We start from the raw sequence: 72,089 nt of genomic DNA, 5'->3' as shown, positions 1-72,089 counted from the left end.
CAGCTACCTAGGTGAGTGTTGATGCCTAACATCAGACGTGATAGGATTAATTGCATCCTAACATGGTTGCCTGCTTGCGCTGGAACATAGTATGTGACAGTGTGTTCTAAAGGCCAGGTAATGTCGCATACTATTAGGCTTTGGTGTTATATTTACAGTATCTTACTCAATGCTCCAGTTACTGCAGCCATATGCCTCGATATTCTATTTATACATTAGGTATTGTTGCAATGTACAGACATTGCCCTCGACTGGACTGTTACTGCCACCAATTTGTAAAGTAATATCACACGCTTCAGGTAATGACATTATAGAGTAGTTTACTGACATTATAGTGTAGTTTACTTAGTCAATATGCCAGGCATGGCATCAAATGAACATGTAAGCAAGAAAGGGGAGGGACCCAGTGGAAATGAGCAAATAGGGGGAAGTGTTTTATAAAGGTTACAGTAGAAGGCGAACTATCAAGGTGTACAATATAGAAGTGGTGAGACAGCCTCATAAGCTGGTATATTGCTATGATATACTCAGGTAAAGCCTACCGGTGCAGACATCACATGGCGACTAAACTCCCCCACACCCACTACAAGTGCTGTCATCAAACACCAGTTTGCTCCCACAGAATGACATGTATTGTAATCAAATCTCGATTAACAGATACGATGTGCCAGAGTGCCGTCACCTATTGCCAGATACTCCTGTTATAGATCACTGCTAGTAATAAAACTGATCTGATGTTATTGAGTGCCCAGGTACCACTAGCACCACATCATGTAAAAATATCAAATGTTGAATTTCTCACTTAATGTGCCACATGATGCATAGGTAAACGAGAAGCCTGAAGGTGTACATACTCACTGGGTCCACTCTTGCTTTATATGGGCCTGTAATTCCACTGTATACCTAAATGAGGCCTCTTCCCCAGCAACAGGCCTCTCAGGCCAGGCTCATATTCATATGGTTATTCACAGGTAGCATGACTTCAGATACCACCTTCAACTTCCAGATAGAATGACAAGGTAAACGAACAACGGGTCACAGTTTTGCAACGCATGTCTATTGCTCACACAATGTGATAGGGAGTGCAGCCATATGCCAAAGTATTAAGAGTCAGGTGTTGCCATAATATGCTGGCACTGCCATCAAATGCCGAGAATCTGCTATTAAAACCTGAGATACATCCACCACATTGCAGGTATAACCTCACAGAACACTGGGTAGTTATCCTATATGCACAGGTTCTCCCAATATATGCCAGGTTTTCCACTGTATGTCCATGTACTTCTATAATGTGGCAGATTGCCACCATGATCCACCTCTTTATATGATTGGGCCAAGTATTACAACCATTTAAAAAATCATGTTTTTATTTTATTGTGCAAAATTTAAAGTTAACGCTTATACTTTTTATAAAACAATTATATTAATAAAAAAAGCTTCATAACTAAATTCATCATAATGCATTATGTTAATTAATTTCAAACAAAATTATGCATTTTAAATTTGAAATTCAAATCAACAGTACAACATGCTTTCAAAATTCCAACACTTCTCTCACAAATCCAAGAACGGGTTGAGTCAGTGATATTTGCTTCCCACTCAGCACATGATTCCAGAACATATTTATTTGTTTTGCATGAGCAACATTAATACATCTGCAGATATTGTTTCCTTAGGATACTCAAGTGTACACATTCTGCAAATAAGGTGTAAAGTTCCTGTTTTTGAGCAAACGTTACAAAAACTTCAACCATTATCCACTATCCTTTCTCGAGATCTAATAGCCAAAATCTCTCTTGGCTGCAACAAATTGAATTTAATTTTAGGAATAGATATCTATAATTTGGAAATTTGACAAAAAATTGAGGAAGTGCCTCAACCATGTTCTCTTCCTTTACCAAGTCACAATATAATATACTTTTCGCAATAGAATATATCATTACTGCCAACTCACATTCCCAAAGTATATTCTTTACGTTTTGTTCATTCATCATTAACATCTCCTCATCTAGACAAGCATCATCTAAGTTTTTCTTGCAATCCTGCACAGACACATTGAGCACGGGAATATCTTTTATCCACTTCTAATGAATGATACTCATATAAAGAGATTCTCGCCAGGTCATTGGTTTTGCTATAAGTTTGCAGCCTTTTCCATTTGGATAGTTTTTACCATAGAAAAAGCCCTAACTCGTACCTAAGTATAGATATGGGTACACATTTAGGTAGTGAGAGGCCTCTTCAACATAACAGGCCTTCTAATGTATTCAGTTCCAGAATCAGGATATGTTCCACCATCTCCAAACGATATGTTATTGCTGGAGCCACCTTCATTCTGTAGAACCTTTGAACTGGTACCATAGAAAATGTACCACCATTTTGGATGCACACATTGCCTCCTTAGTCTTGACAGTTCATCTTTGACAGATATTCTGTTATAAAGGGCAAATCCTAAATAGGTCAGTTGGGCAACCTGCTTAAATGTAATATCATTGATAAGTCAGACAAATGTAACTAGCCAGCCTGATTTAGAAAATACTGTTACTGTTGATGTCTCACTAGTAATATGTAGATCATTATCCACTGTATAGTTTTGGAAGACCTCGATAGCCCTCTGTAATCCTATTGGAGTAGCATCAAGGATCAATACATCGTATGCATAGGACAACCAAGGAATTTTAAGTTGGGCTCAGCAAGGAGGAAATTAGTGACTTCTAGCAAAACTTCCCACCAAATCTGATAGAAATAAATTAAAAAGGCAGTGTGCAAGAACGTAACTCTGTCTCAGACCTTAATTGGGGTGGACTACTGTAGTTAGGGAACCTTGATGATTTAACTTTATCTGAATCTTTGTGCCTAAAAGAAAGTAATGTGATTAATGTTGAGGTATGCCCCACTTGGCTAATTTGGACCATAGAATTGCTCTATTGATACTGCCAAATACAGCAGCTAAATATATACAGGCAAGCTACACAGAAAGGTCAAGCCCCAGACTAACCGAGCTGTGTAAAAGTGTTAACAAGAGTCTATTTAAGCTATTTTCCCATTATTCTACGAAAGCCTTTCCGATACCCAAACATATGCACACACACACTTACAGAAATCTGTGCTCACACAGCAAAACAATTGTGCAATTAATAGTTTATCCACACAAAAAAATAAAAGACATACAAGCAAGCAAATATGCATATAGTTAATGCCATCCTTTCACACAAACACAACACATATGCAGGCACCCTACACTAGCTAAAAACAGTGGTTTTATTATTTCTACCTGAAACATTTCCGACTGTGAAAATGTCTCCTGACTATTTGAAAATAAAGAATTCGGACCATGTCAGTTTAAAATTAAACCAGCATACATTTAGCTATTGAAAATGTGGCCAAAAAAAGTATACTAGCTCATCGGTGCATACCTTTAAAATTGTATTTTGTAAATGTAACATTTCTCATTGATTCAAGGGAGAGGTGTGGGATTGACCAAACAATCCTCATTCTGCTCAGATCGGTCCCTCTCACGTACTTGTAATTTCGTTTGTGTTACCAATATGTTTTTGTTTGGTGTACTGCTTCCTACAGATCAATCTCTTTGATTCATTTCACATTCAAACCACATCAATTCTCATGGAACACATAGCAAGGAAGACACAAACGGCTTGGGACTTACTTTGCCTCTTGTGGAAAATCAAGCCCTTCGCCCCAACAAACAACATCAGATCTGCTGCCTAAGCCTTGTTTCTTTTGCACCTTGATGGTAGCAATACCCTCCTGAAAGGCCGTCTGGTGTCTAACCTGGCAACTCTGAGATGTGTCCTACGGGCAGCAGCATGACTCATCAAAGGTCTCCGCAAATTCTGTGCATCAATACAACCCTTATCTAACTGTACTGACTCCTCTGCAAGCACGCATATCCAGCTGCATCATCTACAAGACCATCACCTTCAAGTCCTCATGCAACCTTGTTGAGAAGCTTAGCATTGCCAGAGGTCTACGATCCACCAGCAGCTATGACATATGCACACTTGAACTCTTTTGTTGAAGAAAGGTAAGAACTAGAAGACAGATCCCATATGCCAATGCCCCTCACACTCTGGAACCTCCTTCCCTTAACCACTAGACTCACTCCCTTGCTTCTATTCGTCAGAAAGGATCTCAAGGCCCTAACATTGAAGGAATGGCTCCTTACTAACACCTAGGTCACACACCCACCACTCACCACCGAACCTGAGACTGCATGATCTGCTCCGCCTCTGTTTTGTCCCCTGGTTCCGTGTAGATCCACCGCTGTCAAAATTCCCGGCCACCCCCTCTCCCGTTGTTAGTTACCCACTCCCTTGTATTGAACCATTCCAATCTGCTTCTGATGCCTTGTACTTCCCCCTAAACTTCACCCCATTGCTCCCAAAGCTAGGTCTGTGTTCAATAAACAAAAACATATAATAATAATAATAATAATAATAATAATAATAATAATAATAATAATAATAATAATAATTATTATTATTATTATTATTATTAACAATAATGTGATTTGCAGCATAATATGCTCATGGCTGCAGAGACATTCAGGAAAATTCACAGGTTTGGAGGCAGTCAATCTAAAATAGATAAGGGCATGGGTTGATTGTATTATTATTATTTATATTATTCTCATAAAAAAGGTATGTTTAAAAAATTGTTGTTTACATGCATGTTTGCGAGAGGTTTGTGTGTGTGTGTAATAATGAGAAAAATAAGCATAAGGTGATGATATGCATGTGGTCCAAATCTAGGACTTGCATTACCTAAATCTGACTATGTTCTAGCCTTTGTAACATCAGACGTTTTACTATGTTGTGTCCTCCATTATCCCAATATGGTCTATGCAATATATAATGTACATAACAGTTGGCAATTAAACAAAGACATCAATAGTACATCAGATTCCAAACTCCTAATATTCATATTTCTATATCTAAATTCCAAAGACATACTTCAGTATCTGTATTAATCTCACCTAATTAAGCAACTGTTGACGCAACCTTAAGGTATGAAACCCTATGTTCAATCTTAATACAGCACATAGTCTCAAACAAAGCACATTAGATCAAATTCACAGTTCATGCCCCTAGGGCTGAGACAGTCCAATAGATCTATCCAGGCGATTTCCCTCTGTAGCAGTCGCTTGTGTACATCTCCTCCCCGGGGACTCACTTTTACATGTTCCAAAATGATACATCTCAGTTGGGCAATGGAATGTCTCGCTTCAACAAAGTGCATTGACACCGGTGATCTCTGATTCTTAATCTTAATATTGGACTTATGTTCCGTCTACCTCAATTTAGCCTTCCTCATTGTGAACCCCAGATAGTAGAGACCACAGGGACATTTGAGAGCATACACCACATTTGTAGAATCACAAGTGCAGGAATGTTTGAGCGTGATTGGTTTGCCCGTGTGTGGGTGTGAAATTGTGTTGCCTATTATGACATTACTGCAGTGTTGGCAGTTATAACATGGTTGTGTACCTCTATAGTTAGTTGTTCCTGCCAACTCCGTTGTGGTTTCTGCATGGATTAAGTTGCTCCTAAGCACCCTGATGTTCCTATACGCAAAAATGGGAAGTTGTGGAAATAGTGATTGTGTTAAAGGATCCATTTGTAGCATTGGCCAGTTCCTTTGGATAATATTTCAGATTTTTCTGCTTTGAGTGGAATGTGTCGTCACATATACTATGTTTTCGTCCTTGTTCTTTGCTCTAGATGAAAACAGAGTCTCTCTCTCAATATTAGCAACCTTCTCTTCAATTTCGGAGATTGATGTTGAGTTGTAACCGCTCTTCAAGAACTTTTGCCGTAAATCAGACGACTGTCTCACATATTCTGAATCCTCTGAAATATTTCTCCGGTATCGTAAGAACTGGTTTAAGGGTACACTGTCTATTGTCCTGCGCGGGTGGAAGCTGGTTGCCAACAGGAGACTATTTCTGTCCGTTGGCTTGGTAAAAATCCTGGTCTCTAGGCTAGTTCCCTTAGTGTAGATTTCCACATCCAGGAAATTGATTTTGGACTTGCTGATCTCTGTTGTGAACTTAATCCGCAGATTCATCGAATTCATCATAAAGAAAAACTGTGTTAGTTCATCTTCTGGGCCAGACCAAATGCCAAAGACATCATCCATGTATCTCATATAGATGGTTAGATGTTGTAGCCATCTTGGTGAAGTAAGTACATGCTCGGTTTCCAAATAGTACATGTAGGTGTTCGCGTATCCCGGAGCCATTGCTGCCCCCATACTGGTGCCAGAAAGCTGGAGGAAATACCTATCCTGAAATTTAAAGAAGTTGTTCATTAGTACCAACTTGAGTAGTGTAAGCACAAATATCTTGTCCCCTTTGCAATTACCAGATCTCAGTAATAGCCATTCCACAGCTTCTATACCTGCTCGTGGGAGATGTTGGTATATATTGATGTTACATCCATCGTGAATAGAGTATCTCATTCATTCACAAAGACTACTTCCTTAAGCTTCTTTAGAAAACGTGTAGTGTCCTTAATATATGTGGGAGTCTCCTGGATGAGAGGTTGTAAGATCTTGTCCAGGTACCTCAACAGCGGTTCCAAAAGACTATCTGTAGCCGCTATAATAGGTCTCCCAGGCGGGTCCACTAGACTCTTATGGATCTTCTGCAGGATGTATATCACTGGCATAATTGGGTGTACTTTTTCCAAAAATTTGCGGGTTTTATCTGAGATGACATCTCTATTTTCTGCCTCATCCAGGACTTCCTCAATCAGTTCCTTAACTTTCTCTGTCGGGTTATAGCTAATCTCTTTATAGGTCTCTTGGTCTGCTAGTTGCCGCTCCACCTCTATGATGTACTTAGTCTTGTCCATAACGAGAAGCGCACCACCCTTGTCTGCCGGCTTAAAAATGATCTCCTTGTTGTCCAACAACTTCTTCAGGGTTTTCCGTTCACCTGCTGGGAAATTCCCCCATCTCTTGGTCTGGAAGGGGATTTCTTTGAATTGATCCAACACTGTTCTTTTGAAAACTGCCAACACATGGTTATTGACCGGGGTATTGAATGTACTTTTTGGTGCAAGTTCAAGCAACTCGGGAGGCTCTCTGGTATTATCCTCTTCTTCAAGGGTACTAAAGAAAACTTTAAGCTCCAATTTCTTCATCAGTTTGTAGAAATCAATTTTTTCTTTCAGCAAGTTGGTGTTGTATTGTGGTACAAAGGAAAGACCTTTACGAAAAACCCTTAATTCCATTTTGGACAATTTATATGACGAGATGTTGACCACTATGCCTTCTTCCCCGCCACTGTCTGGTTGGTCCTTTTCTAAAAAATCAGCAGAATCCGACTTGTTCTTGTCTACTACTGAAGTGGAAGGTGTCACATTTGGAGTAGCAGAGGTTCCTTCAAGCTCCGTACTCAAAGCTTCCAATGAGGAAATATCTGAATCTAGGGGTCCCGTTTTGGGATGATGTGGCTGGGAAGGTCTAGGTATTCGCTGGCCGTAATACTCTTGCCAATTGTTTACAATGTCCAACTTGTAGTCTTGAGTGTCCCTTCTAAATTTCCTGATTTTCTTAGTTTCTAATTCTTGTTCGTATTTTGCAAACTTTTCATTAGTATCCTCTAGAATTTGTTTTAGTTCACAGTTAAGCTCTTACCCAGAGTACTTTTGATAGTATTGATTTCCTCCTCTAGTGTTGTTAAGTTGTGTGCAAGTTCCTCGATCGTAACAAAAATTAAATCAAGTGAACATTTATTGAGGATTTGCCCCCATCATTTCACAAAATTAGGACTCTCCTTGCAAGGGGTCGGCTCTAAATTCACCCTCAGCCCTCGTGGGATCCTCTGTGCCTTGTAATAGTGTGCTAATGTCGTTGTGTGTAGTTTCAAATTAATTTCTCTTCGTATCTTCCACTCTAGCTGCTTAATCAGAGCTTCTGGTTTATCAGAAGTCGTTAGCTCGTCACCTGTTGTCTTGATGAGACCTAATATTCTCTTGGCTTCCTCTTCGCTGAACCCAAGGGATTCAGCCCTATTACTTGTAGTCGCATCAATTTTTGAAAAGGACATAGTCCAGTAGTACGGCTAATATTTAATCTAATATTTAATCTGAAATTCAAATCACAATTCTACGTGTTGTGTGCACTCCCACAGTGTGGCCACTAATCTGAGAATAGAGAAAACGAAAAATAGGAAGGGAAGCACCACCAATGTCAAATAGTTATGTTTAGAAGATGATAACTAAAGAGTATATACCTCCCTTTCTTGTTAATTCTATGGAGGTGTGTCACTCAGACTTCAGGTGCAGCTGGGTAGCTCTCGAGGCCATTCAAGAGCAAAAAAAGACATAAAGCACCACATACATCGGCCGTCGCCAGCCGGCAATAAAGGCAATAAAGCAGGAGAAAGAATGTTTTGTATATAGTCTAAATTCAATCCAATTAACAACCTAGGCAACAATATTGAAGCATTTCAAACATTAGTAATTGAAGACCTCAAACATTTCAGGAGAAATAAAAGATTGAGATACAATGAAAATTTGTCAGCTGCAGACAGGACAGCTCTGCACAAACTACAGACTCTGAAGACCTGCATTATTAAGCCCTCGGACAAAGGTCGAAACATCGTCCTTATGAACAAAGATGATTCCATCAAGGGGGCATATAAGCAGCTCAATGATAAAAAATGCTATGAGAGAATGACAAGCAACCCAAGCCAAATACTGGAAAATAAAGTGAAAGAATTCCTCAATAAATGGGAAAAGAAGGGCATCTTAACGGAAGACAACTGCAAGTTCCTCTCCACTCCTAACTCAGTTATCCCCACAATATACTTCCTCCCGAAGATACATAAGGACATCAAGAAACCTCCGGGTAGACCCATAGTTTCTTCTATAGGCTCGACACTAGAAAACATGTCAAGATACATAGATGAGGTACTCTTTCCCTTTGTATCAGCTCTTCCATCTTACCTGAAAGATACAACAGACTTTCTAACACGCATTCAAAATATACCTTGGGATCTGAAATACATGCTGGCTATGATGGATGTTGTTTCCTTATACACCACGATATGACATGGATATGGCATAAATGCATGTGAGAGTTTCTTAAATACCAGATCTTTGAACTACTTAGAACATACACAGATGGTTCTCGAGATGATCAATTTATGCCTTACTAACAATGTCTTCGTATTTAACAACGAGTACTTCAGACAAGTGCAAAGCACAGCGATGGGCAAAACATTTGCCCCACCCTATGCAAATCTAACAATGGGGGCATGGGAAGCAACAGATGTATGGTCCGATCCGAATCAAATATTCACGGCAGACGTCGTATTATGGTTGAGATATATCGATGACCTCTTCGTGATCTGGAAAGGGTCTGAAAAAGCATGGGTAGACTTTGTGAAACGACTCAATGATAACAAGAACAATTTGAGGTTTACAGAAACACACAGTCGAATCCTTCTAACTTTCCTAGATGTCAACGTAAGGATTGTGGACCAGACACTAACGACCGAATTGCACAGGAAACCTACTGGAACAAACACTCCTCTGCATGTAACTAGTGGGCACTCAAAAAATTTGATTTGGCGTATCCCATACGGGGAGTTCATTAGAATCAGACGGAACAGTTCCACACTAACAGCATACGATCGAGACAGTAAAACTGCAGCAATCGGCTTCCTAGAACAATGCTACCCGAAGAAGGTTATAGAGAAGGCATTTGTTAAAGCGAGACAGAGAAAAAGATCTGAGCTTCTTACAGGATCTTGAACACCGGTTGAACTAATTGATGATAAAACAACTACAAGAATGATCCTGACATTTGATAAAGAAGCACCAGAAATAAGACGCAAACTCCGTAGACATTGGAGAATCTTATTGGCTGATAAAGATTTGGCAAGAAGCTTAAAAATGAATCCAGAAATAAGCTTCAGACGAAATCGATCTCTAAGAGACAACCTGGTTCAAAGTTTCATGGCATGGGATGGGCCGCCAGACAGAGAGATGTGGCTGACAACACAGAAGCCCGGCTTTCAAAAATGCACTAGGTGTAACATCTGTAAATTTGCTAAAAACTGTGCTTTTTATAAGCACCCAGTTTTGGGAAACTCCATTACCATACAGGAGAAAATTACATGCGAAACTGAATATGTTATTTATGTACTGGCATGTGCGTGCCAAAAATGGTACATTGGCAGAACCAAGTGCAAACTAAAGATCCGCATCCAGCAACATGTAAGGGCAATTCAACACCAAGATGTTCACTATCCCATGGCTAAACATTTCAAGGATCATCACGAAGTCAAAATGGATAGTTTCTCTTTTTTTGGCATCCATAGAATTGATAAGGACCCGAGAGGTGGTGATAGAGAGAAAAGACTCCAACAGAAAGAAGCCTGCTGTATTTTAGACTTTGAGAGCAAATCACCCAGCGGACATAATATAGATGAAGAACTATATACATTCCTGGGCTAAAATATTGATAAGAAGAATGTCATCATTGTTGGATTATCACCTGACATACCCGGTTATATTTTCATCAAGTAATCGCATGGACAGATTTATGTACTGCTTAGGGTCTCTCTCTGTCACACTACACTACACTTACCCCCTGGCCTGAGCAGTTGTTGAGATACGGTTATCCATTTCTATGTGCTTATGACAAGAAGGATGTTGTGTCTTTATGGTTTTATCTCCTCTCTATCCAGTATTGAAAGACAGTAAAAGCTGTGTAATTTTGTTTTAACTCACATTTTGGGATCTTATGGGTCTGTTTGACCCAATACACACCTATCATAGGAATTGTTTTGTAGTTTATGGACATGTGACTAACAACAGGACGTTTTAACACCTTTTTATGGGCAGGCTGCACTGATATTGGTATTTGTTGTTCTCGAAAAACATAAGCATTTACACTTTATGATAAAAGAATAGTATTGGCACTTTAGATATTGCTGCTAGCACTTTGCACTTTAGAACTGAATTTCAAATACCATATATGTGCTTAATTGAAGGCCAATTGGTGCCTTTTGATAAGATCAGTTACCATATTGAATAGAATTTGATGATCTCTAAATCAGTGAGTGTCATTTGGGGCTTAAAAACGGGTGCATTATACACTTTTGAAGTTGGCTGCTTTTAACATTCATACTAGCTCTATTAGATAGTATTAAACTATTGTTAGCGGCAACACTATGCGCACTATGCACTTTATCAACAGGCTGCTAAATAATTACGCACTTTAGATCTGAAAAATAACAGTGGAATACGAGTAGCACTATTCACATCAATGACAATTACATCTTCCAACTGCGCTCCACAAATAGTATATGCATTAGCATATTCTGTACGTTACATCTATATGTATATAATGGCGGCGAGCACTATGCGTAAACAATATATAAACTTTATATTTATTGATGAAAACACATTGTTGTTGCTGTCAGTATGCGCTATTATCAGTAATTTGCTGATTAGGATACATTTCAGTACTGACACACTATACTATGTGGAAGTACAGATCTAATATAATGTTATAACACACTAACCCGTTCCATAATGGCCGACACCGTTGGGACATAGACACTAAGAGCAGTCCCCTTTCTGTTGTTATTAGCTAGTCACATGGGGTATTTTAACCCACAGCAATGTTTGGGTCACTTGTTGTGAACAAGCGGACGGAAGCCCGCGAAACGCGTTAACCCCATCTAGGATGCGCCAGGCACTTTGGGAGAACCACTTTGGGTGTGGCTTTTGACACTATTTTGCCATGAAAATGTGCCAGGATTTTATGCAATTAAAATAAAGTGGAAGATTTTTGTAACTTGGTTTCCTGAATTTCTGTTTGGACCGAGGAGTGCTCCTCCAACAACTGTTGATTTAACAGTATAACGGACATATATATATATATATATATATATATATATATATATATATATATATATATATATATATATATATATGTTGAAAAAAAGAGGAGAGGGGCGCACTCCAGTTCCCTGCACAGTAAACCTTCCCAGCCACAGGTGTTCTCCTCCGACCGGTTTCTGTGCCAATACACGTCATCAGGGAGGCTGTCTTAACTTGCAGCTCACAGCAAGTGCAGGTGTTACCACTTAGTGAGGATTCTGCTGTAAGGACTTCTGGTAGCTGTAGTCATCAGGTTAGCAAGGAACAGACTCACACCCAATCCCACAGTGGGGAAAGGGGGGGAGTAGCCTACAGTGAGGCACTCCAAAGTTGGGCATAAATTACCCCGGTGCAGCACCCTATTAGATTTCTGAAGATTCCACCCTTCAGAAAACTTACAAATGTGTTGAAAGAAAGAGGAGAGGGGCGCACTCCAGTTCCCTGCACAGTAAACCTTCCCAGCCACAGGTGTTCTCCTCCGACCGGTTTCTGTGCCAATACACGTCATCAGGGAGGCTGTCTTAACTTGCAGCTCACAGCAAGTGCAGGTGTTACCACTTAGTGAGGATTCTGCTGCAAGGACTTCTGGTAGCTGTAGTCATCAGGTTAGCAAGGAACAGACTCACACCCAATCCCACAGTGGGGAAAGGGGGGGAGTAGCCTACAGTGAGGCACTCCAAAGTTGGGCATAAATTACCCCGGTGCAGCACCCTATTAGATTTCTGAAGATTCCACCCTTCAGAAAACTTACAAATGTGTTGAAAAAAAGAGGAGAGGGGCGCACTCCAGTTCCCTGCACAGTAAACCTTCCCAGCCACAGGTGTTCTCCTCCGACCGGTTTCTGTGCCAATACACGTCATCAGGGAGGCTGTCTTAACTTGCAGCTCACAGCAAGTGCAGGTGTTACCACTTAGTGAGGATTCTGCTGCAAGGACTTCTGGTAGCTGTAGTCATCAGGTTAGCAAGGAACAGACTCACACCCAATCCCACAGTGGGGAAAGGGGGGGAGTAGCCTACAGTGAGGCACTCCAAAGTTGGGCATAAATTACCCCGGTGCAGCACCCTATTAGATTTCTGAAGATTCCACCCTTCAGAAAACTTACAAATGTGTTGAAAAAAAGAGGAGAGGGGCGCACTCCAGTTCCCTGCACAGTAAACCTTCCCAGCCACAGGTGTTCTCCTCCGACCGGTTTCTGTGCCAATACACGTCATCAGGGAGGCTGTCTTAACTTGCAGCTCACAGCAAGTGCAGGTGTTACCACTTAGTGAGGATTCTGCTGCAAGGACTTCTGGTAGCTGTAGTCATCAGGTTAGCAAGGAACAGACTCACACCCAATCCCACAGTGGGGAAAGGGGGGGAGTAGCCTACAGTGAGGCACTCCAAAGTTGGGCATAAATTACCCCGGTGCAGCACCCTATTAGATTTCTGAAGATTCCACCCTTCAGAAAACTTACAAATGTGTTGAAAAAAAGAGGAGAGGGGCGCACTCCAGTTCCCTGCACAGTAAACCTTCCCAGCCACAGGTGTTCTCCTCCGACCGGTTTCTGTGCCAATACACGTCATCAGGGAGGCTGTCTTAACTTGCAGCTCACAGCAAGTGCAGGTGTTACCACTTAGTGAGGATTCTGCTGCAAAGACTTCTGGTAGCTGTAGTCATCAGGTTAGCAAGGAACAGACTCACACCCAATCCCACAGTGGGGAAAGGGGGGGAGTAGCCTACAGTGAGGCACTCCAAAGTTGGGCATAAATTACCCCGGTGCAGCACCCTATTAGATTTCTGAAGATTCCACCCTTCAGAAAACTTACAAATGTGTTGAAAAAAAGAGGAGAGGGGCGCACTCCAGTTCCCTGCACAGTAAACCTTCCCAGCCACAGGTGTTCTCCTCCGACCGGTTTCTGTGCCAATACACGTCATCAGGGAGGCTGTCTTAACTTGCAGCTCACAGCAAGTGCAGGTGTTACCACTTAGTGAGGATTCTGCTGCAAGGACTTCTGGTAGCTGTAGTCATCAGGTTAGCAAGGAACAGACTCACACCCAATCCCACAGTGGGGAAAGGGGGGGAGTAGCCTACAGTGAGGCACTCCAAAGTTGGGCATAAATTACCCCGGTGCAGCACCCTATTAGATTTCTGAAGATTCCACCCTTCAGAAAACTTACAAATGTGTTGAAAAAAAGAGGAGAGGGGCGCACTCCAGTTCCCTGCACAGTAAACCTTCCCAGCCACAGGTGTTCTCCTCCGACCGGTTTCTGTGCCAATACACGTCATCAGGGAGGCTGTCTTAACTTGCAGCTCACAGCAAGTGCAGGTGTTACCACTTAGTGAGGATTCTGCTGCAAGGACTTCTGGTAGCTGTAGTCATCAGGTTAGCAAGGAACAGACTCACACCCAATCCCACAGGAAGGTTTACTGTGCAGGGAACTGGAGTGCGCCCCTCTCCTCTTTTTTTCAACACATTTGTAAGTTTTCTGAAGGGTGGAATCTTCAGAAATCTAATAGGGTGCTGCACCGGGGTAATTTATGCCCAACTTTGGAGTGCCTCACTATAGGCTACTCCCCCCCTTTCCCCACTGTGGGATTGGGTGTGAGTCTGTTCCTTGCTAACCTGATGACTACAGCTACCAGAAGTCCTTGCAGCAGAATCCTCACTAAGTGGTAACACCTGCACTTGCTGTGAGCTGCAAGTTAAGACAGCCTCCCTGATGACGTGTATTGGCACAGAAACCGGTCGGAGGAGAACACCTGTGGCTGGCTGGTTTACTGTGCAGGGAACTGGAGTGCGCCCCTCTCCTCTTTTTTTCAACATATATATATATATATATATATATATATATATATATATATATATATATATATATATATATATATATATATAAAAATAAATGTGAACTACTGTGATGTTTCCAAAGGTGAAACAAGTTTTTCCCCGGTTATTGGGTGGTCTGCTGGGCAAGGTATGGTAAAAATAACCATCTCAAAATCAGGCTAACTCTCACCGAACCGAACCACACATCATGATATACAACACCAGCGCTGAGAAACACAGTTGCCACAATGGATCGCACAACGGCGGCGATACTACCTAAACACCATACAAAACTGTAAAACCATATTTCACATAATACCGCCTGATAATGAACATTGGCCTAAGCACATTCGCATCACACTGAAAACCGCGTCCGAATAAACCTGAATGGAGGTGACTTTGCCGCCATTTTAGAATCATCCGCCATTTTGATTAAACTCCTGTTTTCTGTCTCATGTTAAACTGTGTTTTTGGTCTGAGCTGAGAGAAATTAACTTTGCACTGTGTCAACATGGTGAGGCTGCTGAAGCAGAATGTTTGTCCTGCACTAAGAAACCTTGGAGCTGAACTGAACCTCAATTTAGATGTTGTCTGCACCAATAGCTTCATCCTTGTTCAAATAGTGCAACTGAATGCTCAATAGCTGAAACTGTGTGCCTTTGCAGAAATCCACTGTGGTCATTCTTGAAACTGGACTTACTTTAAGCTAAAAAAAACAGATGTTACCATTGTGCTATGTGTGTAGAGAAACATCTCATGTTTTTGAAGACAACATTGCTGTATTGGTCATGTGAACTGGGTATGAACCCTAGCCAATTGTTAACTTGGAGAAGGGCTGGACGATGTAACCGGGATTGGGTATAAAAGACGCATACTTTGTAATATCACCCACTCTCTCCCCCTCACAGTGTCTGCTGATACACACTGGGAGGTGTTGGGAGCCAGATAGCTATGTTGTATTTGCATATAAAATAATACATGTATCTGTGAACTCGTGATTGGCGTATTTCATTTTGGTGGTACTATGCCTCGATATTTCCTTTGGTCTTTCAGATGGCGCCCAAATAGGGACACTCAAGATTGATGTTGCATTGCTGAAAAAGAGACGCAGCTACCGGACTGGGATCGGAGAGTGAAGGGGCCCCTGCAAAGCAAGACGCGGCACCTCAGCAGACTGTGCGATCCAATCCCTGGACATGAGCAAGCGGTTCAGGAGGACATCTTGACAAGAGTCCCCATTTCGAGACGGGCTCTTTGTCGAAATCGCCAGCCACAATGATCCTTTGAAATCCGAATGGACCCTTAGTATCTTTGAAATCAGGTGAGTTGTGCCCCGATTCCTAAGAACCCTGATATGGGTTGCAGTTTTGTAATCGCGAATACAAACAACGCCAGGTAACAGCAGTAATCTGACATGCCTGGGAAATTGTCATTCTGTTTTAGGGTATTATTCCGCATAGATAGACAATCATTGGGACAAGGCCAAACGGCGCCACCCGTTGGGTCACCGGCTTGTTTAATGTACTGTAAGTACAGCCTAAGTAGTATTGTATTTAATTATATTTGGCACAGACAAACTGGACATGTTTCCGAACTTCATTGGCCAGTTTATGCCAGTTTCGAAATTGCCCGCCTAGAGTTTTTAGAATCTATACTGTTGAAGAAAAAGGCTAGGCCAGCAGCATTTGATGCACTTAAAGATTGGAGAAAGGAAACTCTGCAGCAACTTAAAAGTAAAGAAAAGCATGTACGTAGAGACATGACGAATACTGAAAAAGCATTATTGCATAATCAGCAGAAACATTCAGAATCTATTACAAGTATGGATAGGGCTTTCTCACTTAATGTGCAGAAGATATATCCGTCTCAGGATTTTCATACATAAGATGAACTAATTAACAAATTGTTGAATGAACTTAGAACTGTTGCAACTGCACCTCCTCCTTATGTGCCTCCTCCCATTCTTGTACCTCCTCCCATTGTAGTTCCTCCTCTTCCTGTTGTTGTTCCTCTTCCTGTTGTTGTTCCTCCTCCTGCACCTCCATTCTTACCCACAGTTGCCGTCCCCTTAATTCCGTCTCCACCGCCAGTGGTAGTGTCTCTGCTACCTATTGAACAAGATTTGTCTGAATTTTCTTAACCAAGTGGTTCTGCTCCACTTGTAGTAGTTGAAGGTACGGGAGCTGATTCAAGAATAGTGACTTGTGGTACAGTATCTAAAGCTAGAAAAAGAGAATTGCATACATGGGCTAACAAATGCACAGAGGAAGGCAATGAATCGGCAGTTTTAGTTGTGAATTCTGTCCAAGAAAGTATTCCTTAACAGGCTATTTTGATAGAAGGGATGGGAATGCATTTTTCTGATATATGGAGTGATTTGACAGACATGTATGTCCCACAGGGGTTGAGGGATTTCAATGTCCTTGCCCGCACAAGGGACACTGCGGAGAAAGTACATGAGCATGTTGAGAAGGTATTTGAGTTTAAGAGGGAGCTAGATCAGTTACAGAAACATGAAATGGATGGTAATGGACGGGAAGTCTCATATGTGCAGAAGGGATTTCTTCCTCCATTGAAACCAATGTGTGAGGAAATGCGCATTTGCACAAGAGACGCTCTTAGATGGATTTCGGATGTTTCAATTTCTACCATTGAAGTGCATGACACGTTTAGTCAGTATGCTCCAGCAATGCAAAGGAAAGTGTTACAGGTGATGGTAGAGTATCTACAAGATGAGTTTATGAAGAGAAAGGTTTGTTGTCCCACAGATTTGATGGTCATTTACAAGAGAGCACTTTCGTCTGATACTGCTTTGACTACTTAGTCACTTTATTTAGCTTTGTAGCTTAATAAACGTTCAGATTTGCCTACTTTACAATTGTCGATGAGGGAGGGTCCTCCGACATTTGTTCCAAAAGTAGAAATTCCAGCTAATGATGCAGCAGGAATGCCTGCTACTACTGTTGAAGCACATTATGCTTCTCAGTTTGTTCATGTCCCGTTTTCTAGACAGGAAGTGAATACCATTAGACAAACAATTACAGATATTAGGAAGAATCCAACAGGATTTTATAAAGAAATGGAATCTGTGTTGCATTCATCACTTTTTACGCTGGGTGATGTAGATTTATTGTTTCCCATGATCCTACCTGCTGATTTATGAAGCAGATTAGAACTGTAGATGATCAGGCAGGGATGAGTGATACATGGGTTAACTTAGTAAGAATAAATGGGGAAAGAAATGCTGGTGAAAACCCACCACAAGTGATACTGATGTTGCCAGACAGAATAGTAGCTAAATTGAAAACTATGGTTCCTGAGAAAAGAATCATATGGGATAAACTTATGGCTTACATACAATTGAAGTCAGAGGGTGCAACATAGTATTTTAACATATTTGAGCAAGTATTTTCAGATTTTAGTGGTCAAGACTTGAGTACAGAGTCAGGGAAAAGGCTGTTTGTAGACAAGTTTGTGCGTGGATTGTTGCATGAAATCCAATCACAGATTATGACTTCTGAGAGTGCTTGGCAAGCGAAATCACAATCTGAAGTATTACATATGGCTCTATGAAAATAGAGTTAATACAGAGGAGGAGAAGGCGGAAAAGAAGAAAGGGGACTTGAAAACTAAAGTATTATTGTAGCAGATTGCTAGAGGAGCCAGAGGTGGGAATACACAGTTTAGAGGACAATTTACACCACAGGGTAACGCACAACTGGGTCCTGTACACATGAACCAATGTGTATACTGCAGACAGGAAGGTCATTGGCGAGCACAATGCCCAATCCTTCAGCAGAGATTGAATAGCACGTTTGGTGCCATGGGTAAATGATCCAGGGCCTTCACTGGGATAGGGGCTCCTGGTAGAAGACAGTTTGCACAGAATCAACAGACACCGTTACAGGATAGTCAGCAATAAAGTGTTACTAGTGGGAAAACTTTTGATAATCCTTCGACTGTCTATTTTTCTGAGGATCTTGCATTTGATGATATACTGTTCCACTAGGACAGCCTGAAGCAGAGTCTGGAACCGGTACCTATTCCCATTGATCAGAAAGAGCCCTATGTTGCAATGAAGGTTGGGAATAGAGCGCATCTATCCTTGATAGATACAGGAGCACAGAAGTGTTCCATTGATCATTCACAGGTTCTAGATATTCTACTGTCAGTGCAGAACAACATTTCTGTAGGGTTCTCTGGTACTTGAAAAAAAAGAACGGAGAAATGATTACCCCTCTCTACAAAGGAGTCTGGAGGTTGAAGAGTGAAGTGGTTTTACAACATGATTAACAATCAAACAGCATTCAGCCAAAATTATGATCGCACATATAAGGATTGGTTCACAGAAGAACGAAGAACCAATATAATTTGGAATAAATGAATAAATAAATTTAATGGTTGAAATACAGAATTTAAAACGACATTCAAAAAAAGGACAAGTGGATGCAACAGACAATGATTACAAACACTCAGAGACTAAAACAAATATTAAGCAGGGGTGTAAGTCATCAACTGGACATTACTTTGCGAAATCAGTGCATCAGATTACTGTCATTGGTGATCTTTTTTCACGATAGTCAACATGTTTCGGCCATATATTAAACTGGACACTATCTCTAGTGCCTTTTCCAAAAAAGGTGTAGCACCCATCTTCAGGACAAAGGATTTCTTCGAGGAAATCCTCAATTTAATGATTTACCCCAGTTGTGTGATGTTAATGTGACATCACTGATCTATAAAGATATAAACAAGTGGTTTTCAACTTAAAAATAATCTTGTGTTTGGTACACATATTGTTGAACAATTGCTATTTGTTTGATACACATGCTGTTTAACAGTTTCTATAATGCATTTGTTACACTTGCAATCGAACAACCTTCTGCTCACAAGCTGCAGTAAGTCTTCCTTAACTTTCTTCAACCACACTATAACTTCCGGACATCCCAATTCCATATCTGCAGTAGATATATCTTGCTTCTGTCCCCTCCCCACTAAACAGCTGATCATTGCACACCAAGTCTGTTTCAAGAGAGTCTTCTCTGTACGATACACCCGAGCCTGCAATCAGGAAACCTCTTTTTGCTCGAAAGTCCCTTTGCGGGTTCCTTCCTTAACAGCTGGTAAAATCAGCCGTTAAGGAAGGAAACCCTTATCTCCTAATTACGAGGTCCCTTTGCGGGTCCCGACCTTAACGGCTGGTAAAACCGACACCTTTTACAGCGCCGTTAACCCCTTACTGCCTGGGTCGTAATGAGGCCCCAGGTCTTAAATTGCCACGTATTCCTCAGTATAAGATTTCAATTGAAGGCTTTGAAGAGTATTGTTTCTGATTTTGTACGTATTGGTGTGATGGAGGAAATTGCAGGGAGCGTGTGTAATAGTCCGATTCTACCAGTTTATGAGAAAGGGGATATTGTAATTCCTTTTCGGTTCATTATTAATTTGCGTGCCATTAATACAGTTGTTGCTCCACAGTTTCTGATTGTACCTGATGTTACTACAATATTGACCATGATTCCAGCTACGGCTACACATTTTAGTGTTGTGGATTTGAAAAATGTTTTTTTCAGTACCCCTGTACATGTTGAAAGTAGATATTTATTCACGTTCACCCTATGGGGATGCTTGTTTACATTCACTTGTGTGCCACAAGGGTACACTGAGAGTCCAAGCATCTATAGTAGAGCATTGAAAGAACAATTTGATACGCTTGAGTTACCTTCTACTTGCACGTCGTTGCAGTACATAGATGATTTGCTTCAAGCTGCAGATTCTGAAGTTGCTTGCACGGAGGGCGCTGTGTTACTGCTTATTCATTTAGCAGAACATGGGCATAAGGCTTCATTAAAAAAGTTTCAGTATTGTCAACAGGAAGTCACATATTAAGGCTATCTCCTGTCAAAGGAGGGAAGAAGACTGACACCTGAACGGATACAAAGCACCTCTAGCATGTCTGTCCCAAAAACACAGAAAGAGGTCAGAGCTTTCATAGGCATGGCTTCATACTGTAGACAGTGGATCCCAAATTTTTCATTTCTTTGCCTTTACCGTTGAACATGGATTGCCAGAACACTTTTGATCTGCTCAAGGCTGCGTTATGTTCAGCACCAAGTTTTGAGCACACCAAGAGAGCTGTAGCTGCTGCCACTGCATCTGTAAAACAAAGTGAGCGTATGGTTTTAGGTCATTCTTTAACCGTGATGGTACCCCACTCAGTAGACGTTCTATTAAACAGAAGGCAGACGCAACATCTCACATCAGCACGACTAACAAGGTACGAGCTGATTCTATTTGCACCGCATATCCAAATTTAAGAGATGTTGCTCATTAAATCCAGCCGAACTATTGCCTCTTCCGCAAGAAACTGATTGTAGTGGCAAGACGTCACATGACTGCCTCTGTACCACAGAACAAGAAACTGAGGGCATATTTGATCTAAGTGATACATCTCTAAAGAATCTGAAAGGGGAGCTGCTTTGTGATGGCGCCTGCTTTAAACTCCCGAATGGTACATCCACTGCTGCTTACACAATCAGCACATTAAGCACTATTGTGGAAACCAAACGAATTCCGCATAACTCTGCGCAGGCCGCAGAGATTATTGCGTTGACTAGAGCTTGTGAAATATCTGAAGGGTCTAGTGTAATTATATTCACAGACAATCAATATGCATTCGGAGTGGTGCACAACTTTGGTCGACAATGGGTTTGAGAGAGGTTTATTGATCTTGCATGGAACAAAGATTCAGCATGGTACTTTAATAGTTCGGTTACTTTCAGCACTTGCGCTTCCTACGCAGTTAGCAATAATGAAGTGTGCCGCACATCAGAAGGTGATGGACAATGTAGGAAAGGGAAACGCTTTTGCTCACAGAATAGCCAAACAGACTGCCACTGATTTACACTTCAGAATGTAGGTGTTAGACCCAACAAAAGGGGTCATTGATACTTGTATGATAGATGAATGAATTGGTTGTATAAAAGAAATTCAGGCTGATGCTACTCCAGATGAAATTAAACAGTGGGCTCAGGGTTTAGAAGGTTTGGATGATGAGGTTTGTTGGGTAGATAGTGGAAAGCAAAGATGGATGCTACCCAATGCCTATGTTACTGCTATGGTGACAATGGATCATGGTCTAACACACATATGTGCCAAAAGGATTTGTGAACTATTAGATCCTGTCTGGTACAATACTAATATTCAGAAGACTGCTGATTGATTTGTCCAATGTTGTATGATATGTTTACAGCATAATATTGGGAAAGGAACACCGACACCAAAGGGTAGTTTTGGCTCCCCCCTCCATGCCTTTTGAGGTTATACATTTTGATTTTATTGAGATGGAGCGCTGTCAGAACTATAAGTATGTTTTAGTTATCATCTGTGCCTTCAGCAAATGGATTGAGGCTTTTCCTTTAAAGATGCCACAAACAGCGGACTATCCACATCAAAGCAAATCATGTCAGGTAAGTATGCCTGATGGGCACATATTAACCTTTAAAACAGAACTTTATTGTCTTACTCACTTTAATTGCCTTGGAAGCAGACACTGATTTTGTAGATTACTGGAGATATTTTGGGTCTTTCATTTCAGAATGCCCCATCACAGTGACAATTACCTGAAGAGTCACACATAAGAAAGGCACATTTGACAGCAAACAAAATGTGCTATAAAAGTAATTGTAAATATTAGTAGAAATCATGTTTATCATCTTTGTCATGCCCTGCTCAAGACAATTCTGAGGGTGAGCAGATCCCTTCAGCAGCGACCATAATGTTTTCAGGGGATGCAACTATTAATTAGACTGTTGCCAAAAAGCAGGGCATTTCTGGAAACAAAAACAAGTTAGAAGAATTTGCTACCCAGGAAGCCAGCGGGATTGGTGGCCGGTAAACGTTACCAGCCGCAGAGCCCTCATGATGATTATTGTCGAGGTAGCATCTGACAACAATTCCCAGACTTCTCCAGCATGTCCTGAATCTCTCCACCATACACCCTGCTCAGGTCAATCTGCCAACCCCACAACAGAGATCAATACACTACTGATCTGTGATTGTCCTCATCCTACATGCCAACTCTAATTGAGAGAAGCAGCACTAGCCACACATGATGTTTGGCTGCTTTTTTGTCCTTTTTTTGTCCTAACATGCCCAGATAAGCCCCATCACTTTTTTTCCCACAGTGATTACATATATATGGATTTAGGGCATAACGTCTTCATGTGGAAGGAAATACACATACATGAGTTCTATAAAAGGCAGTGCATAGTGTTGTCGAGCCTCACAAAAGTTGACCACTTGTGCCTTGCACCACCAGTGTGAATAACTAGAAATTGCCCCCACAAAACATCACAGTGGAATGTGTCCCTAACCTACATGTCAATGTGTAACATCATTATAAGGAAATCATGCATCAACTGAAGACAGAGCACAATACCAGGGGATTTACTGATATGCGCCATAAAGCTAAATCAAAAAAGAGACAGTCCCTTTGGTTGATCTTAGTGAGGAATTGCCTTCTGGAAAGGGTGTAGAAGCCCTGGTGTGTTTCTTTTTTTAAAATTAATTAATAATACAATGAACCAGGTAATTAATTTCAGGAAGGAACATATGCTGATCAGATTTCCCTTTCATAAATTGCATGCTAAAAGCCTAGTGTCCACATGTGCCCTGCTGCATCAGTAGCCTGATCAGAAGCTCATGACAACCAATGGCACCGAGCAGATTCAGAGGTCACAGGTTCCCATTTGACAGCTGCAGTGACAGCCACGTCTGTGCAGTGCAGGGACTGCATTTAAGATATGCACCATTGTTCGCAACACTACATAACTGTGAGAGTAATGTCCTAGTGGCACACAAAACTGTGCACATAAGCCATGCCTGAGTTTATGGTAAGGTGGCCAGCATCTCTCTGAGTTATAGAAGCAACAGCAATTTCATATCACACATGTATCAGGCCTGTGAGCCGAGTTCAGCTGTGGAAGGGTTTTGTGTATATTCCCCCAGACAGTTGGCCATTGCTGCTGCTAACAAGGAAGTAGCCTTGGGGGTTGCCTCCCTGTGTTCCTCTGTGAGGGCAGGTAACATCCCCACATAGAGATGGTTAGGAGGTTGTTCTGGGAACAGGAATCAAAGGGCACACCAATCCTCAAAAGGAGTAGCCACACACCAGGGAGCTGCATTTCTAAAGGTCTTTGATTCTATTGAGAAGGGAAGGCAGTGGGGTTAGTGTACACAGAGGGGGCTCTGTGATGGTGGAGGAAGGGCCACCATCTTGTTTCTCCCTGCCTCTATCTTTCCTTCCTGTCACCTCAATTTCCGGTAGCACAAAGCCCTTTGGGTATGATGTCAGAAGGCAAAGTCCACTTGGCAAGATCAGGGATTCGACCCCTTAAGCAGACTAGCTTTAGTCTAATCACCTTGTGGGTTTTGCATTAAAAAAAGTGTTTCCTACCACGTCTTTGAATCATTTCTGGACCTCAAACCTTCAAAAGGATTTGATTGAACCCTGTTGGTCCTTTCCAAAGTCCTCCAGTTGTGAGGTGAAGGTAGGTATTCCAAGGCAGAGGGAAGATCTGTGCCCTAATGATCCACAGGGACGATTGGGGATAAAATGATGCTGGAATGACACCTTCATCTCTGTCAGCCAAACTGCTGCCCAGAACTAACCTTGTTTAAGCACCCCTGGAAGGTGTGCGCCAGCCTACCTCATGTTTGGGAGCACATCTTGTGCCTGAGATGCTGGAATGAGACTCACAGCTCCTGAGAGCCACGACAGCCAGGATTCCTGCCATTTCATTGTCAAACTGCAGAGAGCCTATCTTTGAGCATGTTCATCCCAGATTAAGCCACCAGGACACCCTTGGAGTTGCCTTTGGCACTCACTGAGCTTCAAAACCACTGTCCTGCATGTTCAAGCCCATTTGCAGTCACACCACACCATCCAAAAGCACAAAATTGCTTCGGCTCATACGACGTACTGCTGCATTTGCACTGCTCAAACCGCTGTTCTGACCTCCATCTTCTTCATCGCCGAACAAGTTGCTGATCGAGTTGCTGTATTCTTCCTGAAGGGTATCTGTGGAGCACCTCCATCGAACAAACTCCCCTTTTCATCTGGGTGCTCATATAGTAATTTCCCTCTTTTATCATGTATTTGTTCAGGGTCTTTATAGCTTTCCCACACATGGTTATTCAATCTTCTCTTTATCAGCTTTGCACAGTTCCAATGACACAGGTTCATATTAAGAAACTCGTCGTGAGTACTGGGACAAATTTCTCTTCTTGTATTTGATGGCCCCGGTGGCCTCCCGCTTCTTCACTATATGGGGATTAATGTTAGGAAGCTGTTCGTGCTCCCAGTTGCCTCCTCTAATGGTCTCAGTGTGTTTTGTTGGGCATCCTGCCCACCACGATATGGATGTGGTCTAGCCACCACCTGACACAGGACTCTGCTTTCCTGTTTCACAACGGCTCCTCTGTTGTTGAGTATGCAGGTCTCCCAGCGTCTTACTCTGATGTACTGCAGTTCTTCAAAAGTCATGGGATCCACAGCTCGTCTCAGGTATGCCTCTCCAAAGCATGCTCCCCTCAGGGGCTTCACCAGCATAGGAGACTCTTTGCTTCTCCATGTTCCTCCATTCATCCCAGTTAAGTATGCATATTCTCTTAAAAAGAAATTCTCCTTTCCTTTTCTGGGCTGGTTGGTTCCAGCATTACCTTTAACCAAAAATGAAGATGTTAATATAGTCTTTGTAGCAGATTGTCCCATGTATGCTACTATGCTGTGTGGTTAGCGAGTTTCTCTCAGGAACGGGAGTTCTTGTCCCCTAAGGGGGACCCTCTCCCAGTGTGGTCCAATTTGCCCAGACCCCTAAGTAGGATACCTGCAGAGCAGGCTCATCTCTCTAGCCTCAAAGGGGAAGGCTCCCCCCTGGGGAGAAGGGACTCATACTTTCAATTCACCACATGACCCACTCAGCCCTCACACGTCAACAACCAAAATGCAACGCAATCATAAAGGTAAAACAGGGACAGTTAAGAGATATATCTCCTTTTGCTTTGTAGTAATGTGGGCTGAGGGAAGGCTATGCTCTTAAGAGGGGTGTGAAGGTAAACCAGTAGTGAACCAAAGAACACAGTATCAGAATCCAAAAAAAATAGAATGTCCAATCAAGGTTCTATACATATTTGCGTACTTTAATTAAACACACCATCTTAAATAGAACAAATAAAAATACTGTACACAAACCCACCCTGAATGAAGAACAGAGAAGATCCAAGAGACTGAGGAAAGTAGCACTCTCAGCATAGATCATGCTGTGCTTGGTAAATTAACTAGCCACAAAAAGAATATGTTTTTGGTGAAAACAGGAGTGGACGTGAACTAACCAGTCTCTAGGGCCCAAGTGGACTGAGGTGGGCAGTTCAGAATCAACATTACCTGGATTCGGTTTTTGGTGGGCTGACAGAGTCAGTCCCAATGTCGTGCATTGATACGAGAGGATCATGCTAATTCAGGGCATGTTTGACCATGTAGGCCCAAGAAGCAAGCGGGCCTCGGGTAGGGGCGAATGCGGTCGCTATGCGCAGTCGAAGGGTGGATTTCAAGGATGCACTTTCAGGTGGTCACAGGAACACTTTGCAGTTAGCCAGACGAGTTGGGCTTTAGGTATTACCCAAATTGTTTGTTTACAATTGTTCGAATGAACAATTGACCGAATTTAAAGGGTCACAATTGACCTTTTCACAATTGACTATATATATATATATATATATATATATATATATATATATATATATATATATATATATATATATATATATATATATATATATATATATATATATATATAGGGGTTTTGGGGGGTTTGGCGCTGGGTGGGGGGTGTGGGGGTTTTCCCCCCACATATATGTTACAATTGACCTTCACAATTCGGTCAATTGTAAAAAGGTCAATTGTAATTCGAACAGTTGTAAAACGAACAATTCGTATACAACCGGGCTTTAAACACCATAAGAGGTCGATGAGTGGTGCTCCAGTGGTTAGAGTCGGTGGGCAACAAACAGTGAAGTGGTTACCTTGGTTTCTTCGGTATATAGGTCGATGAAGCGACCATTCAGGAGCTAGCTGGGTCGAGCTGCGGTTGTGACCCCCAATCAGATTTGGTATGAGACTCACCAGTGATTCAGTTTGGGTCCTGGCATGAACAGTCATTTCAGGCCTACTAGGTGACAAACTTCGGTAAGGGCACGATGCAGTGTTGAGCTTGTTCAAAGTGGAAGCCTGTTCGAAGGTGGGGGAGTGTAAAAGTCAGCACTGGCGCCAGAGTCATCTTAAGCAATTTTGGGGGCTGGGACAAAGACACCTTTGGGATCCCCCTACAGAACTAAAGAGGTTGTTGAATCCATAATATCTGGTCCCACCCCCTCCTTGCACCCACAACATATAGCTTGGTATGTTGCCTCGCATATCTGACCAAAAGTGTAAGATGGCTGCCAGTTAAGTGAGTATTACGAACCAACAACACAGGTCTGTTGGAAATATCTCTGCTAAGCTATCCCATGTACAGAATAGCTGATTCTCAGTGGCAGCACCCTGGCTATGCAACGCCCTTCCCCCTGATCTAAGACTGTGCGGGGCAGTATCAATCTTTAAGTGTAGGCTCAAAACCCTTCAGAATACTTATTCAGTTCTATTTCCCTCTGATTCTCTGGCCTGATTGATACTCTGTTTTTGTTTTATGGTGTTTCTCCTGTCCCAGCGCTTCTATGCCCATGGGCATCGTTCCAGCTCGTTACAAATAAATGTAATAAAAATAAATAAGTATAGAAGTACTAGAATACCATTGGTTATGAGCTTAAAATATTTCACCTGGGTTTTTGTTTTGTATTTTCAAGTTTTAATTAACCCAATACACAGACTTGTGGATTATTTAATATATGCCTTTCAGATTGTACCAAAAAAGAAACTTGTTTTATGCTATTTTGTGCCACATTTCAAGACCTGAATATATTTTTGCTAGAGTCCTGTGACATATGTTCAATTCCTTTCTGTCTAGGAACCTTTCTACTCAAACGGCTTACATAAAAATAAAGTTTAGTCAATGGGCTAAATAATGCCAGCAGCAAGTGAGAAGGCAAGCCTTTTCATTGAAGACTTTAAAGTACTATATCGTGAGATAATTTGCCCAGGATCACTGTGTCATCTGCTGGTAAAGGCAGTGTACAAGCATGGGCACATTGGTTCCACAGTCTCAAATGTGGCTACCTAATCACCTCACTCAACTAACAACACTTTATGCTCTTCATTGCGGGTTACTGCCCAGCTTTTACAGCCCATCTGGAAGAATCGAGTTCTAGACCTTCAGAATAGTGAGGCTATGTTTTTTTAGCAATCGCTATGTACTGCGGTATGTTGTTTTGTAAAACACCAGGTTTTACTTTCACCAAAGTATGCAAAAGTCTTTAGACATAGGGGTGGCTGATTTGGTACTGTGATTTGGCATTTGATCTCAAATCGGTGTAATAAATGCTGTAATAAATCTCTGTAAAAATCTCTGTAATAAATGCTAAGCACGCTGAACTATCTTATGAACCATTACAGCACTCATTTCCACTTTGGTTATTGCACTTGTTCAATATATTGCCCATAGAAAGGTGAGAATGCTCCAGGAGTTGTGCCATAGTGAACGCACAAACTATCCATGCCACAGTGAACACAGAAAGCATTACAAGATTAATTGATCAGAATGGAATCTACTTGTCAACACCAGTCAGGCAGTAGGTTTTGAGCATTAGTAAAGCTTCGCAAAATATACTGACATTCAGTATTTATGCGTAATGAGCAATAGTCACTGATGTATCAGGCATCCACGTGGGGCCCCCTCCAATGTGGGGACTGGGGCACATGCCCCTTTTGCCCAACAATAAAGATGTCTCTGGCCGGTGCCTTCCCACTTGTGCAAGGTCTGGTGAACATGTAGTGACCAGTTTGGTGTAGTAGAGCAGGGTGCTTTGGCTTTTCTTGCCCTTCGGTTGTTGTGAGGCTGAGTCAGAGGGACTCGAGAACAGGATGGTCCCATTCATGGTCTCTTCTCTCAGTGCTAAGAGATTCTAGTGCAAATTGTAGGTCCTGGGCCACAGTAGAGGTCACTCCTGATGTGCCCTAGGAGTGGGTAAGGGACCGATTTTCCTTCTGCTTTGGAAAGCTCAATCTTCACTTCCGGGGGAGGGATTTGAAAAATACACTTTCCCAAAGGAAGTCAAGCAAGTTCTTCAGAGCAAATCTGTGGCCTTGAAGGATATGTGAGGAGCTGAAAGAACCTCCTCAAGGGGTGGAAACCCATTCTTTTAAAGGCTTAAATCCCCAGATTATTGGACTAAATATGACTTGCCTTAGTGGTCCCTGCTCTTGAATGTAGTGGACTTTGCTCTTCTGGTGTCAAACCCAAAGTGCTTTGTTCCAAAGAAAGTTTTGGGGGACATTAAACAGAGAGAGAAAAAGAGAAAAAAGAGAGAGAGAGAGAGAGAGAGAGAGAGAGAGAGAGAGAGAGAGAGAGAGGGAAGTAAAATGGTGGACGTCTTCTTCCACTGGCCAGAGCATGCCTGCCTATCATAATCCCACCTCCTTCTGTACTCACTAAGCACAAAGGATTTTAGCATTGTAGCACCCTGGTGTGAGGTTACTCCTTTTGAATGGGTGTGTTCTTTCGATGCCTGGGTCCAGGACAGATGCCTGCTGTGCAGCTGTCTCAGGTGAAGGGTGTTACCTGCCATCACAAAGAGATTAAAGAGGATTCCTGACCTTCCAGGTTTCTCTCCCATCATTTGGCAGGCTACACCCAGCTGACCAGAATACACATCACCTTCTACAGCAGAGCTGACTCACATGAGCTGGCAATTGCAAGATATCAATTGGCATGTGGGGGTCATGATCATAAGAAGTGCCATATGCCTAAACTCAGCATAGATTTATTTTCAAGATTATCCTGCCAGCAGCTACGGTTAGTTATGATCATCATAGTTTTAGTACTGGGGTGCATATCTTAAAATGAGTCCTTGCCCGGCAGGGCCGTGGCTGTCATTGCAACTGTCAAATGGGCATCTGTGACCCCTGAACCTGCTCTCTGCCACTGGTAGAGCAGACGCTGCAAATCAGGATACTGATGCATCAGGACCCAGATACAAGCCATGCTTTTAGCATGGAGTTGATGAAAGGGGAATCCAATCAGCAGATAAGCCCCCAGAGATGGATTTAGCAGTATAATTTTATTATTTAATAAAAAAAAATTTTAAAGCCATGTCTAGGCACCCTTGCCACATGGCATTCCTTACACATGTGTATCCATTTCTCCAGTCTAATGTGCTGGTTTCATATGACCAGAACCTCACCTTAGAACAAGCCAGCCCCCAACCTTTGGGGGTGGTGGAGAGGACATTTTGGTAAAATAAGGCTTGACATACCACAGTTCAGACTGCTACAGTAAGTTATGCTCATAAAAAAGCAGGCATGCATTAATTGTGACCTTCAAACTTTAAGTGTTAATAAACAGAGCAAGCTACTCAAATGATGTAGAGATTAAAGGAAATCTGTAACTTCAATCACCCTGAACCCCATATAAAAAATGTATTTACTGGAGGCAAGGGAATGGGCACACATTGTGATTCATAGTGCACATGTAGTAAATATTTGAAATTTTATAAACCATTTATGAAGCAAAACCTATCTGTGCTGGAGCCCTGAGTACCCTTGTAGGAAAAAAAACATTGTTTCCGTTAGGAGCATTTCTAATCAAATTAGGTAAAACCCCATCTGTTCCTATTAACACAAGATGTAAAGTTGAAAATGAGTAATTCCACTTTAAAGAAAAAGAATAGGAACCTAAAACCAAATATGTTCTGTAGATTAAAGACTCCTCATTAATGTGACAGCAGAATTCAATTTCCCACAATGAAGGAAATATATAAAAATTATGAAAAATGAATAACCTTGTAAATAAAGGTGGCAAAAGGTTATGTAATGTGCCTCTGCATTCATCCCAAATAATAGATTCTGATGATATTGGTTCAATTAAGTTAGCATATTCCTATCAGAAACTATAAGATACAAATACAATTGATGTCAACAGCATGAGGAGTGGTTGGCCCACACAATTTATTTCTAAACACAAGTTCAGAATTAAAAACCAGAAAATGAAGATTAGGGAGTGGGTTCTGTAGTAGTGTCCGATTGACAGACCATAAAATATGCAATGTCCACAGATAGTTAAGAGAGGAAGTAGAAGAGTATGGATTGAGGAAAGATACTGCAAGTGGTGCAGGGATTGCATAGAGGCTGCAGAACATATGATTACTGTTCTAAGGAGTTGAGCAGTCCACATGGGTACCTCTGCAGATTAGCTTGGGGGCCTTGCTCAGTGAGGGATTCCATGCAGTTAATATCAGGATCATGATCAGGTTAATACAGTGATCTCTTATTCGAGCAAAACATTACCACCCATTAAGTCCAAGTCTAATGAATGCAAATAAATCACTACTGGCAAAGGTGTAAAAAAACTACTTTCATTGATCCATGGGGAACATATTATAGCACAGACCTACCACCAGCGTCTACAATATTTTCAGAGTACCCCAATACAGACTAGTAATGTCTCTAATTCAAGGATTACCTTTTGGATTTTTTAGGTCCTGCATTGCCCTCTAGAAATTTGATATGTAACAAATTGGAAATACTTTGGTAAATGACATCCCTGATCCCTCATCTGGCTATAAAATGTGCCCACGGAGTAGTCAGGTGGCAGAATCAATGGCCATGTATAAAGCCGGCTTTACTGCTTACTGCTGTGAATCATCAGCTCCAGGACCTAATAATCATAACTGATGCAGTCTATGTCCGGAATTGATTTGTTGAAATGTTTGTAAATTGGAAAGCCAAGTTTATACTGTGTGATATCAACAAACCCCTGAAAAAAGTTAATCTAATCAATAGATGATTTAGTGACTTCAAATAACATGACCTTATACTGAAAGAAGATCAAGGGGCACTCAAAAGTTGAGAGTCCCAATAACACAGGACACAACCTCATGTATTTTGATTGGTTGAATGTCTGTTGGCGAAAGTGTTTGTTTTTAATGGTACGTTTAATTGAATTGTTTTTTATGAATAAACGTCCAAAGCAAACACTTAAAGGGGAATATGTTGCTATGGAACATCCCCTTGGAGAAATAGCAGCAATAACTATCACAAACTCATGGTGAAAGTGAGCTTCCCAATCTTCAGTGGAGTTGAGATACTGCACAACAAGCTCTAATTATGTTATGTTATGTTATGTTATGTTCATGTGTAGTGTGCACATTCACCTAAAAGGCATCTTGGCATGAGGAAACATAGCAGAGAGGCTAGGCCAGGCAGTATTTTCAAAATAGCAGGGTTTTAAGCTGATGATGAAACTGCAAATGACACTATGTTTCAGATGAGTTGGAAGATCATTCAAAAGCCTACTTGCAGCCACAGAGAAAGGTCACCCCCCACCTTTTGGAGGTGAAATCTAGGGACAACGAGTAAACCACCATTACTGGATCTCAGTTGTCTCGCTGGTATGTAAGAAGCAAATGATCCTGCAAAAAGGCAGTGCCTACCTGATAGTAGGCCCAGTGAACTAAACACAGAGATTTAAAGATTATTCTTTTTTTCACCAACAGCCAGTGAAGAGATCTCAAGACCGGACTGATGTGGGAGCCATAGGGGCTGGCCATAGTAACCCTAGCTGCACGATTCTTTACCAGCTTAAGGTGATGGAGCAAGCCAGTGGGCTGGGCTAGATACAGAGCACTGCAATAATATAGGCAGCTGGTGACAAGAGTGGCAACTACCACAGGATGCAGGTGCACAGGCCGAAAAGGCAAAACCTTATGAAGGATCTTCAGGATGAAGTGTCCTGTCTTGCATAGTGCACTCATCTGATGTCCCATAGAAAGAGAGGAAGAGAGATAGGCACCAAGATTTTTCACAACCGTCACTGAAGTAGGGAAAACACCCAGTGAATCAGGCCAGAAAGAAGGAGACCAAGTACCCAAACCAGAAGATACACCCACCACCAACACCTCAGTCTTGTCCCCATTGAGTTTGAGCTAGTTGTCACTCATCCAGCCCCTCACAGCCCCTAGGCACTCACACAGCCGAGACGACACTCCGACCCGGTCCTGATCCACACAGACCAGGATCTGAGTGTTGTCAGGATAGGAGCTAGGAGCAGCACTTGAAGCCGTGGGAGCAGATGAGGGCAACCAGTGACTGAACATAGATGTTAAAAAACATTGGGGAGAAGGCAGAGCCCTGGGAGACCCCACATGACAGTAAATTGGAAGATGAGCGAAAAGTAGTCAATAAATGGACCCTGTCAGTCAAAAAAAGGTGAACCATGCCAGGACAGGGCCTGAGATGCCGGCCGTGACCAGGCGGGACAAGCGTATAGCATGCTCAACAGTGTTGAAGGCTACTGACAGATCGAGCAATATCAGGGCCCCCTCCAATCCTGCATCGACCAGACTGGTCAGATCATCCACAACAGATACCAAGACACTCTCGGTTCCTCTCCCGGGTTGGAACACCAACTGACAGGGGTCCAGCAAAGACTGCACCTCTAGAAAAAAGGAAAGGAGTGGAGCCACCAAGGACTCAATAAGTTTCATAAAAAAGGGAGCAAATAAATAGGATGAAAATTAGCTAGAACAGAAAGATCCAGTGACTTTTTTTAGAAGAGGAACCACAATGACCTGTTTTATTTCTTGTGGAATACATCCTGGCTGACAGGACATATTGACTGCTTGTGTGACCAGAGAGATCATGCCCAGCAGAATGTCCTTAAGGACAGTCAACGGGACCGGACCAGAGGTGGCTGCAGACTTCAATTTATGAATGGCCAGCAACACCTTGTCATTAGAGAACACTGGGAATGATGACCAAGAAGAGACTACCTGCAGACCTATATCATCAGATGCCCGATGATTGGTCGATTGACCCATATATCCATAATCTTATTGTGGAAAATGTCTGCTAGAGCATTACAGTGAAGCTGGGATGGCAGCGATATTGGTGTACTCTGTGTAGTGCAAGAAAGGGACTTTACCACTGCAAATAACTCCTTGGAGTGATTTTAGGCCATCTCGACTTTAAGCATGAAGAAATTCTGCTTAGTCAACTGAATTGCACTATGGTAACTCTTAGAGAGTTCCCCGAAAATAGATTTTTTTATTCTTGATTTAATTGTTCTACAATTTTTACAAGGTTTGAGGTACATTTTTCCAAATTATGACTCCAGGTCCACTTTCATTTTTAAGTGTCTCTTCCAAGTAATTGTTTGGAAACATGGCACTTTCTTAAAACTGTCATGTGGTTGGGACTGACTACTTTGATCTCATCTTGCATGTTTCATGGCCATACAATATTGAATTAACGTTTCTTCTACATGTCCCTTCCTTCTTTCCCAGGTCTTTATTTTCCAAGTCAATGTTTCGGAAAAACGGTGCTACTGCAATTACCCATGATGTTTTTTCATGGCTCATTAGTTGGGTCCACCAGATTTCTTCGTTGTATATCCTTGAGTTGGTGAAGAGATGCCTCATGTGGATATTTCTTGCCTCAGTTTTTCCAGTGCAAGACAGCAGGAGGTGTCTAAAACGGTGCTACTGCAATTACCCATGATGTTTTTTCATGGCTCATTAGTTGGGTCCACCAGATTTCTTCGTCGTATATCCTTGAGTTGGTGAAGAGATGCCTCATGTGGATATTTCTTGCCTCTGTTTTTCCAGTGCAAGACAGCAGGAGGTGTCTAATCGTTTCTATATGATTTTCTCTTTTGAAATAGTGGCATTTATTGGTACTTGATTTGCCTCTTATTGCCAACATTTCATTTGTTTTTAATAAGTTTAGACGTGCTCTCAGGAAGGTGTTGCGCAGGTCTTTGTGTGGACACTTCTCCAGATATCTCAGAGTTTGATTTACCTTCTTTACATTTATCAGAAGACTGCCGTTAGTTTACTTCATGCTGCTATTTCTTGAGTGTTGATCCAATCCCATTCATCTAATTTCTTTTGGCTTTGGCTGGGTTGTTCTTGAGTTCAATTCTGAACTACATATTTTTCCAGGTTATTTTGTTCATCTACGACCAATGTTGTAGCATTTTGTTTTTGCCTCTCCCAATCTCTGTGTGGATAATCTCCAATATTTCAGGTCGAGTAGATAGTAGAGTCTTCCTGTACAGCATTACGACTCCTCGATTAATTATCGTTTTCAGCGATATCAACACATTTTGCGTCGAATAGAAGCTACAGGCGTTGATGTCGGAATGTTCAGTACTTAGCTGGTATTGATGGCATTGCTTCCATTCCATAAGATATTGAAGGGATCACTTTAGCTTAGTAGAAGTTTGCTGTTGGTATTAGAGAAAACCGTCTGAACTTCTTATCTATAGCTTTCGTTTCTGAGGGTAGGTTTTGATCGTCTCCCAAAATGTTTCTTGCTTTTCCTGGGGGCTATTATTTAGCATTATGCCCAAATATTTGAATTTTTTTACTTTCTCAATTTGTATGTCATCTATATACCACTTTTGCTTCTCGTCTGTTTGCTCTGATTTTTTAAGCGCCATTATTTTTGTTTTTTCCTTATCTATCTGCAGGTTGTTGTCCCTTATATATTCTGCCCGGTTGTTCAATTGGCGTTGGAGTCCTATTGCCGTCTGATCCAGAAATATGATGTTGTCTGCATAAAAAAGGTGTGAAAGTTTTGCGTCTTCGATTGTTGGAGGAAAAGTTCTTACTTTGTTCTCTTGGTCTTTAAAGAAGCCCATGGAATCTCCTTTGACAGCTGTCCTGTATTGTTAAATCTCACTCTCATAGAAGAGGATAGGGCTTTTATGGGCTCGGGTATCGAGGTTGAGCAGTTCAACCCTTCCAATTTTGCCCACAGGGTTTTTTCGATTGACCTGGTCAAACGCCTGGACCAGGTCAATGAATGCCATAAAGACTTTTGCGCTACCTTACAAAATCTTGGCTTAATAACAGGATGTTTCATGTTGTGCCTGGAATGGGTCTTAACAATCAGCCTGTTTTGACCCATCTTGGCATTTTTCAAGTATTAACGACACAAAGACCTTGCTGATAACATCCAGCAATGCTATTGGGAGGTAATTTGCCAGATTATCTTTACTACCTTTTTTAAAGTTTTCCAGGATCCTGGTATAGTTTTGGTTCTTAAACTTCTTTTGAGAATTTCACTGATAAAGCCAGCCCATTCATCCGGCTAGGATTTCAAATCAATGTTTGTTATGCCGTCCGGCCCCGAGGCTCTGAAATGATTTACCTTGGAGATTTTACTTTGAATTGATTCCACATCATGAGGAATGTCCCAAGTTCTTGATGGTTGCATCAGGTTACTCTGGTCGGCGCCCACTGTTTTTTTGTAAAGGTCTGAAAAGTGATCTACCCATCGTTGTTCACCAACACACTTTTGCAACGAGTCGTTTGTGCCTTGTATTGATTTGACCAAAGACCAAAATTCTCTTGGTTTTCTAGCATTGATTAGGCAGAACATCGCTTCAGCATCTTCCTGATACATCTTGGAACGATGGCTGCGAAGCCAATGTTTGCAAGCCATAGTTGTTTTTTTTTAATTAGTGTTGCCAAGTTTTCTGGGGTGGGATTCTTAGCTGCTCTACGCCTTGCTTGTCGCACAAGTCTTCTTTTTTCTACTACCAGTGCATTGCATGTGTGGATATTTGATTTCATATTGTTGTTCTTCCCGTTTATCTTTTTTGTTTGTACGCCATTAGCAGAGGCTGGAATTCCACTTCTAGTATACTTTCACTGGTGTCATCACGTATCTCGTTTTCTTGATACAATTTTTTAATTTTTTTAATTGTGCATTTGGTCAATCGTAGGCGGGTGCCACCGTTGCAATCTTCCATGGAATTTTTCATGGTGGGTTCGGGTAGTCTCATACCTTACCATGCTATTAGTATGTTGTGATCACTATGGTTTGTTTTTTCTACCTTGAAGGTGGTAATTAAAGGGAGCAAGTCTTTAGATATGTATATGTGATAAATCGTTGCTTTTCTCCTCTCACGTTCCCATGTTGGAACTTTTGGTTCGCTATTGTCTCTTACCAAATGGAGATTGTGTAAGTCTCTTGAGTACATCAATGATGACCATAGATTCCCTCTTTCTATTGAGGCTGCATGGTTTTTGTTTTGGGTCTTTTGCTCGTCAATTCCTGGACATCTCGAATTCAGATCACCAAACATTATTGCGTAATTTATTAGGTGAATTATATTTGCCTCATCAATTGTTTTCCTTATCATTCCTAGGAAGGTCACATTTCAGGTGGCTGTGGGGTTCCAATAGCAGTTCACTATTAGCAAAGTGCTCAACTTTTCTTGTTTTGCTATGTTTACCAGTTGTCTCCAATTAACAACTGATGCTTGCATGAATGTAGTTTCAAATAAAGTCGATTTTAGGCTTAGGTTACTTCCTGAGCGTAGGGCGGTAATCAGCCCTGAGGTTGGTGGGCCTTTTGATCCTTTTTGAGCTGATGAAAATATTATGTAGAAGCCATCCAGGTTTGGTCTTACAGTGAGCCTGGTCTCTTGCAGACATACAACGTCAAATATTTCCAAATTTACGTTGCTGACAGATGTTAAATGGCTGAAACCTCTGGTATTCCAAGAGCCTCAAAGCAAAGGTGTATCATTTGGAATGCGGTCGGTTATTTCCTTGATGGACTGCAGAGGTTGGTGTGCATGTTTTTGTGGATAGGTCTCCAGATTTCTTGCTTGGATCTCCGGGATCCAGTTCCACTTTTTGCTGTCTGTGTCATTTCTGGCTCTGATGGATGGTCTCGATGATTCTTCTCTAAATTCTGATGAGAGGTCTTGCTCAAATGTAATTTTTAATTTGGGTAGATGGCCAAGGGGTATACAACCTATGTTCAAAGGATCAGATAACTTTTTATTTTCGCCTACAGGAGTGTGTCTATGAACTGTGTCCATTTCCTCTCTTTTCTTGTTGATTTGTCGGGGGAAAGAGTCTCTGATCACGGTTTCTGTTTTTCTTCATATCTGATCTTAATATGTTGTCAGCCTCGTGATTTGATTTATAATGTTTCAAATCACGCTGATTTGCCCTCTTCCTAGGGAAGGAGAGCGTCATTTTAGATGTTTTGGTTTGTGAAGATACTTTTTCCTACTATGATCACGATGCACATCATCTCTTGTTTGTTGTTTTATTTCCGTCAGATCGTAGCCCAGCATCTGCAGACTTTCTGTGGCTTTCCGTAACATTCTTTTTACTGTAGGTAAATTTATGTGCAGGTATTTAGAATCTGTATGTTCTTTTTCGCCTAATTCCGCCATCTTTAGGTTGTCTGTAACCAGCTGGAATATGGCTTATCCAAGATGCGTTCTAACTTGAATTTGCTTACAAATGTTATTTTCTCATTCTGACATTTTATGTTGTGTGTTTTGGAAAGGAGATGCCCAATCTTGGCCTCTTGAATGAGTGACTTCTCTGTTACTTCTTCCCCACCGTCTGTTGTCCCTTTGCACGGACAGCCTGTGTGAGTCCGTTCTCTTTCTCTGCCGGCCTTGTTTCATTCCGCCATTCTACCTTCTCTTTTCCCATCTTTGGTTTCCAGAAGTTTATGCATTTCTCTGGGGTGCCTTTCTTCATGTGAATTTCTCGATCTCACCTCTTGTTTTTGCCTTCTCTCATGGGATTCAGTCATTTTCGTTTCTCATCCAGTGTTAGAAAAACTGGAGAGTTTAAGTGATTATTATTATGATTTTTTCTTTTGGTTCCGGCGGCAAGGAATTTTGCCTTTCATGAACTACTTTCCTTTTCTGATGTGGCATGTTGGCAAGTTCTGATTCCGATTCTTCTATTGTATGTTGACTGAGATCCAACAGATCTGTTGATAACTCTGGATCATCTATTATGGTTGTTGCTTTGTTCACTGTCTCTTTGTTGCCAGGTATTGAGATTGTTGCTTTTTCCTTCAATTGCGTCACACGTAAAATCTTTCTCTCAGAATGCAAAGACAATTTGCACGCCTCTTTCTTAGTAATTCTGTTTGATGTGAAATGTTTGTTTCTAACAAATTGCTACTTCGCCGCTTGCGTGTTTGTATCTTCATTTCTTGCATTTCCTTTTGATGAGAAAATGCCATACTTTCTTGGTTCAGTATGGCTTTCAATTACTCAGGTGCCATTTCTAACCGACTGGTTTGATGGTATCAATTTCAATATCTCTGAGTTAGTTTCTTTTGCTATGTAACCATAGCTGCCACTTTTCTGTATTGTTTCTTTTGGTTCCGGGGTTGTCATTTTTATCACTATTGTGGATGAACTCATTTGCGTTCTCTGTGTCTGTAAGGTTTACTATCTCTCTGACTGTATTTGAGTTATCTTGTTGAGTTGTTGAGTCAAACCTTGGCACACAGTATTTCGTTAATTTCAAATCTTTGTTCCAATTATTTATTGATTCTGTTTGGGATGCTATTGAATACAAATTCTTTTTTACTTGATTGCTCTTTGAAAGGTCCGCTTCTTGTAAGATACTTTTGCCTTGGTCTCTCGTATTCAGCTTTTTTCCCTTCAGTGCCATTATATATCCCTCTAAGTATGTTAATTTGTTATGCATCAGCGCAGTCATTGTCGTATGATCTTTCAAAGTATCATTGAGCGCTTTGTTTAGCTCACTGAATGGAGCCAGGGCTATCATGACTGCTGACATGATTGAAAAAAGGTCTGGTTTCCTGTTTGGTGTTTCCCTTCCATTGTTATGGGATATCTCGCTCAGCCGTCTGTTACAAGGAAGTGAGATCATTGCAATTGTTGATATTTCTGAAGAAGGAGAAATGTTTCTATTTAAAGAAGGGCGTTGTCTGTCTCTTGTTGTGTTTTTGCCCGTTTCAGGTGATGGTATTTGTTTTGGGTGGTCTTGATCCACTGTTGTCCATTGATGGGAGACTTTTGGCCCATGTCTGAAAAAATGTTCTCCACTCTTAGGTTTTCCTTTGGTCGTTCATTGGCCAATGCGATGATAGGTTGATTAATTTGCTCCTGCGGTGGTTGCAGTGTTTGTTTCACTACTCTTGAGTTTTCTGTTGGTCGTTCGTTGACCAACAGAGTTGTAGATTGCTTAATTTGCTCCCGAAGTAGTGGTGTTCTTTGTGTGGAACTGGTCTCCTTTCTGGGTGATTTTTTCGCTCTTTTCTTTGCCGATGTCTGACTGTGGTTTTACTTTTCCGTATGCAGCAGTTGCCGAGAAGGTGAAATTGGTCGCTGGAGGTTTTCCGAAATGCCATCAAATTGGTGTTGATGTTTTTCCTGTCAATGTTTGCTTTCCTCTGTCTAGCTTCTTTACCCAAGGGTTTAAAGCTGTTGCATTTTGGTCATTTTACACTGCTGATTCTTCCACTCCTTTCAGGATTTCAGCGTCAGAGAGTTCACTCAAGGATGGGTGGAACTCTCCTGCCTGTCTGTTGAAAAAGTTTGCCAGTGAGCAAGCGGATAGTATCGTTGAAGGGTTAATTTTCCTATACAAGCACAGTGATTTCTGTAATTTTCGTGCAGGCTTTCGATTCTTATTTTGATTAGAGACTTTAGTCCCTTCCTTTATGTTATGAACTCTCGGTTTCCCAACTTGCTTTTTTCTAGCCGTTTTATGTTGAAACGTGTCTGAGTTGTCAATTATTAGGGACATGTCAGTCTGCTTAGGATGTTCTTTGTTGTTTAGAACTGCCCTGGCTTGTATTGTTTCTCTCTGAACCTCCTTCCCTGGCCTATGTCCCTTTAAGGAGTCTTCAGATGACTCATAGATTGAGTTGTACGCAGTGGCAGAGCAAGATGAGCTGTCCTCGCCGGCTTTTGGTGGTGGACTTGTCGCCTCCCTTTGGTCATAGTCAGGGGTTGTTAAGTGTTCTAAGTCTGGCTTTGCATGAATATCAATTTCAATGTTTAGGAGTGCACTGTTGCCCGTAGATAGCATGTCTTCCTTTACCGGCGTAAGGTGTTTTGACGGAACTGCCGCTGATTCCAAATGGAATGTACTCTCTGTATAAAGCGATGCTGTCAATTCAAAGCCTTCTTGAAATTGGGTTTCAGCCAAACTTCCCCTTCCCTCTTCCAACTCTGGTGTTTCCAGTGGGGTGGGGGAAACCGCTTGAAAACTTGCAGTTGGGGACTCAATACCCAACATCTGATGCACGTTCTCTGGGGCGTGGCCAGTTGCCCCGAGCGCCAGCATCGCCCGGGGAGAAATCACCCAAAACAGCCATTGCATCACTCTCCGACTCACTTCCGGCCCGCCCTCCCGCAGCAAGCCCCAGGAACAAGCCGTTTTTCATGCAAGTTTCCAGACCGAGCGGCTGGTCTTTGTGGAGGTAAGAGATGTTAATGCTGTGCAGGTTATTGTGACTTTGTGACCGCTGCCTACCTGATGAGTCATGGGCATCTTCCAGTGGTCTTAGATCCATGCTGGTATGAGTCTTCGATATGGGTGAAGCTGTAAACGGCGGGGCCCTCTGCATTTCCTTTAATCTCATTTCCTGGTGACATGGGTGGGAATGGTAGCTTCACAGGCAGCGACCTTCTTCTTCGGCAGGTCGCTTGCTCGCCTCTGATGCCATAGACTGCCTCAGACTGCAGCAAACCTGCGGCCGCTCCGTGGTCGGGGACAGCTTTTATGTGCCTCCTCCCACGTCGTGGTTTTAGCACTGGGACTGTCAGCTGCATGCCACTTGCGTTCAGCTTGCTTCAACTCTAAGTGAGCCTTCTTGAGCTCAGCAGAAAACCAAGGCTGGGAGGGACAACTACACGCCAGTGCACATTTAAGTGGAGCCACTTGGTTAGCTGCTACCAGAAGTGCCTGAGATATATTTGCAAGTTCCAAAGATGGACCTGTAAGGCAATTTGCCTTGACCAGTGATACCATGTGTTCTGTGTCCATCCCACGCCAGTTTCTCCTTTGAGCAAAAACTGCACGAGTTATGGTGACAAGAGAAGGACAAGACACCCTAAAGGGGATAAAACAATGATCAGACCACAAAGTCGGCCTTGCAGATAGAACTGAAAGACATATCTTACTGGAAAAAAAGAGGTTCAGAATGCCTCCTTGCTGATGATTAGGTTCCCAGACCTAATTACCATCCTTTCTGGGGAAAACCAGGCTCTTACTTACATTTTGGTTGATGGCAAGCAGAGATTATTTATTCACTAGCTTCCATGTCAAGGAATGCACAAACCAGCCTGTAATGAAACCCATCTTAGTAACCTAACCTGCTTCCAGCTCACTGCTTTCTTAGACCTATGGCCACCTGGCCACATAGAATTTGAGAAAACCTCAGTCTAAGCCTTCTGCCATGTTTATCTTGCTTCCCGCCAAACAATGGACCCATTCATAAATTACACAAGTCATACTATAATGTCATGAACAGTCGTAATGCATACTGATGTACTTCTGGTGGATCGTCACTTCACGCAGGGCGTGGGTTCCATTTGGATAAGTACTTCGGCTTCCTCCTCATCAGCTGAGAGGTGTAGTACTTCCTTCTGCACCCTTTCACAATGTATGCTTCTTTAATGCTTGACATTGTTCACCCCAGTTTAGACTGGTCAGTTCTGCTGGGCTTAGCCCTGAGGCTTTGCTCCAGTAACCATAGAAGGGAATGGACCCTGTAGTCCGTAGTTGCCATGTACATGTCCTTTAACCACCATTGCATTTAGCAAATGGAGAAAGAGAGAACAAATGGAAAGACTATTGGCATGAGGGTGCATTATATCATAGGTGTGGGATGTGTTATTGAAACAGTTCATGTGGGATGATCTCCAATCCCTTCTACCAGAGAAACCCCACCTCCCTTTTCAACCATATCTTCAATTGTGTATTTGTTTATTTATTAATTGAAAAGGAATGTGTTTCACATATCTGAAGGACGTCCAGAGTATTGGGAATGAAAATCTAAAAGATCCAGAAAACTTCCCCTTAACTGAATAAGACCGTCAGGGAAAGAAGATCTTCACATTTTAATGAAGTTTACAAAAATGTTCAAAATTCAAGAGGGACGCCTGGTTAGGAAACTCCATTTGAGTTATGATCAGAGGGTGGTACCTACCACATTTTGAAGCATAATGCTAAATTATGCCCATAATGCAGCAACAGCTGGTCAACGCAGATTTCAAAAGATGATGGAAATCCTAAATGAGGTTGCTTAGTGGCCACACATGGGACAAGACTTGAACATTGATTTCAAACTGTGTGAAGTGTGTGCTCAGTCCCAACCAAATTCTGTGATGCACTGGACTCTTGTTTGCAAAAAAGAGAGGAGGACAAATATAAGTTTACCATCATGTGCCTATTTACCAAATGGATTGAATGTCTCCGAGCCCTGAATTTCAATGCAGAAATTCCAGCTACTTTATTGATCAAACACATTTGTTAAATTTTCAGCCTTCCTCAAAGTATTGTGTCCAATCAGGGTAGTCATTTTAACAGTGAGGCAATGACTAGGACATGGGATAATGTGGGTGTAAAATTAAAATTAAATATGACCTGCCACCCATCCAGTGGGGGTAGAGCGATATAATGAAACTATTTTGAGAATTTTAAATCAGTTTGTGGTTGATTCTGGACATATTTGTAAGTTGTGATTACTATTAGCCACGATGACCTTGAGGTGTACCCTTGTTAAACTATTAAGACATCTCCTATCAGTTTTACCAAAGACAGGAAGAGACATTGATTAACACCTCTACCAGTCATGAATATGAACAAAATCAGTAAAAATATCTTCAAACATCTTCAACCTGTATTTGCATATGCCTATAGAAATCTGGAAAAGTCTGTTGCATGTATGACATCGTACAATTAGTTATGGACCCCAAAAAGCAATTTGAGGTAGGTGATCAAGTTTATCTCTATAATTTTGTAAGCGACCAATCTAAAGAGTGGAAATGTCTGCTTAGCTGGAGAGTGCCCTTCATAATTGTAGATAAGACCTCTCATGTTGCTTTTGGATTAAAAATTCCAATAGGGAAACAGACAGAGGAACGATGGGTCCATGTGAACCAGGTGAAGACCTGTCAACCCCAAACTGCCCTTAAATAGTTCCTAATCCTGATGAGACAAAGTGTGAATAAAAAATAATCTGTGTCAGAAAGATAAGTAAGGATATTCAGATGAAAGAATTGTTGTTTGGAAGTAATACTTAAAAAAGTAAATAAAGTATTGGTTATAAATGACAGTGCCAGATTTAGAAATTAAAAAACAGAGTAGGCTGGAAAAAAATGAATATCATCAATTTGATCAATATTTCATGCTAAAACAGCCTATCTACCCCTCTCACTTAGTTAAACGACTTGAGGTTATTTCCAGTTCCAGCAAGAGGAATACATGGTATGGATCCCTCAAGCAAACAAAGGAAGAAATGAAAAGGTGTAGATACTAACATCCTCAACCAAAAAGAAAAAAGTCCTGAGTTGGGATGTTGTCGATGATCGAAGATGTGAATCAAAGGCAGTAAAAAAAAAAATGGGAGTTTGATTTTCTTTTGGGGCAGGTTTTTTCTTCAGTACTTAAAAAAACACATTTCCCATAACCAGAAATAACTATAACCCCTGCATCAATGTCTTAACCCTGGTACATCAGCTCTAGGAGGATATGTAGGGGAATAATTGAAAGGAAGTTAGAGACTAGCCTAACCAAAAACCCAAAATGCTGAACTGATACCTTAGTGTGTTTATATGTGGTATATTTTCTTAAACCACGAACAGAAAGTGTGGTACTTTACTGCATTAAAGCTTAATGTACTAACAAGCTCTGAAAACATGAAACATGGAGCCTGTGAAATGCAGAGCAACACTTCATCTAGACAATATATAATGCCAGTCCTTACAAATAGTGTGGAGCTCTCCAAAATCTCTGAATAATAAATATCAAGTGAAATGCTTATAGAATAATGCGAGAATGCCAAATAACTGATATCTGTTTCTACATTTGCCTGGAAAGTGTTGGCATATAATTTTAAACTAAGAAGTACATTGTACAGGACTTTCACTTTTATTCTGCAATTTTTTTCATTCAAGGTATGAGAAATCATTTTGAATGCAAAACAAGCTTATTTCTCCAACAATAATAAGATTTATCAAGAGTACTATTTTTTTAAATGTCTGTCACAGAAATCTTTGTAATGCAGCTATAAATGGAGAGAAGAATGTTTTCAATGTATCAAATGGCATAATTACATGCTATAGTTTTAAATTGTATAGAGAAACTGCATTCATGTTTCATCAGAATGGCCAGATAACGCTTCTAATTTTGGCTCTGTTAATGCTTGATTTGAAAGTTCTTCTGTGATTCTAATACAAGCTAACGTTCTGTTTAACCTACACGAGAACACATTACTGATGAGTGGATGCCCAATGTCTCAGGGGATTAGCTTGGCCACCTGAAGAAAAATAGAACTATTTATCTTTCATCAAGGAAACACATTGAGCCCACTACAACAAAAGGATCATGTTCTCAGGACTGATAAACGTCTGTGATGGTCACATGAAGAACATGGCTGGTTTCCAACCCTGAGGCTTCATAGGATAATTGTTGCACATACAAATTACAACTTTGAACTCTGCATCCCCGTGAAATACATCGTTAGGATCTGTCAGACACTCAAAATAACAATTAACTTCAAAAATGGCGTCCGAGAGCTGCTCCCATGTTTCATTATGCAGACACATGTTTTCACATGCCTAGTTCAACAAGGAATATAGTTGACCCATTCAATTTGCATAGTTTGATGCATTAAAAATTATTGTGGCTCTAACTTTCCAATGCTGAGGGTTACACCAAAACAGTATATAAAAACTTAGTATTAATTGCTTCATTATTTAAATATTAATCATTTTATTAGATTTCATCCTACAAATTCATACCAAATATGCCCGAATTTGATTTACTTATGGGAATTTTAAAATTCATATTTCATTGATGGGAAAAATTAATTCCTCAAGATATGAAAGACAATATGATTACAAGTCCACATTTTCCAGTTCCACAGCTATCACATGTGCAGAAATATACACAACATATGAAATTAAGGGGTGTATTCTCTGGGAGTGCCAACTGGCCAAAGGGAAAATTGCCTCAACAATCAGAAATTGATTTGTCAAATGACATGTTGTGGGACAAAGTAAAGGGTATTTAAGTTGAAATCCATATGTAGTATCAGATGTGCACCTTACCTGGGTCACTTGTCTAGTTCTTTCAGGGTATGGAAAGTGTATGTCCTTTTGGGCATCTACCTCGACTCCTGGGAGCACAGGGGGAGAGAGAGGCTGGCCGTAAGGACAGATACAAAGCAGGGGAAAATGCAATGAACAGGAAAAAAACTGAGATGTTGAAATGGCTCTGGAAGATAAAGACTGGTGGGCTTCAATATTTCCAAGACAAAACAGGAGAAGGCTCAGCAAACAGCAGCAGTAAGGAGAAGGAATACAGGGCAGGAAGATGTAGCAAGGCAGAGGGAAGTCAGGGCGACAAGAACCAATAAAGGGAAGACCCAGCAAATGAAGGAAGAAAGAGAAAGGCAAGGAGTGTTGGTGCAATGGAAAGAAGTTGAGATGTAATGATTATTGAGGCCACACTGGTCTTTTAGAGCTTGTCTGTAAAACAGTGCTTTCGGTAGAGAGAGACATTCCTGTATGCATAGAGTGTAATAATGTTAGCCATGTTGGAATGGACAACACAGCATGGCCTGTTAAGTGACTTCAATTCAGCACTCCAACTAAGTCAATGCCTAGTCTGGGATGCCCAAGGGAAGCCCTTATTTAAATATGACAAGTTCATAGATCTGGATGATAAACCCTCGTATAACGCCCCTCTCTTTGAATCCCCCTGACCTCACTGAGCCAAGAAGTAGGTTTGTTTTGCAAATTAAAAGATTTATTTGAAAAATTAAACAATATATATATCACACTTTTATGAATACATTGATATTTGATAGCACACTTATGAATATAATGTTGATCAACAATGGGTAATGTTACAATTGCACACTCTTTTCAATCAGTGAGGAGTTAGTATAGAAAGGATAAGATAGCAGAGAATACTTTTATGGTTTCAAGGAAAAGCAATGATGGAAAGAATGCAGCACAGAAATAAACTGATATGGTTTCAACAAGATATAATATGATCAATTTTTCTTTTGAGAATTCACTCCTCCTCTATGCAATGTCAGGAGATGGAAGGCGAGCCCACAGTTTTCAGGAATGCAATCAAATGCAATACAAATTCTAGTTCCCCCCTAGCAAGCTTGGAGCAACCGGTATGCTTTTAAAACATGCAGAAATACTTTTAATGTGATTTGCAATAAAGTGAAAATATGCTAAAAATGATTTTAATTCCCTCTAGGAGATTCAGGGTAAGTGACATCTACTTTGAATTAGTTCAGGCCAACACTAGCAAGGATACACAAGTGATTATCAGGTTGAAAATGAAATTCAGCAGTTGCAAGTAAAAGGACAGCTATTTTTGACAAGTGGAGAAATTTGAGTCAAATAGCAATTCGCTGCACTTTTTCCGAGTGCGTCAATCGCGATTACGGAAAAAGTATAAGGAGTAGAAAGTCGGTTTTGGGCTTGTTGGAAAGCTTAGTTCAAAAGATACGGACATTTTAGTGTAGGTAGATTCTCAGAAATAAAGTAAGATTCAAATGACAAATGACACTTTCACAGGTTTGAAATCACAGAATGGACACACGATTTCTATGCAGTTCTAAATAGGTGGAAATGGTTTGAATTAGATTATTTTAAACTAAGAGATTGGTTTGCACAGCTCTGGCTGGATACTCACTCCTAATTTAGGAAGGAATGGGCCTCGTCACAGATCTGGTCAAGAGGTTTAGCTGCGGTTCTCTCTGCTCTTCTGGTCTGGATCTCTGGTTCTGGCAAAAGTTCTGGCACTGCACAGCGGTCTGGTCTGGGTCTGGTCTGCGGTTGGGATACAGCTCTGCTTTCTGGGTCTGGTACTGGCACTGCGGTCTTGTCTGGGTCTCTGGTCCCGGCAAAAGTTCTAGCCTGAAGCGAACAGCACAGCCCGGCTGTTTTATTCTGATGTGCCCCATGGAAGTCTGGGGTAAAATCAGTTTGCAAGATTGTAAGGCCAGCTGAGAATGCTTTTAGCTTGCAGTAGGCCTTCTGCTTCAAAGTTCTGGAGTCTGGTTTTCTATGTTCTGGTCTCTGGATAGTGCCTGAATTTGGATGTCGTCCGTCAAAGTGCTTCGCAAGAAAGTGGAAAGTGAACGTCTCTACCTGGGTCTCAGTGGCTCTTTTTATGTCTTTTGAAAATGGGTGGGAAGGCTGACTTTCTATACCCAACCCTCTGAGGATCCTGATAGGCTAAAGGATTCTCTGTCACCTGACTGGGGAACTGAATTGTGAGTCATCCTGTGTCATCAGGCATCATTTTTATGGCATACAGAAAGAACACTCCCCTTGTCACTTTGCACACAAATCTATTTTTGATTCCAATGCATATTTATCTATGTAAAATTTTTCTAATATTATATGTCCGGTTAACATATTTTCTGTAGCGCCAAACCATCCAATCCCTGTCTTTATAAAATGTTGTTTTCACTTCTGACAGAATTCTGCCCTTTTCATCCAGAACACAATCTCTAAACTTTTCCAGAATTTACACAAATGTGCGCAAGGAATATGGGCATCAGATGATGAAGTGTCAGATTTTTAACATACAGACATTTGGAGTAATACCCTATTTTCCACTACTACCCCCCAGAACATATCACAGAGTCCTAACACCTCTTGAAATGTGCACAGAAAATTCACAGGAATAATGATATTATTGATATAATGTTGACAATTCTGTACTTTGAATTATCCATCTTTCTAAAATGTATGCTCTGGCCCAGAGGGGTGTGGTTTCCCAAAGCACATGGGGAATTTCTGGTTTGTCCACTTCCTCCAAGCTCAGCTGGCTCACAGAGGCAGTGCCCCTCCCATTTCCTTCCAAGAGGAAGCTAGTTACGACCCCCTGATTTAACAATTGCTTGGAGGAAAGGGAAGTTCATTGTTCTGTTTTCCTGCAGTCCCAGGTACCAGTCCCCTGATTCAATCAGAGAGGTGTAATCTCCTTTTGGTGGGGCAGCAGAAGGCAGGCCAGGCCTGTGAATACAGTTGCTGGGCAAGTTTCAACTCCTGTCGGGGGTAGTTGCCGGGCAGAATTCAATCTCCTTTAAGCCAGGCTTCAGCCAAAGGTCACTTTTGTTCCCATTTTTCTTCATTCAAATCAAACATACAATTTTGACACATGCAGCTAGAACGCTGATTCTAAGATCAAAGCTGTGAGCCTCATTACACGGATGTCGGTCCGTGTAATGAGGCCTGCCGGTAAAATACCGGCACCGCCTTGGAGCAAAGAGGAATTACCGCCCTATTCCAAGGTTGGTGGGGCATTAATTCCCCCTTCCCCCATTGCCATTCCCCATTCACATTTTTGTCCCATAGGGCATAATGGGAATGGGGAAGGTGCTAATTACGGCACCGCAAATTGCGGTACCATAATTAGCTCCCTGGTCCCTTTGCGGGTTGGTTTTTAACGGCTGCAAAATGCAGGCGTTAACGTCTCCAACCCGCAAAGGGACCTCGTAGTAAGGGCGGTAAGGGTTAACGGTCACCGGTACCATTAACGGTGACCATTAACCCTTACCGCCGTCCGTGTAATGAGGCCCTATGACATTTAAACAGTTGCAACCTATGTGATACTCAATAGTAGGTCACTCATTTATTTAAAACATTTCGATTTCAGTGGTTTTAAATCCCATTTCACTTAAGCTGCTGACATCCACAGCTCAGCCAGTTTTGTTATGAAAATTATTTTAGGCCCTTCATCTTTCCAGATTTGGTATGCACATAAGACTTCATTCTACCAGACGTCAGTTGGTGTTCAGTAAGATTTTTGAATATCTTGCAATGTTTGAAATAGGCATTGTGAGCTTGCATTCAGAGAAACAAAGGTGATTTCAAAGCGTTTTTTTGAGCTAACAGGCACTGCTGTTTTTCCTTCGGCACCATGTTTCACTCATGGCCCATCACGCTCGCACTGGTGGGTGGCGGGTCAGGCGACCATTTTGGTGTGCGCAAAAACTGCGCGGTTTTCCTGGATTCTGGCACAATTGTGGGCTTTTCGGCCATCTTAGATTTTCTAAGCCCACAGCACCAAATGTTGCAGCCTAATAACTTGAACGTGGGTCGATACACCTGACAAGCCCCCCCGGCCGACTGCGCTTTGATTTTGAGTCGAGGGGGAGTCGGGTGCAAAGGATGTTTTGATCCACGCGCTGGGATGTCCGCATCATCTTCTTCCGATTCCGCAGATGGCACAGTTCAGCATCTTTTCCTCCATCAGGGTGGATCGGTTGGTTCTCCTCACCGGTCCTGATGGGAGTTTCGGGCGGTACCTTGGCTCCCGGTCCCTGGGTCATCCTTCTTGGTCAGTCTCCATGGTTTATCTCTCCTAGGATGACAAAGCAAAGCGGCAGAGACATATTCGTAGACATTTCCCCACCACTATTAATGGTGGGGCGAACATATACATTTTATACATCAGGAGACATTTGCATTCAAGAATCATAGAATTTTATAGGCTATATGTGGAATATTTTATGGTTGGATTTGTATTAATCTGGAGAGGCCCCCTCTGGGATTGCAGAGAACTCCTCCAGTTGCTACAGAGTGTGCCTGGGATGAAAACACTTTAGCTGATTTATATGGACCCACTTGTCTTCCCCTTCCGCCAAACTGCCTTTGGGGATGTGGATCTTGTAGGCAACTGGGGAGATGTTGTCTAAAATTTCAAAAGGTCCCTTCCATGTAGGCAGAAATTTCCGCTGTTTGGCCTGGTTCCTTTGGAAATTGTATAGATAAACCTGGTCTCCTACATTGTATTCTTTCCTAGTAGTCTTGAAATCATAATGAGCCTTCATGCTATCGGCTGATCTTTCTAGATTTCGCTGAGCATAGGCAAAAGCATGTTTAAGGTGTTTCCTTAAATTTTCAACATACTTGTGAGTTGTGGAGGCATAGATCAATGTTTGCTCTTGGGTCCTATAGAGCAAATGCTGGGGAAGCACCATCCTGCGTCCAGTCATCAGCTCAAACAGTGAGATTTTAGTTGCAGATGAAGGGGTAGATCTGATGGCCATTAGGACAAAAGGTAATTGAATATCCCAACTTGGCCCAGAATCTGCCACAAACTTTTTTAAGATGCTCACAATGGTTCGGTTGTAACGTTCTACTGCCCCAGAAGAAGCTGGTTGGTAAGCAATGTGTAGCTTCCTTTTAACCCCCAGTATCTCCCACATCTTTGTCATTACTTTGCTAGTGAAATGGCTACCTCTGTCTGACTCAATCCTTTGGGGTAGACCAAAATGGGAAAAGATGTGGTTGATCATCAGGGCAGCTGCTGTTTCTGCCTTGCAGGTTGGGCCGGGAGACATTCCACCCATTTAGTAAATAAGCATGTCACCGTCAACATGTACTTATTCTCCCTAGAGGAGCGAATCACGGGTCCTATGTAGTCGACTTGCAAATCTGACCATGGCAGTGTCATCCCCCTCTTTTGGAGAGGCGCACGGTGTGTGAGGGATGTTGACTGAAATTCTGCACACACAAGACACCCCTTCAAGTATTGGTCGAGGTCCTGCCCCATGTGTGGCTGGTATGCAACCTCTCTTAAGATCTCAAGTGTTGTGTGAAAACCCCTATGACCGACTGTGGCCGCATCATGGGCGTGACTTAACATCAGGCTTCGGAATGAGGTAGGACCCACCGACTGATCATGGCCAGCTTGGGATTTCAAGAGCAACAAACCGTCTTGGATTCAGAACATTTTTGGACATTTCATCAACACTCTAAGGTCCTCTTTCCCAATGTAATCGGTATCCGTCAGGGGAAAGTTCTCAGGGTCCTCAATGTGTTGGTAAAACTTACCAATAATTGGATCCCCCTTCTGAGCCGTAATCAAATCAGCATCTGGGGTCTCCTTACTCCATTGTGCAGTTGAAAGATCATTGTGAGCATTGGTCTGGGACCTAGTGATCGCAGTGACCTGGATCTCCCCCAACAGGGACTCAATCTCTATTAGATCCCCTTGGAGGGCCCCGGTTTTGGCCAGCTGATCAGCTAAATCATTTCCAGTTATGTCTGGTTCCTCTACTTTGTAATGACCCTTGATCTTTTTCCAGTAGATGGTCATCCCGTTCGAGGTGACCAGATCCAGATCATCAATGTTTTGGATTAACTTCCCATGTTTCAAGGGTTTGTTATTAGCACATAACATGCCTCTGGTTTTCCAATTAACCAGGTGCTCCACGAACCCGTTCCGTACATAATCCGAGTCTGTGATTATGACCAGTTTGTGGAGTTGATGTTGGACAGCAGTGAGGATGGCTTGATGCACAGCCATCAACTCTGCCACCTGACTAATTTGGGGACCAATCCTGTACCCAGCGGAGGGTTCTGGTGACTCATCCACCCATGCATTCTCTACGCCGGCCACAAGTTCTTTTTCCCCGTTGTTGTCAACATGGTAAGAGCATCCATCCACATAGACAGTGGGCAGTCCCTCACACTTGTCTTCTTCAAAGACTTGGTGTGGGGAATTGAGGTATGCCTCCATGTTGTCCTTGATTTTTAGACTTTCGTCCTCGAGACAGTTTTCTCTGGCACAATCAAGCAAGTCAGCCAGACATTGCGTGAGGGGACTCTTCTTGTTTTAGCCATATCTGACCTCCACAGGAAAGCCTTGCATTGACAGAATCCAGGAAGTAATTCGGGAATTACTCACATTTCCGGCCCGGATTCTGTCCCTTTGGAGATATTGCAGAGGCTGGTGTGGAGTCTCCACTATGATGTGTTCCCCCTGGATAAACGGGCAGTAATTCTTCAATGCCCACACCGTTGCAGGAGTGCCTTCTCACAATCGTTGAATTTTTCATCCATGGAGGATAAAGTTTTGCTTGCATAGGAGATTACTTTATTGACCTTGTCATGCTTTTGATATAATACTGCAGTCAAGCATGTATTAGAGAACCCTGTCTCCAAGAAAACTTCCTTGTTTCTGACAGTGTAAGCTAGGCAAGGCGCTCGTGAGAGGCTTCTTTTGAGCTGTCTTACTGCCTCGGATTGTTCTGGACCCCATTCCCACTTGACCAACCCTTCAAGAGATGAATCAGGGGTCTGGTGATCTCACCATAGCCCTCAATGAACTTTCTGCTGTAATTAGTCAGTCCAAGGAGGCTCCTTAGTTCCCGCAGAGTTGTGGGGTCTTTCAGTTTCTGAAGTGCTTCCTGGGGACAGAGACCCTGAGGAGTAATCTCATGCCCCAAGAAATTAACACAGGTTCTACACCACTATGCTTTCTGAATGGAAAGTTTTGCTCCGGCGGTCCTCAACTGTGTCAGAACATAACAGATCTCTGCTATGTGTTCCTCCACAGATGAACTTTTGATGAGGACATAATCTACATAAGCCAGGTTACCCCTCGTACCCAGGTCGGGCATGGCCTTGTGTAGGAAAATGTTGAATTCATTGCCGGAGTTGAGGAATCCGAAGGGAGTCGGGGTCCATGTATACTGCTGGCCCCCAAAGGTAAAAGCCAGCTTGTATTGGTCCTTCCTACTGACAGGCACAGTCCAGTATCTATTGGTCAGGTCTATTGCAGTGAATACCTGTGACCCCTGGATCTGGACCAGCCCTTGGTCAATGTAGGGAAGAGGCCATCGGGAAGTATGGACCCGTTTGTTGAGCTCCCTAAGGTCGGCACAGAGTCTCCACTGGCCGTTTGGCTTCAATATTCCCAGCACCGGATTAATGAAGGTGCTGTGTACTGGACGGATTATTCCCAGGGACTCAAGGTTCTTAATTATTTCAGTAAGAGACTCCATGGATGCGAGAGGCAAGCGATATTGCTTCATAAACACTGGAGTCATTCTAGGGTCTGTGGGAATTGTTGTTGTGTGGATGTCAGTGCGACCATAGTCATTTCAGTCCACCGCAAAGAGATCTTGGAAATCCAAGAAAACTTGTTCCAACTTTTGCTTCTGCTCCAGATTCACACAGGCATCAGCTAGGTTGACACTCTCTTCAACCATCTGCCTGAAGCCTGGTAAGACTTCTGGTTTTGCTATCTCAGCGGCCTCCTCCAGCTGGGTGGAGAAGTCCCTGGTCAGAGTGCTGATTTGGACTGGAGGCTTCAGGTGGGAAAGGCAGCCCTCACGGACCTGGAAAATCACCTCATCCCTTCTGAAGTCACAAGTCACATCTTCCTTACCATAAGGGCAGGAAGTGTACACCAGGAAGTACCCCCCATGCCGGGTAAAGATCCTGTCTGGTGTTGTGTTGTCATCACTGTCACTGTCAAAACAGTCCTTGGGGATTTTTCCTAACAGTTCATTTCCTAAATCAATGGAAATATGTCGGTCATCAACCGCCATTCCAATAATGGTGCCTGCGGCTAGAGTAATACTCTTTAAGTCGCTGTTATCCACCTCTATTGGAATGGTGTTATGTTCTATGATGACTAATGGGGTTGGGTTTACCCCCAACCCTTGCTGTTGGAGAGACGCATTTAGATGAATATAAGCATTAGGGTTTTTCAATTTTTGTCTTCTTTTAACTTTCACTTCCAGGTAGAATTGTCAGGTCCTTTCTGGGATGGTGACTTCCTCTTTAATCTGAATTTCAACTGCATAAGGTAGCAATTGAGCTGACCTAAATGCTTTTTCTGGATCATCAAAGCCCATGGGGTTATCCGCTAATCGGGACCAAGCTTTGAAGTTTATTAGGTCCAAACTAATGGCAAAGCGATTGAGAATATCAATGCCTAAGTAAAAGGCGCCAGTGACGTCTCGCATGACCCAACAATTATTGACTATGCTCTTGTTGCCAATGGAGATTTTGAGCATACACCTGCTTGCAAGGAGATGTTTGGAATTGGTTGCTTCCAGGTCCATTTCCCATTTGTCTATCAGTTTGAATGTGGGAATGGCTGGATCTTTTGGGAATTGGCAGAACATGGCTTTGCTGATGAAGCTCTTACCGTTGTTCACACCCACTCGGGGGAGAACAGAGTCCTTCCCATCATTTAACTGAATAGGGATGAACAACTGCTCTCCAATTTGCTGAATATCAGCCAGGCTCTGAGCTGATTTCACATCTTTCAGGACTATAGTAGTGGGAGTTTCTGATTGTGGATTGGTAAAGAATTTCAGAGTGTTTCCTTCCAGTGTGGAATCCCACCTTAGCCTGGAAGGAATGTTGATTTTCAGAAATAGAGAGGACCCCGCATCAACGGTCTGTTGTCCTACTGCTATTACTGTCACATCTGGAATTTGGTTGTTCTGAAAGTGAAATTCTACTTGGTCAGATTTTTGTTCAACCATGTGGCATGTGCCGTTTAAACTAACATGGTTGACACTCTGTTTTCATTTTATTGGTCGGCTAGTCTGGGTCCAGAGGACCTTGTTTAAGCAATCTATTAGGGGTGACAACCTTCTCAGTAGGTCATTCCCTAGTAAACAAGGGGTCTCCTCTGGAGTCACTACTATGACCGGGTGTTTCACCTTGTGTCGCCCAATTTTAATGTCCAGATCCGCAGTCCCCTCGATGGGAATTTCCTTCCCGTCAAAGTTCTGAAGTTGTCCAGGAAGAGAGGTGAGAGGAATACAGTAATTCCCCCCCCTTCCTGCATTTAGTTAATCAAAGGCCCTTTTGGACAAAAGGGTAGCTTGGGATCCAGTGTCCACCAGTGCCAAAATTGTACCATGCCCCTGCACTTGAAACGGGGCATAGTACCTTCCCTCCTTCTCCTCAAGGGGGCACAGATAATGCACATTTTTGGACAACTGGTGGGCTAATTGTTTAGTTTTAGGCATTGCGAGAGAAGAGATCTGGGCAGAATTCTGTGGAGAGTCATGGGAATCTGCAAGAAAAAGTTGGCAACTGGAAATCAGAGCCGTTGTGGGTTCCCCTGGTTCCGGTTCTGGGCCGCCCCCCCCTTTTTGGAGGCAGTCACCAGAATGGGTTTGAACCAGGGGATTTTGATGCTTTTGTTTCTGGGATGAGATGATGGGTGGCGCTAGCTCAGTCCCCACATCTACCCAGTCTGGATTTGGATCCCTTGGGACCCATTTTTCTTTGGGAGGGGTTCCCCCATCTCTGAAGGAGAAGATCCTTTTCCCAGGATCCTCTGAGGATCCCTCTCCCTCAAATTGGAAGATCTGTACCTCCTCCACAAAATGGGTCTGTTTGGGTCCTTTGTTTTTCCTACCTCCTCTCTGCTCCTTGGGTGGCAGACTTTCAGGGATAGGAGATTTTGTTTCCGGTTCCTGGGTTTCCAGGGGCTGTTTAAAAGGCGGGAAGGAAGCTTCCTCCAAGGCTTTACACCCCCATCCCCTTGTGCCTCCTCCCTGGGAACCGGTGGGTTATCGGGGAGCTGTCCCCGTCATTGTTCTGGAGCACCAGGCCCAGAGTTTGGGGCATTCTGCGCCAGCATGCTCATCTGAGGATTCTGTTCAGCCCTCAGCATGTGACCCCGATCCCGTGCCATACTTTGGACCTGGCGCTCTAACTGTGAAACCCGCTCAGGCTGATACGGGGTTCGGTTTTCTCCCCTGGGCTGATCCCGGGAAGGGTAGCTATCCCTTCTCTGGTAGTACCCCGGGTTGGGAAGATTTGGGTACCCCTCCACCCTTGGCCTCCCCTCTCCTGGATTAGGTGGTCTGGGCTCACGGAATTGGGGAAAGAAGGGCAAATGATTTTGGGGCTGGAAGTTGGGTGGATACCTGGCAAAAAAGTTCTGCCTAGTATTTGGGGAATTTCTGCCCTCCTGTGGGAAGTTAGGAGGGGAGTTCTCTGGGTTAGGTGCTTGGCTGGATCCCCCCTCTTGGGCCAGAGGAGTCCACACATAACCCAGGATGGGTCGGTTTCCCTTGTAACGGGGACTTACATAATCAGGGGAATGAGGTATCCCATTTGTAGGACTCCCTCCTTGACTACCTATCTGTGACTGGCCCGAGGGCCTTCTGGGCTGAGAATTATTCGGTGCAGGCAGGTTTTTAGGCCCCCCATCTCCAAATCTAAAATGGGGCAACCTTTACCTCTGCCACCTTGGCAGCAGCAGGGGTGCTGAGCAGTTTGGGACTTTTCAGGGCGTTATATTTATTTTCTATGGGCTTCTGCACCTCATAGATTCGGGTAGCCTGTTCAATGACCCAGTCTAGCGACCTTTTCTTGTGAAAATCTCTCACTAGCTGGGTCATTATGTATTTGGATAAGGCATGGAAAAAGGTGTTTACAAACTCTTTACTGTCCGTGCGGACCCTTTTGGTAGTCTGCGCAAACGCACGCTTCAATTCCTGCACAAATTCTTGTGGGGCCTGATCCTCCCCACATTGCAAATTGTAGGCTGCCTTGCGAGCCTCTTGGGGATTCCAGTGAACAGAAAAATGTTTCAAGATGGCCGCCATATAGTTGGACCATCTTGAATGGTTTTGGTCCTCCAGCCCCGCAAAGAAACTGGAGTATTCTGGGGAGAATGTCCATTTTACATACTGGATGCAGCTACTGCTGTCCTTCAAATGGAAAGTCTCCATCATTTGCTCGTAAAGCTCTAAGTGTTCCCAAACAGAATACTTGGCGTTCTTCTGATAAGGGGTGATGACACTCCTTATTGCCTTAATCTGTTTTAATGGGTCCTTAAGCAAGGCCCTTTTAGCTTTATTGGCCTTTTTGGTTTGGGTAACCCTGGTCCATTCATCCTCTGACTCAGAAGCACTGCTCCCAGAGGTGCCTGTCTGATCTTCCAGGTTTTCCCATATTCTGCGAGCCTGGGAATGGCTGACAGAATGTGGGGACCTGGTCTCCTGTGTCCTGTGACGCTCAGAGGAGTCTTCAGATCCCTCCTTGCTGCCAGGATCTGATGGGAACTCCCCCCACTGACCTAACTGGGAAGAGGTTTTCAGGATGCCCTTAGTGGGCCTACTCTCCTGGGGTTCCCCACTAAATTGCACTGTACTTAGGTGCCCATACCCGGATGCCCACCCATCCATTCCTGGGTGGTACTGGCCTATGAGCCCCATACTTTTGGCTGGATAGTAATCTGCCATCCCTGTGGCCCTGTGCTCATGTGCGCCAGGGGACATGGGGGTGGCAGAGTCCAGGGACTGGGAGAGGTGAAGGCCTCTGGTACTAGGGCTCCTAAGGTTATGCTCAGGTGTCTCCCTTTCCCAGTCAACCTCATCTCTATCAGCCCCTGCTCCCTGTTGCAATGCAAGAGCCTGTGCTTTCAGTTCCTCTAAAAAGGCCTTACTAGACTCGATCAGTCTCTCCTGCATGGCTACCTGTTGCTGGAGCCTATCATTGTGCTGACAGAGAGCCTCATTCTCTTTCTGTGCTTCCTGGTTTGTCCTGGAATACTGGGCCAGTCTTTGCTGCAGGAGGGTTACCTCCTGAGTCCCATCCCTACTGGCCTTCTCCTTTCTTGCCAGAGCATCTTCCACCCTCCTGGTGTGCTCCAACAAGTTTGGATGCTCTTTTTGGAGTTCACCCAGTCCCTGGAGAGCCAGGTGATTTTCTTCCATTTTTCTTTTTAAGTGGCAGACTTCCTGGCCTAAGGTGTCCCTTTCCTGACTAAGAGCCTGCCTCTGTGCCGCCAGGTCGTCCCTCTGCCTTTGAAGGGCACCAGCTTTCTGGCGCTCTTCCTCAAATTCTGTCTGGGTATCCAGGTCTTTCAGAATCAATTTGTTGCTCTCTGCCTTCTCCCTATCTAGGTGGCTTTGCAGGGTGACTACCTGCTCTGCGCATGCCCTATTGAAATCCAGTTGTTGCTCCAGCTTTTTCTGGCTCTGCAGTAGGGAGTCCAAATCTTCTTGGTACTCCTTCTGCAAGGCCAGAAATCTGGTATCCTGGTCAGACTTTTCCTGTTGCAGGATACCCATATCCTCTTTGATTTTAATGAGATACTGTCAACTCTCATTTTCTGACTCCTGGCTCCTGTACAGCCTCTGCTCAGAAGAGACCAGGTCAGATTGGGCCTTCTCAAATGCCATCTGTTGCCTATTTGCCAGATCTTGGCCTTCAGCACATTTGTCCTGAATGGCTCCCATATATAAATATAAATATGCTGCTATCCTGACAATCTTGTTGTGCTCATCTTTGGCTTTAGGGGCCATAAATAGTTCACTCAGGGCCACATGTAATGGACCCTGATCTCTCCATTTGTCTGACCCTGTTGCAGTGATCTCGGGTGCGATTGCCTGCAACCACACCATCTGGTCCTGTTCCGTCCATTCGCCTCTCACAAATAGCTTATGTAAGAGGTGCTCTGTGGCTATTTTGATATCTACCAAGGTCGTCATTCTGGAAATTGATTTCCTTCCTGACTTACAGAAGTTAGTATTTTATTTTGCAAAACAGACCGTCTCCTTAGAGCGTCCTTCTTTTGAGGGGTGCTTTTACAGTGTAACACAGCATGGTGATCCAACAGGATTTATGTATCCTGTCAGTCAGCACACTGTATTAAGCTGCACAAGTGGTAGTTCTAATCCAGACGTCCCGGCTCGAGCCCCCACTCTGTTAAGTGACTTCAATTCAGCACTCCAGCTAAGTCAATGCCTAGTCTGGGATGCCCAAGGGAAGCCCTTATTTATATATTTTTATGACAAGTTCATAGATCTGGATGATAAACCCTTGTATAACGCCCCTCTCTTTGAATCCCCCTGACCTCACTGAGCCAAGAAGTAGGTTTGTTTTTCAAATTAAAAGATTTATTTGAAAAATTAAACAATATATATATCACACTTTTATGAATAAATTAATATTTGATAGCACACTTATGAATATAATGATGATCAACAATGGGTAATATTACAATTGCACACTCTTTTCAATCAGTGAGGAGTTAATATAGCAAGGATAAGATAGCAGAGAATACTTTTATGGTTTTGATGGAAAGAATGCAGCACAGAAATAAACTGATATGGTTTCAACAAGAGATAATTTGATCACTTTTTCTTTTGACAATTCACTCCCCCCCTATGCAATGTAAGGAGATGGAAGGCGAGCCCACAGTTTTCAGGGATACAAATTCTACTTCCCCCCTAGCAAGCTTGGAGCAACCGGTATGCTTTTAAAACTTGCATAAATACTTTTAATGTGATTTGCAATGAAGTGAAACTATGCTAAAAATGATTTTAATTACCTCTAGGAGATTCAAGGTAAGTGACAGCTACTTTGAATTAGTTCAGGTCAACACTAGCAAGGATACACGAGTGATTATCAGGTTGAAAATGAAATTTAGCAGTTGCAAGTAAAAGGACAGCTATTTTTGACAGGTGGAGAAATTGAGTCAAATTGCAATTCGCAGCACTTTTTCTGAGTGCGTCAATCGCGATTACGGAAAAAGTATAAGGAGTAGAAAGTCAGTTTTGGGCTTGTTGGAAAGCTTAGTTCAAAAGATACGGACGATTTAGTGGAGGTAGATTCTCAGAAATAAAGTTAGATTCAAATGACAAATTACACTTTCACAGGTTTGAAATCACAGAATGGACACACAATTTCTATGTAGTTCTAAATAGGTGGAAATGGTTTGAATTAGATTATTTTAAACTAAGAGATTGGTTTGCATAGCTCTGGCTGGATACTCACTCCTAATTTTGGAAGGAATGGGCCTCGTCACAGATCTGGTCAACAGGTTTAGCTGCGGTTCTCTCTGCTCTGCTGGTCTGGATCTCTGGTTCTGGCAAAAGTTCTTGCACTGCACAGCGGTCTGATCTGGGTCTGGTCTGCGGTTGGGATACAGCTCTGCTTTCTGGGTCTGGTACTGGCACCGCAGTCTGGTTTGGGTCTGTGGTTCCAGCAAAAGTTCTAGCTAGCAGCTAACAGCACAGCCCGGCTGTTTTATTCTGATATGCCCCTTGGATGTCTGGGGTAAAATCAATTTGCAAGATTGTAAAGCCAGCTGAGAATACTTTTGGCTTGCAGTAGGCCTTCTGCTTCAAAGTTCTGGAGTCTGGAATCTGGTTTTCTAAGTTCTGGTCTCTGGATAGTGCCTGAATTTGGATGTTGTCCGTCAAAGTGCTTCGCAAGAAAGTAGAAAGTGAACGTCTCTACCTGGGTCTCAGTGGCTCTTTTTATGTCTTTTGAAAATGGGTGGGAAGGCTGACTTTCTATGCCCAACCCTCTGAGGATCCTAATAGGCTATAGGATTCTCTGTCGCCTGACTGGGGAACTGAATTTTGAGACATCCTGTGTCATCAGGCATCACATTTATGGCATACAGAAAGAACACTCCCCTTGTCACTTTGCACACAAATCCATTTTTGATTCCAATGCATATTTATCTATGTACAATTTTTCTAATATTATATGTCCGGTTAACATATTTTCTGTAGCGCCAAACCATCCAATCCCTGTCTTTGTAAGATGTTGTGTTCACTTCTGACAGAATTCTGCCCTTTTCATCCCGAACACAATCTCTAAACTTTTCCAGAATTTACACAAATGTGCGCAAGGAATACGGGCATCAGATGATGAAGTGTCAGATTTTTAATATACAGACATTTGGAGTAATAACCTATTTTCCGCTACTACCCCCCAGAACATACCACAGAGTACTAAAAACTCTTAAAATGTGCAAAATAAATCACAGGAATAATGATATTATTCATATAAGATTAACAATTCTGTACTATGAATTATCCATCTTTCTAAAATGTATGCTCTGGCCCAGAGGGGTGTGGTTTCCCAAAGCACATGGGGAATATCTGGTGTGTCCACTTCCTCCAAGCTCAGCTGGCTCTCAGAGGCAGTGCCCCTCCCATTTCCTTCCAAGAGGAAGCCATTTACGACCCCCTAATTTAGCAATTGCTTGGAGCAAAGGGAAGTTCATTCTTCTGTTTTATTGCAGTCCCAGGTACCCCTCCCCTGATTCAATCAGAGAGGTGTAGTCTCCTTTTGGTGGGGCAGCAGAAGGCAGGCCAGGCCTGTGAATACAGTTGCTGGACAAGTTTCAACTCCTGTTGGGGGTAGTTGCCGGGCAGAATTCAATCTCCTTTAAGCCAGGCTTCAGCCAAAGGTCACTTTTGTTCCCATTTTTCTTCATTCAAATCAAACTTACAATTTTGACACATGCAGCTAGAACGCTGATTCTAAGTTCAAAACTATGACATTTAAACAGTTGCAACCTATGTGACACTCAAAAGTAGGTCACTCATTTATTTTAAACATTTCGATTTTAGTGGCTTTAAATCCCATTTCACTTAAGCTGCTGACATCCACAGCTCAGCCAGTTTTGTTATGAACATTATTTTATGCTCTTCATCTTTCCAGATTTGGTATGCACACAAGACTTCATTCTACCAGACGTCTGCTGGTGGTCAGTAAGATTTATGAATATCTTGCAATGTTTGAAATAGGCATTTTGAGCTTGCATTCAGAGAAACAAAGGTGATTTCAAAGCGCTTTTTGAGCTAACAGGCACTGCTGTTTTTCCTTAAGGCACCACGTTTCACTCATGGCAGTTCTGGCCCATCACGCTCTCACTGGTGGGTGGTGGGTCAGGCGAGCATTTTGGTGTGCGCAAAAACTGCGTGGTTTTCCTGGATTCTGGCGCAATTGTGGCCTTTTCGGCCATCTTGGATTTTCTAAGCCCACAGCACCAAATGTTGCAGCCTAATAACTTGAACGTGGGTCGATACACCTGACAAGCCCTCCGCCCGACTGCACTTTGATTTCGAGTCAAGGGCGAGTCGGGTGCAAAGGATGTTTTGATCCACGCGCTGAGACGTCCGCATCATCTTCTTCCGATTCCGCAGATGGCACAGTTCAGCATCTTTTCCTCCATCAGGGTGGATCGGTTGGTTCTCTTCACCGGTCCTGATGGGAGTTTCGGGCGGTACCCCGGGCCTCTCGGATCTTGGCTCCCGGTCCCTGGGTCGTCCTTCTTGGTCAGTCTCCATGGTTTATCTCTCCTAGGATGACAAAGCAAAGCGGCAGAAACATATTCGTAGACATTTCCCCACCACTATTAATAGTGGGGCGAGCATATACATTTTATACATCAGGAGACATTTGCATTCAAGAATCATAGAATTTTATAGGCTATATGTGGAATATTTTAGGGTTGGATTTGTATTAATCTGGAACGGCCCCCTCTGGGATTGCAGAGTACTCCTCAAGTTGCTGCAGAGTGTGCCTGGGATGGCAACTTTTTAGCTGATTTATATGGACCCACTTGTCTTCCCCTTCCGCCAACCTGCCTTTGGGGATGCGGATCTTGTAGGCGACTGGGGAGATCTTGTCTACAATTTCAAAAGGTCCCTTCCATGTAGGCAGAAATTTCCGCTGTTTGGCCTGGTTCCTTTGGAAATTGTATAGATAAACCCGGTCTCCTACATTGTATTCTTTCTTAGTAGTCTTGAAATCATAATGAGTCTTCATGCTATCGGCTGATCTTTCTAGGTTTCACTGAGCATAGGCAAAAGCATGTTGAAGGTGTTTCCTTAATTTTTCAACATACTCGTGAGTTGTGGAGGCCTTGATCAATGTTTGCTCTTGGGTCCTGTAGAGCAAATGCTGGGGAAGCACCATCCTGCATCCAGTCATCAGCTCAAACAGTGACATTTTAGTTGCAGATGAAGGGGTAGATCTGATGGCCATTAGGACAAGAGGTAATCGAATATCCCAACTTGGCCCAAAATCTGCCACAAACTTTCTTAAGATGCTCACAATGGCTCGGTTGTAACGTTCTACTGCCCCAGAAGAAGCTGGTCGGTAAGCAATGTGTGGCTTCCTTTAAACCCCCAGTATCCCAAACATCTTTGTCATTACTTCGCTAGTGAAATGGCTACCTCTGTCTGACTCAATCCTTTGGGGTAGACCAAAACGGGAAAAGATGTGGTTGATCATCAGGGCAGCTGCTGTTTCTGCCTTGCAGTTTGGGGCCGGGAGACATGCCACCCATTTAGTAAATAAGCACGTCACCGTCAACATGTACTTATTCCACCTAGAGGAGCGAATCACGGGCCCTATGTAGTCGACTTGCAAATCTGATCATGGCAGTGTCATTCCCCTCTTTTGGAGAGGCGCACGGTGTGTGAGGGATGTTGGCTGAAATTGTGCACACACAAGACACCCCTACAAGTATTGGTCGATGTCCTGCCCCATGTGTGGCCAGTATGCAACCTCTCTTAAGATCTCAAGTGTTGTGTGAAACCCCCTATGACCGGCTGTGGCCGCATCATGGGCGTGACTTAACATCAGGCTTCGGAGTGAGGTAGGAACCACCCACTGATCATGGCCAGCTTGGGATTTCAAGACCAACAAACCGTCTTGGATTCAGAACATTTTTGGACATTTCATCAACACTCTAAGGTCCTCTTTCCCAATGTAATCGGTATCCGTCAGGGGAAAGTTCTCAGGGTCCTCAATGTGTTGGTAAAACTTACTTATTATTCGATACCCCTTCTGAGCCGTAATCAAATCAGCATCTGGGGTCTCCTTACTCCATTGTGCAGTTGAAAGATCATTGTGAGCATTGGTCTGGGACCTAGTGATCGCAGTGACCTGGATCTCCCCCAACAGGGACTCAATCTCTATTAGATCCCCTTGGATGGCCCCGGTTTTGGCCAGCTGATCAGCTAAGTCATTTCCAGTTATGTCTGGTCCCTCTACTAAACAGTGAGATTTTAGTTGCAGATGAAGGGGTAGATCTGATGGCCATTAGGACAAAAGGTAATCGAATATCCCAACTTGGCCCAGAATCTGCCACAAACTTTTTTAAGATGCTCACAATGGTTCGGTTGTAACGTTCTACTGCCCCAGAAGAAGCTGGTTGGTAAGCAATGTGTAGCTTCCTTTTAACCCCCAGTATCTCCCACATCTTTGTCATTACTTCGCTAGTGAAATGGCTACCTCTGTCTGACTCAATCCTTTGGGGTAGACCACAACGGGAAAAGATGTGGTTGATCATCAGGGCAGCTGCTGTTTCTGCCTTGCAGTTTGGGCCAGGAGACATTCCACCCATTTAGTAAATAAGCATGTCACCGTCAACATGTACTTATTCTCCCTAGAGGAGCGAATCACGGGTCCTATGTAGTCGACTTGCAAATCTGACCATGGCAGTGTCATCCCCCTCTTTTGGAGAGGCGCACGGTGTGTGAGGGATGTTGACTGAAATTGTGCACACACAAGACACCCCTTCAAGTATTGGTCGAGGTCCTGCCCCATGTGTGGCTGGTATGCAACCTCTCTTAAGATCTCAAGTGTTGTGTGAAAACCCCTATGACCGACTGTGGCCGCATCATGGGCGTGACTTAACATCAGGCTTCGGAATGCGGTAGGACCCACCGACTGATCATGGCCCGCTTGGGATTTCAAGAGCAACAAACCGTCTTGGATTCAGAACATTTTTGGACATTTCATCAACACTCTAAGGTCCTCTTTCCCAATGTAATCGGTATCCGTCAGGGGAAAGTTCTCAGGGTCCTCAATGTGTTGGTAAAACTTACCAATAATTGGATCCCCCTTCTGAGCCGTAATCAAATCAGCATCTGGGGTCTCCTTACTCCATTGTGCAGTTGAAAGATCATTGTGAGCATTGGTCTGGGACCTAGTGATCGCAGTGACCTGGATCTCCCCCAACAGGGACTCAATCTCTATTAGATCCCCTTGGAGGGCCCCGGTTTTGGCCAGCTGATCAGCTAAATCATTTCCAGTTATGTCTGGTTCCTCTACTTTGAAATGACCCTTGATCTTTTTCCAGTAGATGGTCATCCCGTTCGAGGTGACCAGATCATCAATGTTTTGGATTAACTTCCCATGTTTCAAGGGTTTGTTATTAGCATATAACATGCCTCTGGTTTTCCAATTAACCAGGTGCTCCACAAACCCTTTCCGTACATAATCCGAGTCTGTGATTATGACCAGTTTGTGGAGTTGATGTTGGACAGCAGGGAGGATGGCTTGATGCACAGCCATCAACTCTGCCACCTGACTACTTCGGGGACCAATCTTTTACCCAGCGGAGGGTTCTGGGCACTCATTCACCCATGCATTCCCTACACCGGTCACAAGTTCTTTTTCCCCGTTGTTGTCAACATGGTAAGAGCATCCGTCCAGATAGTCAGTGGGCGTTCCCTCACACTTGTCTTCTTCAAAGACTTGGTATGGGGAATTGAGGTATGCCTCCATGTTGTCCTTGATTTTTAGACTTTCGTCCTTGAGACAGTTTTCTTTGGCACAATCATGCAAGTCAGCCAGACCTTACGCGAGGGGACTCTTCTTGTTTTGGCAATATCTGAACTCCACAGGAAAGCCTTGCATTGACAGAATCCAGGAAGTAATTCGGGAATTACTCACATTTCCGGCCCATATTCTGTCACTTTGGAGATATTGCAGAGGCTGGTGTGGAGTCTCCACTATGAGTGTTTCCCCCTGGATAAACGGGCGGTAATTCTTCAATGCCCACACCGTTGCCAGGAGTGCCTTCTCACAATCGTTGAATTTTTCCTCCATGGAGGATAAAGTTTTGCTCGCATAGGAGATTACTTTATTGACCTTGTCATGCTTTTGATATAATACTGCAGTCAAGCATGTATTAGAGAACCCTGTCTCCAAGAAAAACTCCTTATTTCTGACAGGGTAAGCTAGGCAAGGCGCTTGTCAGAGGCTTCTTTTGAGCTGTCTTACTGCCTTGGATTGTTCTGGACCCCATTCCCACTTGACCCCCCCCCTTCAAGAGATGAATCAGGGGTCTGGTGATCCCTGCGTAGCCCTCAATGAACTTTCTGCTGTAATTAGTCAGTCCAAGGGGGCTCCTTAGTTCCCGCAGAGTTGTGGGGTCTTTCAGTTTCTGAAGTGCTTCCACTTTCTTTTCCTGGGGACAGAGACCCTGAGGAGTAATCTCATGCCCCAAGAAATTAACACAGGTTCTACACCACTGTGCTTTCTGAAAGGAAAGTTTTGCTCCGGCGGCCCTCAACTGTGTCAGAACATAACGTATCTCTGCTATGTGTTCCTCCACAGATGAACATTTGATGAGGACATCATCTACATAAGCCAGGTTACCCCTCGCACCCAGGTCGGGCATGGCCTTGTGTAGGAAAATGTTGAATTTATTGCCGGAGTTGAGGAATCCGAAGGGAGTCCGGGTCCATGTATACTGCTGGCCCCAAAGGTAAAAGCCAGCTTCTATTGGTCCTCTCTACTGACAGGCACGGTCCAGTATCCATTGGTCAGGTCTGTTGCAGTGAATACCTGTGACCCCTGGATCTGGGCCAGCCCTTGGTCAATGTAGGGAAGAGGCCATCGGGAATTATGGACCCGTTTGTTGAGCTCCCTAAGGTCGGCACAGAGTCTCCACTGGCCGTTTGGCTTCAATATTCCCAGCACCAGATTATTGAAGGTGCTGTGTACTGGACGGATTACTCCCCGGGACTCAAGGTTATTAATTATTACAGTAAGGGACTTCATGGATGCGAGCGGCAAGCGATATTGCTTCACAAACACTGGAGTCATACCAGGGTCCGTGGGAATTGTTATTGTGTGGATGTCGGTGCGACCACAGTCATATGAGTCCACCGCAAAGAGATCTTGAAAATCCAAGAAAACTTGTTTCAACTTTTGCTTCTGCGCCAGAGTCACACAGGCATCAGCTAGGTTGACTCTCTATTCAACCATCTGCCTGAAGCCTGGAAAGACTTCTGGTTTTGCTATCTCAGCGGCCTCCTCCAGCTGGGTGGAGAAGTCCCTGGTCAGAGTGCTGATTTAGACTGGAGGCTTCAGGTGGGAAAGGCAGCCCTCACGGACGTGGAAAATCACCTCATCCCTTCTGAAGTCACAAGTCACATCTTCGTTACCATAAGGGCAGGAAGTGTACACCAGGAAGTTCCCCCCATGCCGGGTAAAGATCCTGTCTGGTGTTGTGTTGTCATCACTGTCACTGTCAAAACAGTCCTTGGGGATTGGTCCTAACAGTTCATTTCCTAAATCAATGGAAAAATGTCGGTTATCAACCGCCATTCCAATAATGATGCCTGCGGCTAGAGTAATACTCTTTAAGTCGCTGTTATCCACCTCTATTGGAATGTTGTCATGTTCTATGTTGACTAATGGGGTTGGGTTTACCCCCAACCCTTGCTGCTGGAGAGAAGCATTTAGATGATATAAGCATCAGGGTTTTTCAATTTTTGTCCTCTTTTAACTTTCCCGGGAGAATTGTCGGGTCATTTCTGGGATGGTGATTTCCTCTTTAATCTGAATTTCAACTGCATAAGGTAGCAATTGAGCTGACCTAAATGCTTTTACTGGATCATCAAAGCCCATGGGATTATCCGCTAATCGGGACCAAGCATTGAAGTTTATTAGGTCCAAACTAATGGCAAAGCGATTGAGAATATCACTGCCTAAGTAAAAGGCGGCAGTGACGTCTCGCCCGACCCAACAATTATGGACTATGCTCTTGTTGCCAATGGAGATTTTGAGCATACACCTGCTTGGCAGGAGATGTTTGGAATTGGGTGCTTCCAGGTCCATTTCCAATTTGTCTATCAGTTTGAATGTGAGAATGGCTGGATCTTTTGGGAGTTGACAGAACATGGCTTTGCTTATGAAGTTCATGGCTACCTGCTACACTCAGAGGAGAACAGAGTCCTTCCCATCATTTAACTGAACAGGGATGAACAACTGCTCTCCAATTTGCTGAATATCAGCCAGGCTCTGAGCTGATTTCACATCTTTCTGGACTATAGGCTTGGGAGTTTCTGATTGTGGATTGGTAAAGAATTTCAGAGTGTTTCCTTCCAGTGTGGAATACCACCTTAAACTGGAAGGAAGGTTGATTTTCAGAAATAGAGAGGACCCCCCCATCACCGGTCTGTTGTCCTACTGCTATTACTGTCACGTCTGGAATTTGGTTGTTCTGGAAGTGAAATTCTACTTGGTCAGATTTTTGTTCAACCATGTGGTATGTGCCGTTTAAACTAACATGGTTGACACATCTGTTTTAATTTTATTGGTCGGCTAGTCTGGGTCCAGAGGACCTTGTTTACGCAATCTATTAGGGGTGACAACCTTCTCAGGAAGTCATTCGCTAGTAAACAAGGGGTGCCCTCTGGAGTCCTACTATGACCGGGTGTTTCACCTTGTGTCGCCCAATTTTAATGTCCAGATCCGCAGTCCCCTAGATGGGAATTTCCTTCCCGTCAAAGTTCTGATGTTGTCCAGGAAGAGAGGTGAGAGGAATACGGTAATTCTCCCCCCTTCCTGCATTTAGTCAATCAAAGGCCCTTTTGGACAAAAGGGTAGCTTGGGATCCAGTGTCCACCAGTGCCAAAAGTGTACCCTTCCCCTGCACTTGAACCGGGGCATAGTATCTTCCCTCCTTCTCCTCAAGGGGGCACAGATAATGCACATTTTTGGACAACTGGTGGGCTAATTTTTTAGTTTTAGACATTGCGAAAGAAGAGATCTGGGCAGAATTCTGTGGAGAGTCATGGGAATCTGCAAGAAAAAGATGGCAACTGGAAATCAGAGCCATTGTGGGTTCCCCTGGTTCCAGTTCTGGGCTGCTCCCCCCCCCCCCTTTTTGGAGGCAGTCACCAGAATGGGTTTGAACCAGGGGATTTTGATGCTGTTGGTTCTGGGATGAGATGATGGGCGGCGCTAGCTCAGTCCCCACATCTACCCAGTCTGGATTTGGATCCCTTGGCACCCATTTTTCTTTGGGAGGGGTTCCCCCATCTCTGAAGGAGAAGTTCCTTTTCCCAGGATCCTCTGAGGATCCCTCTCCCTCAAATTGGAAGATCTGTACCTCCTCCACAAAATGGGTCTGTTTGGGTCCCTTGTTTTTCCTACCTCCTCTCTGCTCCTTGGATGGCAGACTTTCAGGGATAGGAGATTTTGTTTCCGGTTCCTGGGTTTCCAGGGGCTGTTTACAAGGGGGGAAGGAAGCTTCCTCCAAGGCTTTACACCCCCCTTCCCCTTGTGCCTCCTCCCTGGGAACCGGTGGGTTATTGGGGTGCTGCCACCGTCATTGTTCTGGAGCACCAGGCCCAGAGTTTGGGGCATTCTGCGCCGGCATGCTCATCTGAGGGTTCTGTTGAGCCCTCAGCATGTGACCCAGATCCCGTGCCATACTTTGGACCTGGCGCTCTAACTGTGAAACCCGCTCAGGCTGATAGGGGGTTCGGTTTTCTCCCCTGGGCTGATCCGGGAAGGGTAGCTATCCCTTCTCTGGTAGTACCCCGGGTTGGGAAGATTTGGGTACCCCTCCACCCTTGGCCTCCCCTCTCCCAGATTAGGTGGTCTGGGCTCACGGAATTGGGGAAAGAAGGACGGATGATTTTGGGGCTGGAAGTTGGGTGGATTCCTGGGAAAAAAGTTCTGCCCAGTATTTGGGGAATTTCTGCCCTCCTGTGGGAAGTTAGGAGGGGAGTTCCCTGGGTTAGGTGCTTGGCTGGATCCCCTCCTTGGGCCGGAGGAGTCCACACATAACCCAGGATGGTTCGGTTGCCCTTGTAACGGGGACATACATAATCAGGGGAATGAGGGATCCCATTTGTGTGACTACCTCCTTGACTCCCTATCTGTGACTGGCCCGAGGGCCTTTTGGGCTGAGAATTATTCGGTGCAGGAAGGTTTTTAGCCCCCCATCTTCAAATTTAAAATGGGGCAACCTTTACCTCTGCCACCTTGGCAGCAGCAGGGGTGCTGGTCGGTTTGGGACTTTTCTGGGCGTTATTTTTATTTTCTATGGGCTTCTGCACCTTATAGATTTGGGTAGCCTGTTCAATGATCCAGTCTAGTGACCATTTCTCGTGAAAATATCTCACTAGCTGGGTCATTATGTATTTGGGTAAGGCATGGAAAAACGTATTTACAAACTCTTTACTGTCCGTGCGGCCCCTTTTGGTAGTCTGCGCAAAGGCACGCTTCAATTCCTGCACAAATTCTTGTGGGGCCTGATCCTCCCCACATTGCAAATTGTAGGCTGCCTTGCGAGCCCCTTGGGGATTCCGGTGAACAGAAAAATGTTTCAAGATGGCCGCCCTATATGTTGACCATCTTGAATGGTTTTGGTCCTCCAGCCCCGCAAAGAAACTGGAGTATTCTGGGGAGAATGTCCATTTTACATACTGGATGCAGCTACTGCTGTCCTTCAAATGGAAAGTCTCCATCGTTTGCTCGTAAAGCTCCAAGTGTTCCCAAACAGGATACTTGGCGTTCTTGTGATAAAGGGTGATGACACTCCTTATTGCCTTAATCTGTTTTAAGGGGTCCTTAAGTAAGGCCCTTTTTTGCCTTATTGGCCTTTTTTGGTCCGGATAACCCTGGTCCATTCATCCTCTGACTCAGAAGCACTGCTCCCAGAGGTGCCCATCTGATCTTCCAGGTTTTCCCGGATTCAGCGAGCCTGGGAATGGCTGGCAGAATGTGGGGACCTGGTCTCCAGTGTCCTGTGACGCTCAGAGGAGTCTTCAGATCCCTCCTTGCTGCCAGGATTTGATGGGTACCCCCCCCCACTGACCTAACTGGGCAGAGGTTTTCAGGATGCCCTTAGTGGGCCTACTCTCCTGGGGTTCCCCACTAAATTGCACTGTACTTAAGTGCCCATACCGGGATGCCCGCCCATCCATTCCTGGATGGTAATGGCCTATAAGCCCCCTACTTTTGGCTGTATAGTAATCTGCCATCCCTGTGGCCCTGTGCTCATGTGCGCCAGGGGACATGGGGGTGGCAGATTCCAGGGACTGGGAGAGGTGAAGGCTTCTGGTACTAGGGCTCCTGAGGTTATGCTCAGGTGTTTCCCTTTCCCAGCGAACCTCATCTCTATCAGCCCTCCTGGTGTGCTCCAAAAATTTTGGATGCTCTTTCTGGAGGTCACCCAATCCCTGGAGGGCCAGGTGATTTTCTTCCATTTTTCTTTTTAAGTGGCAGACTTCCTGGCCTAAGGTGTCCCTTTCCTGACTAAGAGCCTGCCTCTGTGCCACCAGGTCGTCCCTCTGCCTTTGAAGGGCACCAGCTTTCTGGCGCTCCTCCTCAAATACTGTCTGGGTATCCAGGTCTTGCAGAATCAGTTTGTTTGTTCTCTACCTTCTCCCTATCTAGGTGGCTTTGCAGGGTGACTACCTGCTCTGCGCATGCCCTATTGAAGTCCAGTTGTTGCGCCAGCTTTTCCTGGCTCTGCAGTAGGGAGTCCAAACCTTCTTGGTACTCCTTCTGCAAGGCCAG

This window comes from Ambystoma mexicanum, chromosome 6q (assembly GCF_040938575.1).
Source record: "Ambystoma mexicanum isolate Mex_15411 chromosome 6q, UKY_AmexF1_1, whole genome shotgun sequence".
Classification (NCBI taxonomy): domain Eukaryota; kingdom Metazoa; phylum Chordata; class Amphibia; order Caudata; family Ambystomatidae; genus Ambystoma; species Ambystoma mexicanum.
The sequence above is the reverse complement of the archived record's forward strand: the minus strand, read 5'-3'. Positions refer to the sequence as shown.